At 42.6% G+C, this 72089-nt stretch overlaps 1 long non-coding RNA gene across 1 annotated transcript; it reads left to right on the top strand.

Annotated features, from left to right (window-relative positions):
• Positions 1-30337: 30337 nt before the first annotated feature.
• LOC110475467 (uncharacterized) lies at positions 30338-61321 on the top strand. Its single transcript, XR_002466281.3, has 3 exons — positions 30338-30376; positions 34125-34171; positions 61285-61321. It is a non-coding gene; the product is annotated as an uncharacterized LOC110475467 (long non-coding RNA).
• Positions 61322-72089: the final 10768 nt, after the last annotated feature.

Genomic DNA, 72089 nt, shown 5'->3' with positions numbered 1-72089 from the left:
AAATAGCTCACAGGCTGAGTTAAAGGCTGTGCTCAATACAAAGTGCATGTTGTTTTCAAAGTAAATAATTAGGGCTAGCTTTCTGGGTCTGCATTTTACTCAGTAGTTTCAGGCAGATGAAAGGCATGAAATTTGATTTTCAACCCTTCTTTCAGCCACAGAGAGACTTCAATACAGGTGCATTTATAACCAGGCTTCTTCAGTCTGTCGATAGCTGAAAATCCATCAGGATTACTTTTGCAGGATGTATTTTTTACAGTTGCAGACTTTCTTGCTGAGTGATGCATTACGGATCAATGCTGTAACTTCAAAAATGTCCCCTAACTTAACTGGACAGACCCCATTAACAACAATAGGTGAAATTATTTACCTGATTATTTCCTGAAGAGATGTCAGAACATCTGAATTGGCTCCAGGAAGGCTGATTACTATTTTGATTTTGAAAACTATTTCTTGTGGCCTGCCTGCAACTGCATGAACTGGTGTCTTGAACATTCCCCAGAACTCATATAGTTATTTATTATTTAAATACAAGCTAAGAGCAGGAAACTCTTAAAATTCCCCAACGCTCTCCTCTAAAAATAAAGATCCATTAGTTCATCCTCAATAAATGATTCTTAATTGTTCCCCCAGGTGAAATTGGACTCTTAACTTCTATCTCCTTGAGCTTCCTTCTTGGCTTTCTTTGTAGGTGCAGCATTTTTTTGCTCTGCCACTGACATTCAAGTGTTAAAGCCAAACTTTGTAAAGCCATGTGGAGTGCAACACTGGCTCTGATATCATGCACATAGTAGCCTGGAATGACCCCCATCCACTCATGGTGACTCCTGTTTGTTTTGGACAGTGACTAGAGCTCCATTTTCCCCCCCCTCTATCTGGAAGATATCTCACATATCCTCCCTGTTTATGATCACACTCACCTCTGATGTTTCCTTGTTAGCATTGTTATCCATCTTCTGGCTCAGACGTAAACCCTGAATGCTCCCAGGCACTGAAGGTCTGGTGGCACTTTTGACAAAAGGAGATCACTGAGCTCCCTGGCCTGGCCACGAGCCAACCTGGCTATTTACACCCTGCCTACCAGAAATTCTTCTCATGGCCATGTTGTTTCTCACTTTTTTGGTCCCAAACAGCCCAAAAGATGTTGTTTTTCACTCCATGCTACAGTTCAGCACTTGGAGCTGGCAAGATTGTTTTTCTGCTGGTAAAATGCCCTGGGTCCTGGGGGCATGTGAAGGTGCTACAGTTTGATTTCCAGGAATGGTCTCCAGTTGTTCCAGCCTTGCTGTGGAAGGTTCCTGTGCCAATCCACCATTTCTCCTTACTAGCTATCATTATCTCTAGCTATTCTTATCTTAATAACATTTCATGGAATGATTCCAGTATTTATTCTGTTTCCCATCTTTCTTTTCTTGCTGCTTTTTGAAAGAGGTGCTGGGGAAGGTGCTCAGCTGCTGTGAAACAGCTCATGAACAGAGAGCTCAGAGCTCTGTGCACTTCCAGCAGAGAGCAACCCAGCCCAGGGCTTTTCCCATATACGGAGAATTTTTAATTTAAATGAGTGCTATTAAGTCTGGTTGTCTTCTCGTTGGTTTTTAGTTTAAAATTAACAAAGCATATGACTGAGTTTTTCTCAGAGTGGGTTCCAGAAGGATCCAGGGGGCAGGAGACGGTGGTGAGACTTGGCAGGTAGGAAGGCTGCCCCTGTGAAGCCTGCTTGCTCCAGCTAGAGTGCTCTCTCTCACTTTAGTACTCACCCTGTTGCCATCTTAAAGACATTTCAGTCAATCAAAGGAGATGTGGTGCAAAAGAAAAGGTACTGGGTCTTGCCAAGATGTATTTGGGAAGGGTAGAGAGAATGTGTGAAGCACCAAGATTATATGCCCAGGGACAATCAGATTTGTACCATCTTTTTCTAATTTTTTCTATTCTATTTGATCGTGGTTTGCCAAAACCAACACCACTGATTTTAATACAGGTGCCTTTGTTCCCAGAAATGGTCTGAATGAAACCTGGGATTATGAATTCTTTCCTATGTCATGCTGAACCTTGGGAAAGTTTCCATGCAGAAGGTAATCCTTTGATTATTTATTTTTTCTTTTCCTCTTTGCTATTAATTTCCTCTACCCAGGTTTGACACTGTTGTAGTAGGATTTTACTGTCCCACAGCATGGTGTGACAGAGGGGCTGTAGCCATTACAGATGGAGTTTGTAGACATGATTCTGGGTGCTAATGTGCCTTGGAAGGTCCAATCCAAATAAGATGTGAATATTGCAATTGCAGCATGGACACGCTGCCAGACTTAGAAGAGTCAAAATTTGGGATTAGGGCTGAAACAGAAAAAGGCTTTGGAAATCTGCAAGTTCCCTTCCATGCAAGCCCTTCAGGCACATTCAAATGTAGAATATGAGAACTAACTATGAAAATAAAAGTTGTGAAAAAAATTGCCTCAGTTTCACTGTTTCTTTAAAACTTGGATCTCAGCCCAAGGTCACAAATTGGTCCTCCCTGTTTTATTGATTTATAAAGAGACCCTGGGCAGTGTTTTGAGTAAACCTGGACTTACTGATGTCTTAGTGTTAAAGAAATATGTGAAATCTGTGGTTCTGCAGAGTTCCAGTGTGAAAGCTGATGAAACTTGTTAAAAGGAAAGGGTGGCTGGTGGTTAATCACATACCTGACACACAAGCAATGAGGGTCCCTCTTAGAGAGGTTTTTTGGGACAAGTCATGTCACATCCTTCTGTATCAGCTTTATCATCAGTAATGACAAGATGGGAGGATTTATCTGCCCTACCTGCCTGCCTTATTTGCAAAATAGATTGAAAACCCCTGGAGATGGTGTAATAAGTGTTTAAAATTACTTCACTCAAAACCATTTAAAGTTTCTGTCTTCGGAGGAGTAGGAAATCTCACCTCTTATAACGTGAAGAGGCAGCAGATGACCTATTAGTTTGCATACTACATATAGTGATCCATCAACACCAGGATCAATTTCCTGAAGGTCACCAGCTCTTTTAAATCCTACCATCCTCTTTGAATTCACACAGCAGGGATTTGGCTTCTCTCTCCCTCACCTGCATTTTCCCTTCTTTCTCTTTTGATAAACATAGGCATTGCAGCTTTAAGATTTTAAGACCTTTCCCAGATGGAAAAGGTCATTTGTCTTTCACTACTCAACACTTCCTTCATGAGTTCATTTAAACATTGCCAGGCATCAGAAGAACAGAACTCAGCTGTAGGGTTATCTGTGTCTTATTCCCCTTTTGTGTAGGTGGCAAAACTGATCTAGAACAAAACTGTTTGGTTCCCATAGCAATTTACAATGTGCAGAGACCATAATACTGTACTCTTCCCACTCCTTATCTACACCTGTTTTGTCTTCCTTTGCCACACTGCTAAGAGCTATAGCACTGGCACTACTTTGAATGGCATTAAGCAGGCCATTTCCCCAAATTTCATGCAATATCTCCCTGTTTCTGGTAAGGACAGGTTGTACTTTTAATCTAAGGAGCAAAAGCAAAAAGCAAACATTTTATTAGCCACTTTCAATTGGATTCTCAATGAAGTTAATTAAAGGAGTGTAATGAAAAGATATTACAGTGCATCTACTAATCTTGGTACATTATTTATATTAAGTCAGTCATCAAAATTAGTCATGTGCACTATCTTGCTGTGTGTGGTCTGGTTTGAAATGGTGTGTTTGTTTCCAGTCAGCTCCACTGGATACAGTTAAGATACACATTTGATGTGTTACGCAGTTAGATCATAATTTGAAAGTTTATTATGCTCTCTATCTCTTTGTATCTGCAGGCTCGGAGTCAAGGGACCATTAAAGGCTTTCAGCTCAGCTTTGCAGTGTGCCTGAGATGAGACAAGTGACAAAAGTCCTCCTTTCCTGTACGCTCACGGCACAGCTGGCCCTGGATCATCCTGTCCCAGCCCTGTGCTGTGCTTCCCTGCCAGGTGCTGCTGCTGGGGCCAGGGGAGCAGTGACCCCTGAGCCCTGTGTGGCACCAGTGGCTCTGGGAGAGCAAGAACCCTGCTGTCCCCCTGTGAGGAGCATCCCTGGCACCCAGCCCCTGTCCTGTCTGCAGAGTGCTGCCCGCTCCAGCAAGAATGAAATCCCTCTGGTTCTGCTCTCACACTCTGGGAGACTCTCACCCCCTGCAGGTACCACAGTGCCTGCTTTGTTTGGCTTGTCTCACTTTTCTCCTTAGGATGTGCCCCAAGAAAAAATCAGGGCAAACAAAGTCATTTCTGGGTGGTCAAAGAGCTGCTCCTTCCCTCCCTGCCTCGTCTCATCCTCTCCTGCAGAGAGCAGATAGAGTTACAGATCCCAGGAGAGGAGAATAGTTTAGTGATCCCTCCTTAAGGTCACTGTCAATGCTGTTGCATGAATTGACCTACTAGGGGCTTCTGTGAGAGCAGTGCTGTTAGCTGGGCACAGAGGGGTGTAGCATTACACAGCAGTGCAGGGAAGTCGCCCACTCCAATCACTGAAGCATTTTAATTGACATTCAGTAACCAGCTGCCTTTAATAGAGTGAACACTGCTAATGCCAGTCATGGGGCTGCTCTGTGCTCTCTACCACAGCTCCTGCTTGAGCTGCAGCTCAATGCCTGAGAAATGCACCTGGAAATAGAATTTTTTCACTGCAGAGAGCAAAAGTAAGTGCACAGGCACTCAACACAACACAAGCTGTGAGCAAGTGCAGCCTGGGTGGAAAGAGCTAGGTTAAGAAATAAGTGTCCACATTGGCACTGGGCTGCTCAGCTCAGGGGTGAATTGAGGCTCTCTGTGAGTTTTCCCTGCAAGATGGGGAAAGGAGCAGGTCTGCCTGCTTGTTCTGGGGAGCAGGGAAAGCAGTGCAGGGAGGTGGGCAGGTATTCCAGCTGATCTCCTTTCCTTTGAGTGCTTCCTCACCTTTCCTCATTGATGTCCTTCAAACCTATTGCGTATTTACACTTGTCAAAAGCTTTTCAAATTTCACATCAGCATCTCCTTCTTTGAAGACAATGCACTTTTGGAGACACTTGATAATGTGGCAATAATTTCATGTACCCCAGCCTTACTCTGCAACAGCAAATCACCAAATATTCTTCCCCCATCACACTGCTTTGCTTACTTGTGGGCAGCTTAAGGGATGATATGATAGAAAATCCATCTTGCAGGCTCAGACCAGACATATTGATCCTACAGAATGAGGATTTGTTCTCTCCAGCATTGCTCCATTAACTATAGCAACAAGAAAGGTGTCTATAGTTAAAAAAGGGCAAAATAAAGAGGAGAGCAAACCCCCTGTGACAAGGCATAGCCAAAGTCCAAAACATATTTTAGACCAAGATACATTTCTGCTCTCTGAATATATTTTGGAAATTTTTTGTCTTAAAACCAATGCATGTCTCTAGTTCAGAGGCACTATGCTGATGAGGGATTGCAAAGTTGCTGAAGAAACCAAACAAATCTGGTGTGCTAGAGACAGCCACTATTGCTCCTGCTGGATAAGGCCTTACTCTGGGAACAGTCTAATTTTTTTCCCAGTTTCTCCCAGTGGGAGAAAACTGATTTTTGCTCTGATTCCTTGAATGGGGCAGCTGGGCTAAAACTCTCAGCTACAGTGTAAATGAAGGGGCAGATGTCAGATATAGAAAAAGCTTCTTGAAATTTCAGTGCGACTTCCAGCAAAGCTAGGAAGCAAGCCACACTCTAGATAATTTTTCCATATTTTATTACCTTTTCTCATTATTTTATGGTTACAATGGCTGAACCTGGGCTCAATATCTCCAGTTTCTCACTGAAGTATCATTCACTTTGTGTTCCAGAATGAACTAAAGCAGTAAGCATAAAATGGATATCTCTTGTTCAAGGATGCATCCCCTCTGACTTTTCTCATAAGATATTAATAAGAGAGAGGCATTATCAGATTCCATTTAACAGGTGTGCAGAAGAAGGGGAAATCTCATAATCATTTAATACTTTCTGCAGGAACATCCTTCATCAGCTTTTGCTAATTATGAAGATGAAGCCATTTTCTATTTTTCCCATTTAAAGCCAAAGACAAAATTCAGGAGACAGCAACAGCAATTTATTTTCTAGGTTTTGCTTTCTTCGTGCAAAGGAATGCCAAGGTAACCTCACAGGATTTCATTTAAAAACAAGAATTCAGAGGAAAAATACCATTGCTTTAGCCCACTGTCTCTATTAGTTTATTAAAGTATTAGTCTTGTAGGTGTGTTAGATTGATTTGCCTTCATGGTGTTTAAAAATAGCTGTGAGAATAATGGGCTTCATCAAAAATCATTAACTGGGACATTACTTTCATTTTTTAACCACAGAACAAAGTGTGACAGCCAGATTAAACAAGCCAAAAAGCATTTGGAGCGCACACAAACAGCCAGAAATTTATATATATATATACCTTAATCATGGAAAATCCTGGAAGATATTAGCTGTCTTCCACTGCAGTTGGGTCAGAATCCCTAAGAAAGGTCAGATTGTTTGAAGTGGCTGGTATTTGTACCAGCTGACATGCAAAGGCTCAGTTATTTATAGTGGTTTGCCTGCATCCCCACAATGCTAAGGGACTGAATGAGATTGCGGAGATGAAAGGACACTTCAGTCTAACAACTGCAAATAGCTGTAGCTCAGTGAACTTCTAAATTATGGCATTACCAAACTAGAAAACTGCCAAGCTTAAGCACAGGTTTTAATCCTTATGGGGTAATGGGATCCCATAAGAGCCTTTTTTTTGGAGGGGTGCATTTTATTTTCATAAAGTTTAGCTCCCTGTGTAGTGCAGTCAAACTTTAGGGCTTCCCTTCCAAGTTTCCCTGTTAGCTGTGTCGTCTTTATCTGGTTGTGTCAGCCAGCCCCTCTGATGGAGTTGTTTTTTTTAGCTATAGGACTTGGACAGGGAAAGAAGCAACTGGGGTCATATGAGGACAGTGTTGGGACTGGGAAGAAATGTGGATCCAAGTTCATCAGGGTGAATGCTCACCCCTTCTTGCTGAATATATGGTAGGCGAGTGACCCACCATAGATCAAGATAGAGAGAAAGAAGATATTTCTGATGAAAAATAAAACACTGATAAAACTTATGGGAAAAGATAAGGGCAGTTACCATGGCCAATAAGAGTGAAAACTCCTGTAAACTGGCACAGGAGATCTCTCTTGAAGAAACCACCCACAACTTCCAGTTATACTGGACTAGTCAGGTCTCTGGGAAAAAGGTGCTTTCTACTCATCTGCAGGTCCCAAATCGTCGGGGAATTAAAGACATGGAATGTTGGCCCAAACAGCCAAGTGGAGGAAAAAGGTCCTTGCAGTCAATTCAGCCTCCGGGGAAATCTCCCATTTTGCCCCAGAAGCAGCAGGCAGGGAGCAGCTGAGTTGTTGTTTCTTTAAGTCAGTTTGGTTTGGTGTGGGATGTCCTTTGGAGCTGATGAGGCCAAGAATGAGCAGGGTGTTATCTCTGAACAGCTCATGAGCCTTCCTGAGCAGATAGCCTGGAAAGAGCCCCAGTGACTGGCCCTAATCCTAAAGCCTTCCCTCACACAGATAAACCCCCTACAGCCAGAGGGATGGAGGAAATTACTGATATTCACTCATCTATTTATATTTAGACAAAAGATTAAACGACTTGGAACTGCCACGCTATGTCCATGGCGAGGCTCCTGCAAGCATGTGAGAGCTTGCAAGGCTTCTCTGCACAGGCTTAACTGGAAATGGACTTGGGATTGTGGACATTTTCCAGCAATGTGCTTCCTCAGTGAAGGAAAGCTATGTTTAGAAAGGAAACAGACTATTTTTTTAGGGGTGAACTTACCAAGAACCATCATTTTGATGAAAACAAAAGAGTCCTGTTGAATTAGTGTTTTTATAAAAGTCTAAACAATTCCACAGACATGAAGCATTGTCACTTTGTGAGGACTGCAGGCACGTTGAAACAAATCTTTGCAAAGAGGATGTTCAGATGCTATCAGGGTAAAATCACTCGATTTCAATTTCATAGGAAATTTCAACCTTTCTTCTTTTTCCGCTAAGGTATGAAAAAAAGAAATAATCAGAAGATTGTAATATCCCTGGCTTCAAAGGGAAATGCCAGGTTTCAACCAGCTTTACTAAACCTCCCTCTACTCTTGACTGGTACTAGGCCAGTGCCAAGCTAGGCACCTGAAAAAATTTATGGAATCACCATGTTCTTTTCATCGACCCTTCTCCCACATTTTCTCACAAAAACCACCCATTTTGTCAGGTGATAGAAAGACACATGAGAAGCAAGACCTCTTCTCTGTGTCCTGCCCCATGGCACAGCATGGCATAAGCAACCCTTAACCAGCCACCTGGAAATGCTTTGCTCTTCATCCTCATGTTATTATTGTCAAGTGAGCTGGACAGAGCAACTTCTGGCTTGATTGTGTTTGCATGGCTTTGAAGGATAGTTCCAAGAAACATCTTCTGGCCATTGCTGTCTGCTCTAAAAAGATGTTTTAAAGGGTTTTGGTGTTAGAGAAGACATCAGTAATTGTTTTTCAGGTGGTGTTTCAGCTGTTTTGCTGGAGACTCACAGAGACTGGACAGCCTTGCCTTTATTGATTTGCCTTGGTCAGATTGTTGCTCTGCTCTCAGGGCAGTTCCCAACCTCCTCTTTCCCTCACTTTCTCCCCAAGTCCAAGCCCTAGACCAATAGCCTGTGCTTGGGATACTCAATACATGAAAATCAAGAGTGACAACTCCCACACCATGGGACACCTGCTCTGTCAGAGGTGCCTGAGCAGGGCGAGAGTTTTCTTCAGGATGGCCTGAAAGGGTGGCCTGGACCTCTGCAGCCTCACCACAGCGTGGGTCAGGGTGGAAGGACCACTGGGGGTCACCCAGTGCAGCCCCCTGCTCAGACAGGATTCCCCAGAGCACGCTACTCAGGACTGTGTCCAGACACCTTTTGGATAACCCAGGGAAGGAGGTTCCAGAACCTCTCTGAGCACTGTCCCTGTGCTCAGCCACCTGCACAGTACAGTTACAGATATCTTCAGTTTCTTCTCCAAATGCATGGACATTTAACATGTAAATACACAGCAAGACCACTCCAATCCAGAAATTCAGAAATCCAGATTCATGATTCCCGTTTGCCCCAGGTCTCATCAAACACAAGGCCACAGTGGAGTTTTCTTCCCCAAGAAGAGATGAGGGAAGAGACTGGTGACAGATGTTAATTAGAATGTTAAAATCACCTCTGGAAAGAGCTCAGACATGTCATGGGGCCTCCCAGTATACATTTATTTCCTTGGAACTTGCCTGTTGGTCCTACAATTAGCATGGAGCCTGGCCCTACAGTGCACAGTGTGCTGCAGGTGGCATTAAGGAGGACTTGTTTTCTTAGACTTGCTGTTTTCCTCCTTGCTATCTGCAGTGTATATTTATCTTAATTGGAGCAATACATCTGTCCTCAGAGTTTATCAGATTCAAGGAGATAAGATATTGCCATCAAAGCCTATTCTGAGCTGCGAGCTCCCCAGTAAATCAATGTTACATGAATTAAGATTGCCTTGAGATTTTCTCTAGAACATTTTATCTGCCCATATCTGGAAAGAGTTTCTAATCAGAACTTTGTAAAAAACAGCTTTAGGAGTTTTCTCATGCAGCTTACAAACTCTGTGGTCTTAAACAGGCTTTAATTACCAGGGCTTCAATGGCAGCAATTTTATTATGTTTCAGAAGTGAAATGGTTTATACTATGGTGATAAGAACTTCATAGGAGCCAGTAAAACATAAAGCAGAATTCCACAGGAGGAGATGGATTTTTAATGGATTTTTTTCAGATAATTCTTAGCCTTTTCCACCAACAGTCAAGATACATAATGTGTTAATGGGCACTTACACTTCTTTATTTTCAGTACTTTTACCTGGTGCTCCTACCTCTCACTTTGCCATGTTTAGATACAAAATCAACCCCATTTCTGTCCATGTGAATACAAAAAAAGCCAAGCATACTTCCACCTATCACAAAAAATACACCTTTTAGGACAACTGTCACCACAACACAAGCCCTGCCACAAGCTCCACGTGGATCATAGTGGTTGGCACTCTGCACTCACATCTGGCCACAATGGAAAGTAAATATGGGAGGGTGGTCTTGCATGTCAGAGCTGAAGTAAACATGTGGCAGCATTGGGGTAGGTGAAAACTGCCAGTATACACAGGAGTAACTTCAATTATCCAGTGCTGCTGAGTCTGGACTTCTAGAAGGATAAATATTTACTACTCTAAATGAAATATATATGTAATACAAGTGTTTGTTGCCATCTGTCTAGGATAGATTAAGGAAGAGTAAAAATTGTGTAGTTGTCACGTGGTCCTTGAACTAAAAACTTTCCTTTGAGCAGACAGGTGCTATTTTAAAGTTCTACCACCTGCAGACATCTTCATCTCAGCCTCATCAGAGAAGTTCCAGTTCGTCTGACTGGGGACATGGTTCTTGCTGTAGGCACTGGCTTTAGTATTTTTCCATACCCTAATAACTGATGAACCCTAAGTCCTGTCCTTGCCTTTGCCACCAGTCTGTGAGGTGAAAGCAGGGGAACTGTTGGTAGTGCCAACATTACATCTGAAGTGCCAGCCAAGCCTGTGGTCAAGACCAAGCTTTTCCATCAGAATTGGGTGCAGGTGCAGATGAGTCCAAAGCGCAGAAGACAAAGAAGACAAGTCTGACTCTTCTGGACTGTGACTTCTCCACTTTTGCAGTGAAACGACTCCGGGTGTTACTACAAAGCAAATCGTAACACCACAACTTTTTACAGTTCAGTTTAACTTTGCTGGAAGGATTGGGTCTGACCCAGTCCCAGCCTGGACAAGCCTCTGTCATGTGAAGGTTGCTTTGATTTATGCCTGCACTTAACGGGATCCAGGTGGCCCAGGGAGAGCGTTGGGTTGCTGTCGCTCCCCGCTCCCAGTGAGCACCGGCTGTTTCTCGCCAGGTCACTCAAAGAGCAATAGAACAGGTGATAGAAAAACCTCAAACAGCAATAGAACAGGTGATAGCAACACCTCAAACAGTAATAGAACAGGTGATAGAAACACCTCAAACTGCAATATAACGTTGGCCATTCCACGACATTGTAAGTCAGGCTGCAAACCCCCACATTTGGAACAGTCAGTGTCATTGCCTGGGGCAGCACCTCAGACACGGCTTTATTTGCTTTGAACAGAATTAAAATGAGAAATAAAAACGCTGCTTTTGACAACAGTTTAGTTTTAAATAGATGGCATATTAAATACTGTTCCTTAGGGCAGCGGGTTAATTATGCAACCTCTTTCCACTGCATCTTGTTTGTAGGGATGGACTGAATCACCCCTCCTTGCTGTGCTCCACATCTCTCAGGGCTGGCTTGCATTTTGGCAGAGCAGTCACCCCTTTGAAATATTTTGATACACATCAAAATGTTTTTGTCTGCAAAGCCATGTTATCAGACTGACATTCTCAGACCACTTTTGGGCTGAGTGGGTTTCTGTTTCTTCTTCTTCATCTTTCTATTTACCACCTTCCTAAAAATACAAGTGGTTGTAGTGAGGAGAATTGATTTTACTCGAGAAACACACTGGTTTTACCACAACTTCCTTAACCCCTTTGCTTGTTTGGGCACTTCTGTAACCTACAAACTGTTGTGCTTCTATAAAGTGAATATTTTTTTAAAAGAGATCTGTGGGGAAGCTCCAAGTGATGGGCAAGCTGCATATGTTGATTTTTTTTGCAAATGGGGCCTTGCTAATTAATATAAAAATTTAGTTGGTATATCTGGTCATAGATTGTAAAGATATTTCTCCTAAAATAAGTTGTTTTAAAAAATTAAAGAAGTGGAAGACAATAAAATTACCTGAAAATCATAAGGCTATGAAGTGTTGCACTGAAGATATATTTTTTAAATTATCTAGAAAGCTGTTCTTGAGTGACAAGTGCAGCAGCAGAGTGTCTGTGTACACATATGTACACACCAATGTTTCTGACCCTTTTACAGGCTACCTTCTCTTTTAGGAGCACAAAGTACATTGAAAGGGCCTCATTTTCACTGGCTGGAGCTCAGTGTATATTTGTACAAACCAGCTTGTATCAGAATTTGGCCCTGAAAAGCTTTTTTTTCCCCAATGATACATAATAAATCTTCCATCTGAGGGATTTTCAGACACGCTTCTACTTGACTCAGGAGTAGTGTTTATTGGAAAAAAACTTTGATGGAAAGGGTTTTTTCCCCCATCAGTAAAATGTGGTAGTGCTAAAATAATAATAAAAGAAGTTTGTGAGCTCATGTTGCTTTTGGGGAAATTTAATTTCAAAAAAAGTGATGAAAAAGTTCCAGTAATGTTGAAACAGCCTAAATTAGCTCCATACATGTACAAAGTCAGATATATTATTTTCTTTTAAACTTGTGTTATTTGTTCTTAGACACTGATACTATATTACATATTAAAGTAAAAAACCATGGGGGAAATGCAACTTTCAGTTTCTGCCCAATCAAAAAATTTCCATGTGAAAGAAAAAATTTTGCTCTGAAAGGAAGTAATATAATTTCTGTAATCCCTGAATCTCTGTGAAATGAAATTTACTGTTTCCTTTTGTTCTTGAGCAAAATTATCAGTGTGAAAAAGACCCCCAAAAATAAAACAATGTATTGATACATCAAGCAACACATTTTTTTCCTCTGGAGTCCTGCTGTCTTTTGGGTTCTGACTTTGCTTGCTTTGTTTTGTTTCAAATGCCTCAGTTGGTATTTTATGGAAAGCTTTCCTTTTCCAGGTTCAAGGTCTGGTGTCTGAAATTTCAGAGAATGCTCCAGTCCATTTCCTTCTCTTGACCTCAGCATGTTTTCTCTTGAGGTTTGCTGTATGAAAATTGTATGTGTAGTTAACAAGAAATTGCCCTGGTGATAGATAAATCCACAAGACTTTCTAAATTTTACAAAAGTAAAAATACTCATTGCAGGTGTGACATTTCCTCCTGTGGTCACAACCTGTGGTTCTCAACCCCAATTAAGAAAGTTTTTGTTCACGTTGCTTTGCAGGAATTTGTTCTGTGTTGTGGAGTAAGTAAGGAATGGTGGGTGACAAGCAAAATATCCTCAAGTAAATCCTGTCAAAAGCAATGTGCTTACAAAGACCCACTGCAGGAGAAAATCTGGAGGACAGCAGACCAGGTGTCACCTGGTTGATCCCCATCTTCATTAAACTGCCAGTTCCTGAGGAGACAACAATGCAGGAATTGGATGGGTGTGGGGAATAAAGAACTGATGAGCTCCTGCTCCTGCTCCTTTCTTCCATCTACAGGAAACTGGTGTGACCACACAAGTGTGGATGTCCAATGGTTCCTCCACTGGCAAGAAGAAATAAACATCAGCCAGTTTGTGAGGTAACAGCTTTTGTCCTCTCTGGGGAAGTGATCTCTTGGGGGGAACAAAACTGGGACACGTCCATCCAAGAATGACAAACGACTTTTGGGGGAAAGATGCAGTGCTTTGTTTGAAAGCTGAGTTTGTACAAACTACACAGCAACAGGAAAGGTTTATAAAATGGGAGATAGAGGTCAGTGTCTAATTGATGGGACAAGACTTTCACCCTGTCATAAAGAAAAAAAAACACCACCACCACCAACAACAACAACAAAAGAAAAAACAAAAACCAAACCCCAATAAGAAAGGTGCAAAAAGCCTTGAGATGCTTCTCTTCTGTCTCTTGACAGGTCCCCCAGGTCCTGGGACTGTGGATGTCTCTCTGTTTCAGAGTGCTGTTCTTACAGAATGATATTAGTCTTCCTCAAATGTAAAGAAATTGGCAGCCTCCTTCTGGAGACAAAAAAGGAGCTTGTTTAAAAGTATCTCAGCCTCCAGTTCTGCTCTGTAGGTAGATGTGGAATAGTTCTCTCTAAACCTTTAGTTTTTCCCTCATTTCTTGCAGAGAACAGCACTGCAGGCAAAGAGAGCTCACGAATGAGGGCTCTGTGGTGAAAGACAAGTCTGGATATCACAGCCAGCTTGCATCAAATGCAGCCTCTGCTGGTGCCACCTGAGTGACTTAATGCTAGCTGCATATCAGCAGCTTCCAGCATGTTCCTTCCATGCATGTCTGCTTCTTCTGCCCCCAATACTCAACTAAATAGGTTGAGAGAAGATGGAACTTCACAGCTTGTCACCTGAGAGTGAGACAATTTTCTTTGCCCATGTTTTGAGATAAAGAGAGACAGAAGAAAGAAGATGGAGAAGCCTACATATTTGATCAAGGAAAAATACTACAGCCAGGGAAGCATCAGTACTGTGGGAGAGAGCCAAGAGCAAGGACTCTGCGGATGGGACTGCCAGTCTGCACTGCTGCCCTCTCTGCTCCTCTCAGCTGTGGCAGCTGGGGGAAAGGCAACCTGCACAGGAGGACGCTGCACCTTCTCTAGGCTGTGCCAAGATTCTGCAGGGTGACTTGTTTTCTGTTTTCTGTTTTCTGTTTGTTCTCTGTCCTCCCCGTCTTCCCAAAACTACTTCACAGGCAGAATTTCAAGGGCAGAGCATTTGATTTTTCCAAGAACTGGAGTTTTCTGTGATCCTGCTCCAGTTTGAAGTGGTGTCAGTGGATGCATTAAAACATTCCCTTTTTTGTGTGCTTTCCCATTCTGCTTTGGCAGCAGACCGGCTTAAAAATCGAGGCCCGATCCTTCCAGTTGTTGTTTTTGGGCAGACAATGCAAGCATTGTGCATTGCTTAAATGGAGCAGATTCCCATTGTTTACCCTTCTTCTTGTGGCATTGTTAGGCTTAAGCAATTTGTCTGCTGATAGCCCCATATTAGGAGTTCTCATCTGCAGAATCACTGGAAGATATGATCAGAACCAGATCTGTGGTGGCAGTCCCCATGTCACTGCCAAATCTGTGGAGTGATAGACAGCCTCATAAAAAGGCCACAGGGTGAGCTGAGCCAGAGATGTTTGCTGGTCTGGGTGGCACTGTTGTGTATGAATGATTCACATCTGTTGTGAAAGCAAGCACTAAATGTGAAGAGAAGGTAGATAAGGAGAGAGATGTGACAGAACTTCCAGTTGGATTTTCTTTCTTGGACTTTGGAGTCTCTAAGCTGAAATGCATTTGACTGCTGTATGACACAGCAATAATAATAATAATAATAATAATAATAATAATAATAATAATAATAATAATAATAATAATAATAATAATATTCCCTTAAGCCATTTCAGGTGATTTCAGGTGTGTTGGTATCTGTCACCTGCTTTGAACTCTTAATTTTGCTCCTTTCTCTAGAGAAGGGCATGCTGTGAACAAGGGCAACTTGATATGGCTTTCACTTTGGAAAGGCTTTCTTGGAGATTTCCACTTTCAGGGAGCTTCCTATGAAGCCATGCATATGGTCTAATTAAAAGCTTATGTGGCTGAGGTAGATAAATAAGGAGAGGTTTTATTTGAAAAGAACACTTGCTGCATTTTGTGAGGCTTTTACCTGAAATATATTTTGATTTGCCACATCCCACAGATATTTGCATCTCTGTGCTGGCCTGCATACAGGCTGCACCGATTCCTGCTCCCAGCCATTTCTGACACGGGCTTTGTCTTGCTGCATTCCTGTTTATGTTTTATAAACTTAAATCTGCTTCTCCCCAGCGTGCCTTGCCTGTGATCAGTCCCTGCTTTGCAGCCCACGATGGAGACAGCTCACCTTGAGCTTTCAAGCACTATTTGTTGACCTTGGTCTGCAGGAAGCTGGAGGATTGCTGGAGCATGGCAATCCTTTCTGGGAAATAACCCTCTGTGACTGTCACACAGATTTCCTTGTTTAGCCCCATCTTCACAGCTCATTACAAGTGCAAAACCACTTATTTAAAATACAACTGTGGCCTGTTTCATTGCCATTTACTGAGAAAAAGTTCTGTTTTCTGAGCACTAGCAGAAGTTATGGAGTGTGGCACCGCTCCACAGTATCAGCTCCTGGTGTCATTCCAGTGGAGCTGGCACCAGCAGAGATCACCACAACAGCCTATGTCTTCCTCTTTGTGTTTGGCAAAATTACAGGGAGTTGGGAACTTGGCCTTGTAATGGTCTCTTCTGGAATTTTCCATGCTGGGTGTATTCCTCTGCCTGACTATTTTGAGGAATGTTCTGGCAAAAATAGCTCCTTTATTTTAAAGGCCTAAAATATGATGAAAAACTAATATGAACAACTTTAAATCCGTTTTTTTTTGCAACTATTTCACCCATAAGCTTGCAGTGCTGTTTTTCTTCTGAGCAGGATCTTGAAAAGGAGCAGGCTATGTTACCTGGGGGCCAGGTTATGGCTTTTCAAGAGACCTTTTGAAATCCCTGAGCATTGCTGCCTGCACATTCTCAAGCTGTCAAACTCTTAAAGAAAGTGGCTTCAGCAATTATTTGGAAGTCTTCTTCAGGCTGACCATTCAATACAGGATAAAGAACATGGATGAGAGTCTTTCATCCAACAGTCTTTCTCACTACTGAAAGCAAACTGAAGGTGCTGATGGGAAACCAGGAGAAGAAAAAAGGAAGGGTGGGGTACAGCAGCTGAAGCAGAGGATAAAGATTGGGTGGGTGGCTTTTGAGATGCCATTATACCCGTTTCTGAACTTTTTCCACTGGTGTCTGTCACCTTACAGACTGCCAACTGCTCATTTTCCTCATCCCCCATCAGTACTTGCCAGGAGAGGAAAATGCTGCTTATATTCTTATATCAGCTCCTCTCTTAGCTAAAAATGTACAGTTATACCTAATTTCTCTCCAAGTCCAGTCTTGTTGGTTGGATAGGTGGAAACCAGTAGCTTTCCACCACTGGGAAGTCCTGTTTTAAAAATTTTTCTTCTTAAAAAAAACCAAAACCAAAACCAAAACCAAAACCAAAACCAAAACCAAAACCAAAACCAAAGCCAAAACCAAAAATAAAAAAAAACAAGGGTATTTTGTTAGCAGACATTGTAGTGTCTGGCATTTTGGCCTCTAGCACTATTTGAAAATGATATTGAGGAAATTAATCATGGCTTGTGCTGAAGGAGGCTGGTGTTAGCCAGACCATTGCCTCACACATCCTAGGAGATGAAAGTGAATGAGGCAGGAACCTTAATCCCTGACTGACCAGAATCACTGACTTTGTCCTGGAGTGTAGCAGGGACCTCTAATATGATGCTAGAAAAATTACTTGGAGGAACCTTTCCATATTACTTAACTCATGGTAAATCTCTCCTTTACTAAACAACCCTGATACATGGAAGGATCCAGCCTGTCAATAAAAAAAACCAAAACAAATCAAAACTAAAAGAAAACCAAACCCAAAATACACCCCACAACAAAACCAACCAAAAAAACTCCCACTGTAATTTCTCACCTAGACTTGGAACTACAAATGTTGGTATTTGTACTTTTCTACTTCTGTCCTATCAAAGCAGAGATTATTTAATCAGCACCTATGTGATTCACATTAGAAAATATGACAAGTTTGGGCTTAATCCTTCTAGGTCTTATCTCCCAGGGCTGTTGTAAAAATTAAGTGTTGGCTGTGGAATATTGTCAAGCTACAGCAGCAATATAATAGGAAGCTCATAGAATATTAGAACACACCTTGGTTCAGTACAATGCTTGGATACAGAGAACAGTAGGTAAGAACTGAAAACACTGTTGAAATTACAAGGTTACAAGAAAATACAAACCACACATGGATTCAGTGAGTCCCAACCACTCTGTGATAAATAAAGTGAGAAAAGTAGCATGTGTTAAAGTTCTATAATGGGCACAGGGAAGGGCAAACAACAATTAGACATGAGATGGGCAATGCCAATGGACATTTCTTACTGTGCAAGTGTGAGATCTGCCAGCCTTGGATTTTGGAGGTACAAAACTGTGGGAGGTTGTTATGGCAGAAAATGCAGGGATTTTGCTGCAAGCACTGTGGAGTACCTCAAGGTGACCTGGATCTGTTGGCACACAGAGGACTCCCATGTGATGCTGTTCCACAGCTCCAGGATCTACAGCCCTCAGGCACTACAGGCCTGTGCCTGTGCTTTATTCCAGCCCCAGAAGAGCCCTCAGTGGTCTTGTGAGCCACTGAGGTATGATGCATTTTAAAGAAAGTTTCCTCCCTTTGTGGAAGAAACATCCCTGCAAAGCTGAGGGACTCCACTACCCAGGGCAGTACAGAACAAATTCAGGAAAGGACAAGGAGGTGTTTTTAGAGGATGGGACCAAAGATGAATTGGTATGACCTGAACAGGGTTTAGGAAGACCTTTTCACAAAATAAATTTCCCTTGCTAGACTTCCTTGTCCCACACTTTTCATTCACCATGAGCCAAAAGAGACCAGAATGCTAACCCTCAAATTATTGCCAATTTGTTCAGCTCTCTAGAAAAATGCCTCCAATAAACACAAACCCTGCAAGTCAGAGTAGCATTAAATCAAACCTTAAAAGATGAAAAATGCTCCTTTCACTGTTTTATCTGAAGCCAAAAAGGATATTGCTTTACATTTTTTCGAAATAGAAGTGCATAGCTTTACTGCTGCCTTCCAGCATCGAGGGATGTTCCCCCTGGTAAGAGCTCATTAATTTGAGAGTAGGCTTGATTAGACTAGAACTGAACAAGACCGAAACATTTCATTTCATTCTTTCACACTAATCTCTTGGCAGAAAAAAACCTTTCTTGCCTATCGCCCCCACTCAAAACACAAACAAAAATAAGAGTTCCCCCTCCTTCAAAATCTGTATGGACCACAAAATAGCCTGAAGGGCTCTTTTGTTATTACCATAAATGCATTACACAAGTGAATAAAATAGCTGTTGGTAGCTCAGGTCTATGGGATACTAGTAATCCTATATAATTGCCAACTTGTGGGGTGATTGGTGAAAGAAACCTTAAAGCCTTTTTATTTTATCTTAGTAATGATGAGGGAGTTACCCAAAACATATGAATGCATCTCTCCTCCTTTAGACCATCAAAGGTTCAACAATGAATTCCTTTCTTTGAGAAAGCTGGGCTTTAGTCTGCCATGAAACTCAATCCATGGCCCTCTCATTAATTTTGCTAAATAGATTAGCCAATTGGAGTTGCTGCTTCAGAGGGAAACAACCTCCAAAACAAGTTTTTCCCCATTCTCAAGGTGAGATGTTTTGCTCACAGGACATCCTTTCAAGTGCACTGGAGTACTTTTAGACTGGATTAGCTGAGGCAAATGGATTAGTCTTTGTAGGTATTAGAACCAAGGGCCTTTAAGAAAGGAAAACAAGGTGCCTAGTTTCACCAGTATGCCACTAAAAGCTACTTAGTGCAAACATCCGTAAAACTGTCAAGAATGAGGACTTGTAAAAGCAACTGTAAGCACATCCTCAAGCTAATTGTAAGACACACATTTACACAGAAATATGCAAACTGCAAACACAGCCTGAATAGGGACTGTCACACTTGTATCTGTTCTTAGGGAGCATAGGGAATTTTTTACTGGTGTTTCAAAGGTGAAACGCTGCAGCATCTGCTAATTTTTCTTCCAAGCAAGTAATTTGATTAAGGCATTAATCTTCTCACAAAGGTAAGCCCAAATGACACTCCTCTTTGCTGGTCCAGCCCAGGGAAGTGCTCCCCTTTGTAGAAGGGAGGAATCCACACATCAGTGGCAATGTGCATCCATTCAGGGCTGGGACTGAGACTTATTCCTTCAGTCACTTCTTGCCTAAGTGTGAAACAGTAAACCAGCAGGAGCAGAATGCTTGTCTGAAGCTCAGAAAGTGACTGAAGAAGGCAGGAATTTAAAATACTTCTTTTTCCTAAAAGGCTTCCTCCCTTACCCCAGCAAGCATTGACTTGATTGGGCATTAATGAAGGACATGTTCCTGTTCCTATAGAAAAGTTTTAAAAATACTCCAAACCCTATAATTTAGATGGATAGGCAATACAAACCACAAATAAAAAACCCAAACAGAAACAAAAACAAGAAACCGCAACAAAACCACACGAAAAAATAATTAAAATACAGTAGTTACTTGACCTGCTGCTCAAACATCCAAAGGTTATTTATCTCTGTAGAGGGTTCAGACACGGAAGGAGAAACCTTAGCATGCCAGTAGGTCATTAAAACTACTGCTTGTGTTGTGCACCTCTCCAAATTACCTCTCCTCACATGTCTCATGTCCTTGGCTGTAAAGGGGGCAGTTTGTTCCAGGAAACACTTCCACGAGGAACATCTTACTACATCATGTTCTAAAGGGTGTTTTGCAATTGTTCCACTCCTCGCTAGAAATGTCAGGAATCACTGTTCTGGGGGAACCCAAAGTACAGTGCTTTTCCCTTTTCTTTCAGCTGCACAGACCACGGAGGGCCTTGATTTAATTAATGCCTGCTCTCATGCAGAGGACAGGACTAACTGAGTATTTTTAAGTTTTTCAGGAACTTTCCACTTTTCTGCTTTGTCAGTTGAAATATTCTTTTTTCAATGATGCTGGTAATCCTACTGATGTTATAAAGCAGAGAATGTGGTGAAAGCCTGTCTCATTACCCATCACTGTGGGTAGTAGCCTTTTTTCTGGACAGGTATAGTAATATAGTTAAATGACAGTATCAAAGTTGATAATGGAAGAAAAAGAACCCTTGTGAAGGATGGTTAATCCTTGGTTTTATTGACTAAAAGCATTACAAGGATGACAATAAATGGTAAATACTAGACAATAACTTCTTAAATATAAAAAATCTTGAGAATTATTGTGTTTCAATAAATATTTTACTTAAAAATTCTATGAACAAATGTGTATATTATGATGGCATTGTTACACCTCACTGAGTATCCTTTAAAAACCTATTTCTTTTGCCAGCTGGGTGAAAGCACATAGAAATGACACACACATTTGAGAATGTGCTCAAAATATAATTTTCCTTATCTTTTTCATGAGCACTATAGAAATGTCTATAAAATCCACCCAGACACAATGATCTACTGTTCAGTAGCACCTTCCATTCAAGGTCTCACAATTCATTACAATAATTTGCAGAACCTTAAGTGCTCCCTGAAGAAGAAAGAACATTTTTCTGATCTAGATATGTCCTTTTGGCAGCTACACTGGGAACAGTTCACTTGTCCTGAGGTTACCATTGGACTTTTGTCTGTTTTCAGAGCTGAGCCTGCCACACTCAGTGGGCACAAGGGAAATTTTAAGTGCCTGGACCCCTTCCAGAAACACTGAGATAATCTTCAGGGATTTTATTCATGCAGATATAAAATGTTGATATAAATTGTAAATGCTGTTTTCCGAAACAGAGAGCACCTACACATCCCACTGTGAGCAGCTGGAGCCTTGAATGCTCAGTACACCTGAAAATCCAGGCCTTGGGAATGCAGCATTCCCTGACGTGGCCTGCAGACAGCACAACCTTCCAGAACACAGCAGCTGAAACAGGGAAATTGCAAAAGACTTTTGTTATCATAGAATCGTAGATAGTTTGACTTGAAATTAGCCTTGGAAGCAATTTTATTCTAAAACTCTTGCTATGGGCAGGGATGTCTTTCACTAGGCCAGGCTGCTTAGAGCCCCATCCAGCCTGGCCTTGGACACTTCCAGGGATCCAGGGGCAGCCACAGCTTCTCTGGGCACCCTGTGCCAGGGCTTGCCACCCTCACAGGGAAGAATTTCATCCTAAAATCCAACCTAACCCTGCACTCCGGCAGTTTTAAGCCTTTGCCCCTTGTCCTGTGGCTCCAGGCCCTTGTCTGAAGTCCGTGTCCAGCTCTCTCATTGCCCCTTTAGGTGCTGGAAGGTGCCAGAAGCTCTTCCTGAAGCCTTCTTTTCTCCAGGCTATCCCATCACTTTGTGTGTGACCACGGCACAGAAAGTTGCCCTCCACAGCATGCTCACAGCAGTGCTTGCTCTAGGTCTCAGGTCAGTCAGTTGCAGAGGGAGAATCTTGGGAAAAACAAACTGTATTTATGCAGCCAAGCCATCAGGGCTGCTGGAAGTACAACACAACACCTTATTTCCATGCCTTGTCCAACACCCACACCACAGCCTCCCACTGGGACACGTCAGTGCTGACCCTGACTGCTGGCCTCAGTGAAAGGAAGAGACTCTTGCTGGTGCCCTGAAAAGCTGCCATGGAGCTGCTGTCAGTGTCAGAAACCTGCACCTCCAGCTTGCCAGCCACGCTGCAGGTCAAGGAAAGCAAGAAGTGCCAGATGCAGGCTGATGAGGAGCACAAACACACTGCACCAGATCTGCTAATAGATCTGATCACAGATCAGGCCAGCAAGCAGGGACAAGTGATAGCAAAGTAACGTGAGTGAAGGTAATGAAAACAGACTGGAAGCAGATTTAGGATGAACATAATTAGAGTTAATGTTAGCACTGAAAGCAGAGATTTGGGGGTTGGCGGTGCCTGGGGCTAGTTGACGTTTATCAGCATAGCTTGACTGTCTCTCTAAGTGGGGTTTTGTACCTGGGAAGGGATTCTGACATTTTGTTCACAATTGGACCACCTGCTCATGTCTCATCAGCTAAAAAGAGCTTAAAGGCTTCTTAGCACACGGGAGGTATGGATCAGGCATGCAAAAATATTTTAGACTTGGATGCAACATCTCTTAGCCATAGCCACAGAAATAGGTGCCTCTTCTCGATGTCTTTATTCAGCATAATTAATGCATAAATATCTAAATGAAGCCCATTTCTAGCTGGAAATACATGAAGAGTTCCTTTACGTGTCTGCAGCTGAAAACATGCTGGGGTGCACTGAGCTCTCCCAGGCTCTCATGTCTCTGTGCTTCTCCCCCACCCTAATCCTGCTGATGTTGTGGTGATCAGGACAGACCAAGGGCCCCACCATGTGTCTGCTCTGATGTGTCCAGTGCCAGCCTGGGGAGTCTGTCACAGCCTCATTTGGAGTGTAGCCTTGACCTTTAACAGGCCAATATATTGAATATGCCGTGTCCCATGCAGGTTTGCTTTGCTGTTTGTTCTAAATGTCCAACTCTCTCCCTGAGCACTCCTGATCTGATGTAGTGGGAAAATCCTTGTGGGATGATGGTGGCCTGTGTCCCATTGCAAACACAGATTCTCCTCTGTGACACCCACAGGACAATTTGGGACAAGATGGTGACTATCTGCTTTTGGGACCACACTGGTTCACATCACTTTTTTCTCCCTTTATGGTACTTCTTGAAATTGCTGTGATACTCTAATTTAACAAGAAACTAATTATCATTTTTCAATGCAATCATAGGAAAAATGGTATGAGATGACAATTCTAGCCTTGGCACATTTAACAAATGCATTGGAGCCAAACCAGACAGATTTGGTTATTTATTTCTTTCAAGGACTGAACAAAAACTTCCACTTGAACTGCTTGAGTCCCTCCCCTCCTCCTTTCCTCTCCTTTCTCCCCCCTACACCCTTCACCAAAGTTCAGCTCAAGTTGATGAAGAATGTGTATTTTTTGAATGGTAAATGCCTGGCAGGCCTAGGAACTATCTACAAGACAGGTGTGTGGCTCAGGCAGCTTCCAACTCCCTGCTTGGGACTGATAGTGCCTTTGTAAGAAAGCAGCTTCAATCCTGTCCTGGAAGAAACATTCCTGCCCCTGGGGGACAAGTGATTCATTCACTCGGTGAGGTCAGTCCTGCTGCAGATCTGCTGAAGAGAAGCTGCCAGCAATGTTGAACTTAACTCACAGTCACAAGCCATTATGGAATTTGTGCTTTCTACCATTTTGCAAAATGGTAGAAATTGTGACCTTGGGCTAAGCTCAGGTCTGAAATTCAGTGTCACCAAGGTGAGCCATTATCACAGCTGCAGTGGGAGAGTAGGGTGTGACAGCAAACCAGTCTGCAAGGGAATGAAACCCCCAGGAGTGGAAGATAAAGGGAGAGAGGAGGAGAACACCTTGAATCAGCCAGCAAAGTTTGTGATTGTTGTTTCCCAGTTGGGTCTCCATACTGGGAGGGGATTCTGAGCTGAAGGGGATTCTCAGGAGCAAAGGGGAGTGAGTGAAGAGGAAGGAGACCCTAAATCAAGAGCAACAAGCAGAATGCTGTGCAGGGTGTGTGATGAATGCACAGCTGTGGTGGGATGGAGAGGTGTCTCCAAGCACAGGGGATGTGTCACCATGGCTGTGCAACAGAAAGGAAGAAAGTGTAAAAAGGAAGGAAATAAAACTCTGGGTCACAGACCCCAAGGCGCTGCTGGGGAATGTCTGGGCTGTCAGGACTTTACTCACATCCCTCCTCCAAAGACTTCCCAGGAAGTATTTTTGCCTCATCTCTCACCACCTGCCAGCTCCTTTGCAGGAGGACTGTCCCCACAGCAGGTGCCCTCCCTGGCTTCCTTTCCTCTTGCCGTGGAAAATCTGAACTAGCTGTGGGCTGCCGATTTTTTTTATGGACTAAAACTGTTGTATAAGGCTCCAACCAGACTAAAAATATTAGCAGTTTTAAAGGGAGCAGTAGCATCCTTTAACAGAGGTCAATGGGTTTAAAACTTCCAACTCTTTCCTGATTTTATCAATTTTCCCATCCCTCTGAATTATCTTTAACTCAATGGAATTGCAGGAGTGATGACCATTTCTGTTGATTTTAGTTGAAGAATATATATTTATTTATGACAGCTTAGAATATTTTGAGGATATCTTGCTAAACAAATTATTTATTGCTGGGCTGCCCAAAAGCTGTGTGGGACTGACAATATCCTGGGAGGAAACTGTATGCAGATCTGACCTTAAGAGTCTTGGTGCTGAGAGGGCTACACTAATGTCAGAGTCACGTAGACATGGTTCTGCTCTCTATCTAGGGTCAAAAAATTCAAATTAACAAAAACACTGAAGCAAGATCAAACTATAAAATGTCTTAAGTAACTGAAAATACACAGAAAAAAGATAGACTTTGACAAGGAGAAATTTAAGGAGCTGTTTGACCTTCCAACTCTATTCAGTCAAGGAAACTTTCCTCATCACTGTCTGATTTGTCTTTCTGGATTGACCATAATTACCTGTCAATTTTCTCACAGCAGAGACTTTATTGACGACTTTGGCTGTAATGTCTCATGAATTTAGACTCTTGCTTAGAAAGCCAACAGTGAGCAAACCAGAACTCCTTGTGACCAGCTGTAAAGAGACAATGTGTGATGTGATTTATGTATGAGGTACTTTTTCTTTTCAATGTTTTTAGGAAGATCTTACAAATGCTTCACAGCTCTGTGCCCACCCACCACCCATTACTGTCTGCCCTCCTCCCTTTGAGGTTTATCACCCATGACCAAATGTGTCAATGGGAAGCAACTGGGCAAAAAGGAGTACAGAATTGCCAGATTTACGTCAAAACTGGGGGATGCAACAACATATGGGGACTTCCTGGCTGAGGAAACTGGGCAGGCTGGTTTGGGTCAGAGGAACCTTTCCCTTCTGCTTCTTTGGAAAGCCCATGGCTCTTGTGTCAAAACCATAAAGCTTCCTTGTCCTCTTGACCCCACTCTTAGGGTGGTGAGCTTTGTTTCTTTCTCTTTTTGAGTAACGAGGAGTGTCAGTGCTTCTGTGTGACATGTTCCTTGGCCACGTGTAAGGTGGTGGTTGCACAGAGGCTGTTGGGTCATCCTGTGTCCCTGCTGTCCCCTAGGGTCAGGGATTGATAACTATTGATATTTTGGAGCGTAATTCATAATGTCACACACAAGCCAAGTGAGTGAAATAGACAGTACTCTGGGAAATGGGTGTTTGAATTTGCTGTTTCATCATGATATGAGTCAATGAAAGTCATATGTTTTGCAGAATTCTAAGAAGAATGGAAATGGAGAAGAAAAACAGGAACTGGTTTTAGGGAAGTTTCTTTTACCCACTTTTCCGGAGCAGACAACCACAAGACACTGTATGACATCAGTTTTGGGTGCAGGACCTCTACAGGTGTCTAAAAACAAATTGTTGCCCAATAGAATGGAGCCTTTCAGACAAGCTTCTTGTGCATACCTTCAGAGTTCTTTAAATATCTTTGAACCACAATTCCTTAATCCTTCTACACCCTTTGGGTCACATACACAGCATCAAAATAATGGTTTATGATGATCATTGGGAACAAAGTTTTGTGTTTCTAACACATCTGTAAGGGTCAGAATTCACAGGTCATGAATTGACCTAAATCAAAAATCACGTAAATGGGTTTTACTCTGTTCTTCCTGCTGGCTGGTCCTTCCTTGACATGCAAGACAATTTCCAGATCATTGTCACACTTCCTTCTAATCTCTGTGTGGCCTCCTCCAGAGTCTTGCATGTCCCCAAGGCTTCAGAGTGGGACCATAGTTGGTTTAGTCACACTGGGATGATTTTTGAGCACATCTGAGTATTGATGATGTCAATGTGGCTACCCAAGAATGGGTAGAGCAGTGGCCAGTGTCCCTTTCAAGCCTTAGAAGACATTTTAGACCTCGTGGTTGCAGCTTCTGTAGTCATTTTGAGCAGCTGACAGCATTAAGAAAGCTTCAAGGCAAAAGTTCCTACATGTTTACTCTCTTTATCTTCCATGACTCACATCAGTTGTACCAGGCCTGGCACAGCTGAACCATGATCAGTCCTGGCAGTGTTTCCTGAGCTGTTTTATCAGCATAGGGCAGCAGGGTTTAGTGAGGGCAGAGAGCAGCACATAGCCACACTTCACAGATCCCTCTGGTCCGTGTCAGCGTCAGCATATCTGCAAGGGAGCTTGGCATCGAGCCACAGCACTACTCAGCAGCTCCAGCCACTGCAGTTCTGGCTAAAAACCTGCTGCTGCTGCCCCACAGGTGTGCTGGGGTCAGGCAGTGGCAAAGCCAGGCTCCAAATACAACCTGCTGTCCAGGAGCATCCGCTGCCAGCTGAGCAACAAAGCCTGGAGGGAGCCAGAGAAGATGCAGCACTGAGAATTCCCACTCTCCTATCTTGTATTCCTCGTGTGCTTTGTGACAAAAATGTCACATCTCAAACTATCACACTCCTATCTGTTCTCCCACCCCCTCCCTTGTCCTCAAAATTCCTGAGTTTTCCCTCCAGTAATTCTGACAGCCCAATTCCTGAGGATAATGTGCAGGGCCTATAAACTTTGGAAATACTGGTGGGCATCTGAGCTGAAAAGAAACATTTCATTGATGTGTCTCTCAATGTTTGTATTATATTAAAGCTGAAAATGCAAGAAATGAAACACACAGAGAAATAAAATTACTTCGGAAAGAAAGGACATTTCTGACTCAGGTCAATCAACACACTAATGGCCTTCAGTGTCTCAAGAGTCCAGCCAAAGATTTTTTGTGTATAGATGTTTGTCTGGAGGGTCTGGCAGGCTCTTTCACTCAGGTATAAACTAAAGTTCAACAGATTCCAGAGTGATTCTAGTTAAGCATGTCCATATGACTGATGCAGACATTTCAATGAAGAGCTGGAGTTACCTGAGCATTCATCAGCAAAGCAAAGATACACAGAGATGGGATAAAGAGTCTGCACTGGCACAGACACAGAGCAGTGAGGCAGAGAAAGAGTTGTCTGCCTTTTTGCCACTTTTATGTCTCAACAGCTTAATTTTTGAGGAAGAAATACTTGAACATGAACCTGATTTTCTGCTTCTTCAGAATCTATTCCAGGACTCTCTGATAGATTCCTCCACCTTATAACATTGTCCAGAGATGGAGCTCAGCTACTAAATCTGAAAAATAAATAAACACATGACCAAATGGCTCTGAGCAGGGAAGGAGGCAAAGAGATAAATGGTGCACACATCTCGGGCAGCAAATGGATGTCTGAGAGACCAGTAAGTGGTTTACTTTGATTTGTTCATCCACTTAAGAGAGAATGGATGTCTTGAGCCTTCACTAGAGAAAGGAAGGCAGCCTGCAAGGAAAAAAGGCTGGAGGGAGGCAAGACGGTGGTGCTTCCTTTGCACTCCAGATAAAACAGAAATAGGTGTCTGCATTGCTGAGGAGGCAACAGAGAAGCTGCTCTTCTCTGGTATCAACAGTTTGATTTTCCGAAGCTGCTGGAGCAGGGGAGGATCTTGGCACCAGTTCAGCTCTGTAGTCAGAAGAAGGAGAATTGCATGTGATGACTGTCCCCATTTGTCATCTGCTCCCAAAGGTCAACCACGGAGCAAAGTGCAGCAAAGTTCACAAGAAGAGCTTTCACCCTGTGCAGCCTTGGCCTCAACCTTCAAAGACACCAGGAAGCAGCAGTTTGGGCTGGTCATGAGGGATGATGGGGTCATTGCCCTGTCCCAAATTAAAACCTATGTCAGGGATCACAGAACAAGCCCCAGCCTTGACTGATGCAGTCACCTGAAGTGATGTCACTGGTTCTTACTGGGGCATGGTGAGGCCAGAGGAAATTCTGCATCATCAGTCCAGGAAACCAGGGTGAGAAAACCCCAAACTCCTTTGATGTACAGGGATTGTACTCTGTGCTCAGCAAGGGTGAGGACCGAGGGACCTTGTTAGATGTGAAAGGCAATAAAATGCATTTGGTTCCTGGACAAGTGGATGTCTAATGCAAAGTCATCTTCAGAACCAGCCTACAGCTGAAGGAGCTGTAGGAGCTCTTTGGATGATGGTAGCTGTCCCACACATGTCTCAGCCACAGTGCAGAGAGGAATCAGTACCCAATAATTTCTCTAAAATAAGGCCCCATTGTGATTTTAAAAAAGACCCACTCCCACTGGTGTTTGCTATGTTCTGCTGGCCTGCAGGAAAGCAGGATCTGACCTCCAGCTTTTCAGCCTTCCAGGCTCCCCATTTCACACCAGAGCCTGTGAGGACAGCCCTGTGGTCCTGTGAAAAGTCTATCAATGAACCACACTGCAAATCACAAAGTGAATTTTTCCTTTTTGCCCAGGAAGGTTATCAACCCCAGAACTCCTCTCCCTTCTACCCCTGCTGCTCCCTCCTGCCACACACACTCCTGCCCTCTCCAGCCCCTGTGCCTTGTGCAGGGAAACTGGTGACTTGGGGGGAAAAAAGGGATACTGAGTCATGAGGTCACACCATTATCACATTTCTATTCCAGTGCTTTCTCTCACTGCCTACAATTATCACTCCTTTATTCTTGTACTTGGCTTCTTAGACTTTGATCTAGTCCTTTGCTTCATATCCTTTGATGCATTTTAGCTTACATTGTCTGTAATCTGACCCCTTGCCATCTAATTCCAGCAACTTCTCACAACCCCTATCAACCACTCTCTCCCCCCTTTCATCTTTCTTTTGTATAAATGTATACAGAGCTGTAACAAAGAGACTACAGTGTAGTTGTAGCACTTCCAAGGTCCTTAGAAGTGCTGGATAAAATCTCTATGCGTTTATTTTGCCCCTCACAGGTCATTTTAAAACATCTTTGTTTATTCATTTTTCTCCTCAGACAAAATAAAAATGCTAAGGAAAGAAAAACTAAATACAGTGCTTTTTCTCCCCCCCCTGAATTTGTTATGAAAACCTTTAAAAATTATTTTTGTTGTAAACCTATCTTCAAGTTCTTTTCAATGACATTAAGACTGTAAAGACACGGTACATTTTCATCATTAAATACTGGCAGTCCCTGATCATGTTTATTTTCACTGAGGAAAAGGAAGGAAAGGCCAATGCTTACTTTGCAAATACCAATTAATGCAGAACTACAGTGTGTGCATATGTATTTATAAATATATATTTAGAGGAAAGAAAATAACTTGGCTTTTGCAAAGTGGGATCTGTGGGCAAAAATATATGGTTGCATTTTCCAATGTCTAAGTAATGCAGAAATAGACTTGCAATTCTTCATGGTGATTGAGGAGCCTGAAGTCTTTTTAAATCAGTGAATTATAAGACTTGACAATGTCTGAATATTTGTGAATTGTCTTAACTGCAACTTCAGGTATTTGTATTTTATTATCAATCTGGTCCCAAAATACTTTGGAAATAGGATATAGAATTCAATCAGTGAGGCAATTTTATGTACTTTTGTCCTCTACTTCTGGTGTATATTTAGCAGTGTGTTGGAACTGAAGGAACAGAGAGTGAGAAGAGATTTTTTTAGATGCCTCTGCATAACCAAAAAGATATTTACAATAATATTTCTCTTTCTGCTTGATAATAACAGACTTGTAAGGGCAGAAAGAGGTGCAGATTTTCATGGTGGCTCTGACATCTAACTCAGGAGAGATACTTCTTTATTTTTAGCTGGTGGGAAGCAATGATGAGGGCAGACAGTGTGTTTGCTTTGAACAGTCCTGGTACCTCCCAGGCAGGTCAGACAGGTCCCAAACGTTTAGGTGAGAAATTCTGCTTTGTGCTTGCAGGCTCTCTGGCCACCCAGCTGCAGATGTGATCTTGATGTGTGCTTTGTGGGCTTCAGTCTCTGCTGGAGAAGAATTCTGCTCTCCTGTCAGAATCTGAGGTATTGATGATTCTGAGATTGTAGAAAGTCTCTGTCTTTCTGCCCCACTGCCAAAGCAGAAGCCATAATTAATCTGTGCTGGTTCCAAGGTTGTTTATTCTGTTTATCTCTCACATGTTCTGCTGCCCTGCCCAGCTCTGTCCTGCAGGGCAGCGTGTGGGGCTCTGCCCTCAGTGGGATGTAACAAACATTAAATACCAGAAACTCCCTGGGCTGGATTTACAATAACGTGCCAATATCTGTCACCTACGTTGGACAGTGTGTCCCCAGCCTGAACCAACAGAAAAATGCCAACACCACAGTGAAACATGGAGGGCATGAAGAAGGAGAAAAAGGACAAGGCACACCCAATTTCCTCCAACTTGTCCCCTTTGGACCCCTAATCTAGAATCCTAAAATTTTACTTTTGCACCCGTGCCACACTTAATTATTACTTATATCAAACACTCAGAGCTGGTAATTGATTCTGTAAGATTGAAAACTCTTTTCCATGGACAGAGATCACAGCCAGTGTCTCTTGGGGCTCTGTCCAGGGGGTTCCTGACCCCTGTCAGGGTCCCAGACCTGCCAGGGCAGCCAGAGGGAAGCCCTGGATTCCCACACTCTCCCTCTATGCCCAGTCCAGCATGGAAAAATGGTGGAAAATATACTCTGAGCAGATGCTGCTGTTCCAGCAATCCAACCCATGGTTTTCAAGAGGGAGATGGGAAAGGAACAAGACCTTGTGCCTGTTTTCTCCTGCCCACCTTCCCCAGCAACACTGGCCTGGGGCTGCCCTGGCAAAGCTGCAGATAAAATGTTTTGTGTTGTGTTATATTCATGTATATATGAATGTTATAGACAAGTCTCCATACAGAATGGACACTCAGAATCTGATTTTTAGTCCCTTTATCTCCTGCAAGTTCTTCTGTGTCTGAAATATTGCCACTCTGAATAATTCCTAGAGATACTTTGGGAATTTTCTAGCTAATGAATTCCTCCACTGCCAGCAGTTCCCAAGGATGTCAGGGAAGCAGTATTGCAGGTGCTGGGGAGAAAAACATAACAAAAACTATTAAAAGAAACTCAAAGAAAACCTTGAGGTTTTGCTTTGTCCTGCAGTAGCTAGTTGGTTAAGCACCATTGCTGGCTGATTTCAATCTCTAAAATCATATTTTCCATAACAGTGGGCCAAAAGGTTCCTGGGTAGTTTGAACACCTGTGGACCTGGCATTCTGAGCCACTAAATAATGCAGACACAGCAGTTCCCTTTGCACCTCTAGTTCATATCCTTCCTTAGCTGGCAAAACCCTCTGATAAAGACAGTGTTTTGCAGCTGGAAAATAGGTCACCTTCAAAGCCATGTATTTGTGCACACATGTGTGTGGTTATGCCCTGAAGTTGGACAAAGGAGTGGAATAGTTACATTTAAGAGAGAACTCCAGTTTTGCCCTTCATGAAAAGCCCTGAAGGGATTAAGTGGAACATCCAGGGTTGTAAATATGGCAGGAGACTGAATCCAGGGAAGGGAGGGACCCCAGGGGAAGTGCTTTCCTGGACTAGAGCCACTCAAGAAAGAGGAGTCTATCAGTAGATTAAAGTCTGGTTTCAGTTTGGTTGAGGTTTGGGAGTTTCACCAAGTGTGTTCATGGTCACATGCAAGCTCTATGTACTCAAACAGAAAATATGTCCTTGACACAAGCTGCAAGAGTTGACTGTCCAATCAATTATTTTATTCAGAGGTTTCTGTGTACAGTGGTGAACCAGCAAGCTTATTTATACTGAGGAAGTTTCCCATCCATAATTGATGACTAAATCAGCTCTGGTCTTCCCATGGTCTGCAGCTCCTCTGATGTGGCCGTGTGTGCGAAGCAGCTTTGAGTTTGGCATGGCTGGTTTGCTTACAATCAATTAGACATGTGGCAGGCACAAACAGATTGTTTAGAGCACAGGGCAAACTTGTTCCATTTCTAAGTTTCCACATTTTATCAGAGGACTTAGAGCTCCCATCTCCTCTCTTGCAGTGCCTCATTCTCTGCTGCTCACGACCTGCTGCTCATTCAGCGTCCACTTTCCTTCATGAAAGTGTAGTTTAGTTTTATTTTCTCTGTTCAGTGCACCACTGCCATTTTAAAAGAAAGGTCATCAACCAAATCCACTCCCAAATGTATCTAAAGTTATTTAAAACCTCAGCTTTTCTTTTGGAGCATATACGAGACTATAAAAATATGGTACATCTATGCATAAAGGGGGTAATAAACTATTTTTTTTTACCTGGAAGTCAACATGAGTTTTACATTTGACTTCAAAATTGCAAGAGGACTTTAGCTGCACATAGCATGGATGCTACAAGCACTTGTTCAGATAAGCATTTTGGCATGACTGCTAAAACAACTCACATTTAGTTATGGGAGTAGTAACCCAAGCGATGGGACCTCCTGCTTCAGCAAATCCATCCACAGCTGTTCTGCCCAGCTCCTGGGACCTGTGCTTACACCTCAGAGTCCCTAGAGGTCCTAGTCAAAATCTTTCCTCTGAATAATTGATGACCATATGAAAAAAATGCTACATTTGGCTCTATTTTCCATCCAAGTCTATTTTCTTTGTTTGTACATCCATCTGTACATACATCCCTCCTTTTACCTCTACAGGGAATAGCCTTGCAAAGGGAAAAGACTCCAACCAGACATAAGGCATTCCCTGTTTTCTAAATCCCAGGGGGGTTTCCTAAGCTCCTTTCCTGCTCTCTCTTGGAAGGGAGCTCTTCTCTGCATCTCAGTCCTTGTGGACCAGGAGGTCGAGCAGCATGCTGAGCTCCACAAGACCCCTGGCACCAAGCTGCCTTTGGCCACTTTCTTTTCCTGGTCTCAGAAAGGACTGAACTGAGCTGTGGCTGCTTCACATCACTGTAGCTGAAAGGACTTGTACATGGCAATAAAAACTTAATGACCCAGCCATCAAATCAAGGGGTATCAGATCCTTTGATGGAAATATGAGTGTGTCTACAGTGGAGGTAATCGAGGACTGAATTTGACACACATGGCGCTGACTTGTAAAATGTCATGAATGCTTGACCTGGCATTGTTGAGACACAGCTGGCTCTCCAGGGTGGGATTTATGTGGTGGTGGGAGGTGGGGAGGTGATGGCTAATGTATCTTAAGAATTTGGTGAACCATTTGTAATGTTCGGGGGGGAAAATATAAAATAAGCAGTTACTCAGATGAGTTGGAGTGGCACATTACAGCGTTTTGTGCCATCTGAGTCAAGTCCTGTGAAATCTACCTTGAAGCTTCATGGGGCAGTCAGTTGGTGCAAATACCCATTTAAAACAAAGGTGAGGTTTTTTTTTTTGTCTGGAATAATCCATTACCATTTAACAGATCTAGGAATGCTGCAGATTTCAAATGACATATAGTCCTCAATGCTGAGATTTTTTTTTCCCTTTTAACAGATATAGATGCCAAATTCTAATTCCAGTTATTGGTAACTTTTTATACAAATTACTTTAACAGTTTTGACTATCTCAAAGGCAGATTAACATGACCATGATTTAACATAGCAAAAAAAATTGACCAGTCTCTATAGGATTCTCAGTGGGTCACCCAAAAAGACAAGGCTTAGTTGGGACTTTCTAAATCAGTGTGAGATTTGATTGCCTTTGAAAGCCTCTCTGGTTGCCTTTCTCCTCACTATTACCTGTGGTGGGTGGACACTGAGGGATTCTGTAGGGGAAAAATAGAGATTTTTTTTTTTTTTTTCTTTCAGCAGAACTGGAAGGAATCCACCTTTCCACAGTGCTTGGAGCAAGGGCCAAGGTAGGTTCCACCAACAGGAGAATTAGACAAGCTCAGTGGTAACATGGGAGGATTTAACTTCTTCCATCCCACTGCACCTCCCCAGCTTTGAAGTGCTGGATGTGTTTATGCTTCACAACACCAAAAGTCTCATTTTTTCCCTGGAAAAGTGTGTGTATTTCAGCATGGTATCATTCAATTTTCAGACCATGCAGGCTTACTCTATAATTATTCATGCTTCACCACCAGCAGCTCATGGAACTATAAAAGTGACGTTTCTCAGCTAGATGGCTGATACCTAATATTTCCATTCAGAGCACCTCTGTCTTGCAAAAATCAGGCTATACATGACCCTTTCTACACACTTCTATTTTTAACACATTAAAAAAGTGATCTCTTCTATTTTTAGGTACAGCTCAGTTCTCTAGACTGGCTGGTTCTAACAAAAAATTCCTCACTCTCTAAAGAAAACTCTGCATTGAAATCACAAATCCAGGGGAATGTCCTGTACTATTAGCAAACCTACTGAGATGTAAACCTGAGCTTCTTAGCAAGGCTTCCAAACAAAAAACATTAATCCAGGCTTGAGAGGAAAAACAGGCAAGGAAGAAGCATTAACCCCAGGAAGTTTTCTACCATACTCCCACCCTGCCATGATAAATACATAGAAAAACATCTTCATCAGCTTAGAAAGAAGATCAGGACCTTGGACCTCCTTCAGGTCTCATGTTGTCTGGTCCACTTGGTTTGATTGCTCTCTGTATTTCTGATAGCTGCTTATCTTCTGGAGATCACAGAAATCTTAAGATTGGAAAAGAGCTCTAAAGTCATCCAAAACCACTGGAAAAGCCAGATATTATTTAGGGAACATTCTGTGGAAGAACAAAAATACACCACACGTGTTAATCATGGGAGGGACTCTCTGACACCCCTTTGGAAAGGGTTTACCTGGCCCTTGCTGCTCTGTTTTTTGCAGTCTGGAGAGTTGGGGGTTCCTCAGCCTATTTAGTTGGATATCTCATGTACGTATTATGGAAAGACTGACTGTTCACTCCTCCAAATTTTTCAGAATGTGCTAATTGGGTCTTGGTTCTTCCTCTGACTTGTAGCGTGACCTCCGGCAGGTCATTGAGACTTGGATCTGCAGTGTTTTCAAAAGTAAACCAAAAAATGCAGTGTAGAAATCTGGAGACTCTTGAAACGCCATTCATTTTTTGAGCCTTAGTTGCAAATCTGTAAATCTAAGATGCTGTTGATAACTATTAACTGTAATAATGTACTGCAGGGAGAACAGTTAATAACTGTTAATAATGTACTGCAGGGAGAAGCATCTTCAAGAACTTGTGAACAACTCTCAAACTGTAAGTGGAGGCACTCTGTGCAGAGATAGAGAGATAGCTGATGCACAAGCTGTTCCCCAGGGTGTGGAGCAAAGTACATTGTGTTTCCCTGCATCAAAACTGCACCTCAGGGACATGAACAAGAGCGGAGTGTGATTGACAAGAGATTCCCTGCAAAAAAAGGCAAAAGATCTGCTCTTCCTTTTGGTGAACGTGGCCATATGTATTCATCTTTCATCTGTAAATCAAGTGCCAAGGAAGTGCACCAGGAGCTGTCAGAGGGAGAGCTGCTTTAGCAGCCCTGCACACCTGGTCATGCAGGGTGAGAGGGAGGGAGAAAAAGAAGATCAAGCTGAGTTAAGACAAGTTATGGTGTCTGCATGCCACAGTGATTGACAATACAGGAACTCCTGAGAGGTACCAGACCTGTCAGGGTATCACCTGGATGTACTCTCACTCATTTTCAGACAAAATTTTCAGAAGATGAGAATTCCTGTGAGTAGCACCTTGCAGTGAACACAAAGTGTCTGGCATAATTATACCCAGTTCCTCACTATGTCTTTGCACTCTCATCCTAATCAGTGCCTCACTCCTGCTGCCCACTGGTTTCTTCCCCCTCAGGGATCACCAATTAGAACAATTTTATTCCTTTTTCAAAGGAAAGAAACCAGTGATTTTTTTTTTTCCTTTTTAATTTCCTTTTTAGCTCTCACAGCATGAAGCATTGTAGCAAGGAGCAGGAAAAATGTTCTTTTTTGTATTGTGTGGGTGAGAATCAAGGGAAGGTATCAGAGCATCTCCCCTGTTCTGGTGTCACTCTGCTGGTCCTGCTGACATGTGTGGATGGTGATTCAGTGGAGCCCTTTGTTCCCCATACACACAGATGATTCCAGTTGTGTGTGGGGCTTGGATTTGTGTGCTGCTGTCCACTGGGGGCTAAGAAAACACTAAAGGCTTTATCCCATACCACAGCTAACAGAATGAAGCATGCTAAACCTGTGAGCACAAGTGGCTGTTTTCACTCTGACTCCTTGACTCCTCAGGTTTTTTATCTAAAGAAAGAAACTGCATCTGTTACCTACCAACTTGCTAATTTTCAAGGTCTTCCAAGGTTCACAAGCATTTGATTACAGGGTAGTCTACTCTGTAATTTATAACTTTAACAAATCAGAGACAAATAGTACAAAACAATCTTTCTTAATAGTTGCTTCATCAAGGATTTGAAATGTGAAAAATTGTGCTGATATGAAGCTCTCCACCACTGTAACCTTTAATTTCACTTTGAAGTGGTCAGGATGTGTCCTGAAATTGGTGGGTTTGTATATTTAGTCTCTGGAATTATACACATAATTTCATATTCTTGCTCTGTCCATTACTCAGACTCACCTGTGTGGCTTTTGAGGGGCATCATGAGAGCAAAAGCACATGTGGGAAGGGACCTGCTCAAGGAATTAACCTGTTAACTTCTCCCAGGGCTGCAGGGTGATGTTGAAAATGTGCTTGAGGACTTGGCTGGAACTTGAGGACTGGTTGAAGTGGAAGGGGACAGAGGAGACTTTCACCCCTCCATTTCCTTATCCAAAGACAGAATCAGTGGTCAAGACTAATTTGATGATAATTTCTTTTGAAAATGAACAAGCATAGAGGAAAGCACTAAGAGCTATAATGACTGATATGTATGCTGGAAGAACTGTTAAAGAAAAAATAATCATTCCTCCCATGTGTCTTCACCTGGCACCCACACAGATACCCTCCACGGGGGAAGAAGCACCTCAAAATTTTAGTCAGAGCTCCATTGGGCAGTGTATTTATGGGCTCTGTGTTTATCTCTTTATGGGCTCTGTTTCCAACCTTCCCTGCCCTGGCTGTCCCCAGCAAGGCTCATGGACCTGCTGCTCCACAGGCATGGGGTGCAAATCCTTTGTGGTTGTCACCATTTAATGCTATGGCAGCAACAGGCGTGGGGCAAAATTTTGGCCATAGAACACTGGGAGCAGTGAGGCTGGATGTGGTGGAATATTTGGGCTCTGGAAGGAGGCACGTGCTGTTTCTGCTCTCCCAACTCCCCACCAAACAACGCTGGGATCTGCTCTGGCTGGCTGCCAGAGCTTTGACAGGCTGGAGTGATAGAGGATGCTTGATAAGCCTTTGGAAATGAGTCTACCTGAAGGTGAGGGTTAGTGGAGGTGTTAACACCGATGCCATATCTGACATCTGCAGCACAGAGAGTCCTAGCTCTTGGCACCTGTGTTTTCCCATCAAGTAACACTCATTTGTTATCATATATACACACTACAGATTTACATAGCTTGTAGGGGTGAATCATGCATAATTGTGGCTTCTTACATGACAGTTCATATATTAACAAGTAACTTATTTGTGCTCCGTGGTGAAGAAATAGAGCAGGAGCATGTGGATCTCTGGTGTCAGAACCACATTCATCATTATCTGGAGATAAAACAGGAGTTCAGTGGTTTCAAATGAAACGGGAAAATAATTGTTGGTTTGATTTGCCCGTACCATGGGAAACATTGCTTTGATTTATGTGTTTATCTCTAGGTACCTAATGAAAACATGATAGCAACCAGGAATCCACCACTCTTATACAGAGCATAATGAAAACATCAAGGGCCAGGCTCATAACCATTTCCCTGTGTCCTGTAGTGCCTATCTGGATGAGCAGGGCAGTTGGTGTGCACAAGGAGAAGGTATTCTCCAGGAGCTGGACACCTCTACATGGCACAGGCTTGAGGAAGTCCAGCTGGCAGCGCTGTCACCTCGAGCTGGACGTGTCACACTGTCCTTGAATAGCGAAGGACGCCTGGGTGCAAGGGTGTCTGGCACCTCGTGTGTCAGCATCAGCCCATTAAAGGTTATCCTACCCCAAAATATCCCAGAGCTGTGGAAAATTACTTTCACAGCGAGTCCTACACCCGTCCCACTCACGGGTCTCATTTCCCAGGTACTTGTAACGCTCCTGTCTCCTGGGGGGCTGCAGCCTGTAGGACTCCTGTCAAAGGGCTCCAAGCCCATGGAGCTTGTCTCTCCTGCGAGCCAAGCAGAGCAGAGCAGGCTGCCAGCCCTGCTCCCCGCCAGCTCTGACACCTCAGCTCGCGGGTCTGCATGCGAGCGCCGCGGGAGCGGTGGCACAGCCACGGCCACCTCCCCTCTGATGAAGTGTGTGGAGAAGATGCAGCCTGCAGGACATTTGGCCAGAGTACAGGGAGGGAAAAGAGGAAAATTAGTGGTGAAGAGGCTCAGTTCCCACAGAGGGAGGAAGAGGAGACACATCTGCATATTCTCTGGGTAGGGCAGCTCTGGCCACAGTGCATAGCATCCTGGGGAGTGGGACCCTTGGGGTGTTGAGTGTAGCTTTTTTATTGGGTCTCCCAGGGGTTGATGGATTTAATGGGTGAAGTAAGCCTGCTTTTATTTATTTTATTTTTTGGCAGCTGTTACAAGTGGAATTTTATGCATTTTTCTGGCTGTTACTGCTTGTCTGGGCTATTTAGATGTCGAGCTACACTTGTTTCTCTCATGGTGGACATTTTTTCAGAGTAACTGAGACACCTGCAATGGCATGATGTGGTGCACTTGCATTTATAAAATGATCTGGTCTAGAAATGAGCTCTGGGACGGTTATTAAGAACTGTGTGAGCAGTGTTGGAGCAGAAGCTCAGCAGTGGGTCACAGAGATCAGCCTTTATACTCAGTCCAGTGACCTGTTAGCCCACAGCACCTTGCCTGCTCAAGGTTGGAGGAGGCAGCTATGAGTATCTGTACCTGTCAGTGCTGCAGACCTCATTTTCCCTCTCTCTTTGATATTCCTTTCTATTCTGTTGTGGCTTTTCTTGCTTTTATCATTATCAAGGTGTTTAGCTATGTCTCTGCTGCAGGGTTGACACTTATATTACTCATTAGGTATAATTGGGATACATTGCTCAGTCTATGGCATGACCAGGTCTCCTTCAGGCCAGCAAACCTTTGGGTAGATAAACAACTTTCTGATTTTAGGCCTTAATTAAATCCTGGTGTTTGAGACCATAACTGACACTTTGTTTTTTTTTTTTGTTTTTTTTTTTTTTTTCCTCCTAATTTCTCTGAAATCTTTGCTACTGGATATAGCTTTTTGTACTATGAGAAACAAATTGACTTCCTCCTGCTGATAATCCATGAAGAACCTGTTCTGATAAGAGGCAAAACCTTCTCTTTTATTTCCTTATAATCATCCTGGGATGAAAATGTTCTGTGCAAAGTGAATGAGGACATTAGAAGTTAAACATTTGCTAATATAAATCAGTTCAACTCTGTATGTGTAAAGGTTTGTTCTAGGCACAGACCTGGTCTGGAGCAGTATTTCATTTTTGTTATAATCTCCCCCTATAATTCAATTCCTTTCACCTTGCAACACTTGCTGCTCTCTGCTGAACCCACTGCAGCTTGTCATTGTCCTTCTCACCATCAGTTTCCCAGGACACAGACTGGGCTGGACACTGAGGGACTGCCAGCCTCTCCCAGTGGGGCTTGGCCTCCTCAGCTGAGGCCAGATCACACCAGCAGCCTGGCTTTTCTCTGCTGTGTGCCTGCAAGGCCTCTCTGAAGGAAAGCATCCCTCCAGAATCATCTTTTCTGCTACCTCATCATCTTGCACATTCTTAGCCAGGGTGAAACATTCATAAATCTCTTCTTCCTATCAAGATTTCTCCCTGGCTTCCTTTATAAGATTGTGATATGGTTTATAAATACATGAATCCCTAGAAAATTTTTCCACTCTTCTTGGTAAATATCAGAATAGAGTGCATATTTATCTCCAGACTAGGCAGTAATGTCAGCTGTGGTCTATATCTGCAGCTTCAATAAAGGCTGAGAAGGCAGAGTCACAACTGTAGAGTTGTATGAAAACTTAATTGCCTTGTCTGACATTATGAGTGCAGTAACACCCAAAATAAAAGCTCTACTGAAAATTTATATTTTCTCAGTCAGAACACTTAGGAAATTGCTGTGACACTTTGACCTTGCAGTGGAATAATGGTCTGGAAGACTGTCTTCTCTCTGCTGTTATGCACCACTGAATGCTACTGATTTTCATAGTTAATCATAAATGCTTGCCCTAAGTTAATTGATGTCCTCATTATGTCATACTTAACTGCAGCTTAGGAGAGTTTTTTGCCATTAACTTCCACACCAGTTAGCCTTACAGCATCAAGCAGCAGTAAAAATGAAGAAAGGATCCCCAAGACAAATTGACCATCACTGTGACCACCACATCACCATTTCAATTTGTAAAGGTCACAAGAAAATGTTCCCTTCAGCCTGCATATTTCTCCCTCTGCACATTTCATGAATACCACAAGCTAGAGTGATCTTCACAGGCACCTGGGGGCTGTCATTAGCAGCAAACCAGTGACTGCCTACCAGTGCCAGTCCAAACTCTAACCTTTGGGGCTGAGTGTCTGCAAATGCCAAAGAGCTGAGGTTTCCACATAAAGCTCAGGAGTTTGGAAGCTGTCTGACAGACAGTGATGCTCTTGTGATAAAGCTTCAGCTCCTCACTTTACAGCTCATTGCACGGCCCTGTGTCTTGGAATTCAAGGGTGAGACCAAAATTGACAGCTTGGGCTGTGAAGATTAAAGGACAGGTGGCATTTCTGTACCTGGGATGACATATTTTGGGGTGGAAGGTGGAAAAAGTGAAGTGGTAGAATGGACCAGACATCTGGTTCTAGTTTTTTAACCTGTCCTATTTCTTCCAACACCCTTTTTATGGCAGTAATTGAACCGTTGCTGTGAATTTCAGTCAGGTGCACTCATATCTCAGGATGTGAGAGGAGGACCCTCTGTTCCCAGTGCTCTCTGTCCTGCCTGCCTGGGACAGCCACCAAGGAACTTCCTGCTCCAGAGCCACGTTGGCCTGCCCTCTTACTCACTGCTTACTTTTCTCTTTCCTGCTATATTCACCTCCTAATCCTAGTTAAAAGCTATTCAAAGGTTTGATCTTTGTAAGCATTCTACCTGAGGCATGATTCCATCTCAAACCTTAATCCCAATAATCTTGGAAACCAACCTGTCTGGCTGACCTTCTGAAAACATCCCCTGTGTAACAAGATGACACAGACACTGCAGATCAACATCCTCACGAACACCCAATGCTCACAGGGGGCTCAGCAGAGATCCTGGCCCAAGGCTTCCCAGCAGAAATTCCACGTGGTTACCCTGGAGATAGCCAAAATTGCATTTTGAGCTGTTGCATCAGGGTGTCGTCTATCACTAACGTTATCTTTCAAAATTCCCAGCCTTACACATCATGGTGTGTCATGTCTGCTGAAAAGCAACACTTGACTTGACTGATGTGCTGTAACTGGGGTGAACTTATTACTCATGATGAGCCTATTAGTCATTTTGCATCTGCCTCAGTGTGGGGAGGTTCCTGTGTGAGTACAAGCTGGAACTCCTGTGTGTAAAGTGCAGCTGAGATAGCCCTGCCTGTGCAACAGGCATCTTCAGTTTTGAACTAGCTGCTGGCTGATAGAGAACATTTCAATGAATGCCCTATTTGTTAAAGTATCCCAAATAAACTCACCAGAACAAAAACCACAAAGTCAAGCTACAAATCTTTCATCAGAGGCTGTTACGAAATGTATATGAATCTGTGACACTGGCTTTGTCATCCCTGTGGTTTGAAACACCCCATACAACATGAAATGTCAGCCACAAGGGTATGGCTTGTGATTTCAGGGTGTCTTTGCCCAAAAGTAAATCAGCGTGGGTTCAGTGGATTCAGCATTTTGCCACAAGGACTGTGGGAAACAGCTGAAGGAAAAATCCAGCCCCGTCTGGAGGACTAGTTTAATTTCTGAAAACACATTTCTGTGAATCTGGGACTACCATCAATGACTCTTTTTTTGTGTAGTTTTGTTTGTTTGTTTGTTTGTTTGTTTGTTTTTTAACTTCATCCTAGACCCTTCCCAACTTGGCTATTAGCAGGTTTTCAGAGGAATATGTATAAAAGTTCCACAGATATATACTGAGCCCAAACTAAGATGTTCTAATAGTTAATAACCAGCATTGGTTAAAAGAAGATTTTATTTTTCCATAGTCTGGATTTGTCTGGATTTGATACTAACTTGTAATTTTTGACTGTGTGGAAGTTGAAATCCTATCACATACCAGTGGATCACGCTTTTCAGTAGGGAAGGGAAGCAAGGAAGTGCTGTCTGGATGTTATTTATTTTATTTTATTTTGGTAATAACTCCTACAGTCTTGTCTCTAAACAGCACAGATTTATATAACTGTGTGGCACAAAGAGCTTTTCAGCATAGGCCTCACAAGAGGTACCTGATTTGATAGAATGGCATCTGGTTGGAAAGCAGCACCCACATTGTGCATTACCCATCCTTTTCAGCTGCCCCCAGCTGAATGTGCCACTTTCCCATGGCCAGCACTGGCAGGAGCTCAGCTCTGTCTCTCTGGGGCAGGGCAGGCCATTAACACTTCCATCAGAAAACTTGTGTGGTCCAGTTCTGCTGCTGGCAGTTTTGAGCTGGCTTTGTCATCTATAAACCTTTGAAAAGAGGCATCTGTGCAAGAGAAAATTTCACTCTAGTGTTGATTGTTTTCAAAATTTTTGCAGAAGAAATCAGTGCTTGCACACCTCAGAAATCATAAAATTAAACCAATGTCAAATCATCTACCAGCAGCTCTGTGTTCTTATCCCTTTTATGATTTATTCTCTCCAGTCATATATCCACATCTTAGTCATCTAGGGACTGATGTAAAGCCCATCCACATGATTAGAAAGTTTCCTATTATCTTGTCTGGCTTTAGATGATGTAAAATTTTGATCTTGCTGCTGTTCAGGCTGTTGGAAAAACCCTTGTTGATTTGAGGGAGGCAGGATTAAGGCTGTCTATTGTGCTGGGGAGGGCAGCACTCCTGTGATGCAACGTGACCTTTTCTTTTTAGAACTTGATCTTTAGCTCTGCCTGCTTGGCAGTTCCTAGGCAGTGAGACAAGTTCATCCTCTCCCTATTTTATGAGGTCATCTGGGAGGATTGTTGCTCTCCTAAGCACTACCCCTGTAACAGCTCCATCACTCTGAGCTGAAAATTCTCGTGCCAGATATAAATGTGGGGAAATTTTCCCCTGCAGCTTGTGATAAGTGGCTGAACCTGGCACAGCTGATGGAGGGAGAATCTGCCAGAAAAGCTTTAGAGTGTCTAAAGACCTTGGATCCTTCTGGTCTTGGAACCTGGGGAGATGGGATGTGCTTTTCTCCACAACTGGCTTGCTTATCCTGATCAGTGCCTGGGGCCAGCTGCTCCTCCTGCACAGGAGGGTTTTCATTCCCTGCACCCAGGACTTCTCCTTAACTCTACACCCAACGAGCCACTCTAAATCCTTGCTTTATTTAATGAAGAAACATCTAGTTCTAATTAGGACAGGTGATGGATGTCCTGTTTCCCTAAACCTGTCCTTACAGATTTTCCCAGCTGGCAGAGCAGTTACACTGGTGGAGATTGGTGCAGTTTAACAGCTTTATTTGAGGGGTGTTGATGACGCACTAGGTGAACTATTAACAGGTATTTTTGCATTTTGTTTTGATTCTTATAGTAAAGTTTCCCACCTGGACTCCTGAGGCAGGATGTGTTAAGTCTGGCAGGTTACTCAGGCACTGTGCAGAATTTCAGATAACAGCTCCTCCATCTGACTTCACAGAACAGAAAATATGTACTTTCCTGTGTCAGTTTTAAATCTGAAAACTTGGGCTCATTTCTGAGCCCTGCCAGTGACACCACTAACCTTCAGACAAAGATGTTTTTTGGGTGGCAGTCACAGTGCCATCTTTTATGCTCTGTAGAAATCCAGTTCTTGGTTTGGGTCCCATTCTGTCACCATAATTGCAATAACTTATGCTCTTAACTATTTGCATTTTGCCTGTAGGGTTATAAGATGGCTGGCATCTAGACCAATCTGGTGCATGTTTTCCAGTGTTTCTTGTAGTAACATAAGAAATTGAGGTGAATTTAGTTTTCCCTGAATGAAATAAAGGACAAGCCTTTTTAGAGCATATTGGTAATTTGAGCAGTTCTTTATCTTTATATAATACCACATCTCAAGACTCTAATGGACTTTTTGGAATGAAGTTTTTTGTACAAGACCAAGCACTAAAACAGGTTGGAGATTGATGGCTAAAAATGCAGCCTGTTTCATAAAAAGATAGGATTATTATTTGATTTGTATTCCAGCCAGATTTTCAGTTCATGAAGAATTGAAACTGGCATTGGAGACTATTGTGAATATGTAACAAATACTGAATTTATCTGTTGTCCCTATTAGTGAAACAAATAGGGATGTTCAGATGCTGCACATCAATGTGACACTCACAGAGGATCCTGAAATTGCCATGTGACATTCTGAAGGTGAAAAATTATCAGAAATAATAGGGTGGATTCTCCAGTTTGAAAAAAAAAAAAAAACCAAAAAAAATGTAGTACAAAAAAGCCTCTTCCTTTCTCATTTCTAAAAACAAAGCCAAAATTCACCTATTCAGGAAGTTTCCTGTTTGACAGGTTTATTGCATAAATGACAAACTGACAAATTTTGTCCCTCTTTGCTTGTTCCAGCCTCACATTTACTTGCTAATTCATGCAGTTTTTCCAAGTGCTTCATACTGGAGGATGTTGGCTCTTCTCTGAGCAGCAGTTTCTCAACCAGCCTATTTCCTCCAGACTCAGTGATCTGGCACAAGAGTGAAACACTGCTTGCTGCAGCCCAGGCCAGAGGCTCTGGAGGAGTAAAATCACATCCTCCCCAGCTGGTGTGATTGCTGCCTTCTCTGTGGCATTCCTGCATCCCTCCCTTCCTCTGTCACCTCCTTTTATTTTGTGTGAATGCCCAAGCTTTATTCCTGACACAAAGTACAAGGGGGTTGAGGAATTAAGTGCTTAATTTAGGAGCTAGTAGCAAATTATTTTCAGGGGTAACACTGCTCTGCAATGCTTCCCATTGCAGAAGTTCCTCCCTTCAGCTCTCCAGGGGGATGCAGGGGCATTCCATTCCCTGCAGTGCCCTGAAGGTCCTGCATCCTCTCAGCCAGGTTGGCCCTACCTGTACAGCCCATCAGCACATTCCTGGCTGGACTTGAGGAGAAGCACTTGAAAATGGCTGGAGATAGTCAGTGCCCTTCAGGAATGTGCCAAACAGGCACACTCCCCTGTGCTCTGCAGCTGCCTGTCTGCATGTCCTGCTTTCCAGCCAGGCCAGGGGCAGCTGGAGTTCCCTTGACCTGATTTAGATCCCACTTGACTGCCCAAATTTACAGACATGAACCAAGAAAAACACTGACCACAAAGGCAGGGACTGACAGGCTAAATCAGGCCATCACAGAGCTGTGGACTGATGTCTAATGGCTCATTCCTGCTGGCAATCAGAAACATTGGTATCTCTTTTTTTAGGGATACTTTATCTTTGCCTTATCTCTTTTTCCTCCCCTCTCTTCTAAAAAACCCCACAGGTCTGAGATGCACTCGATACCTGCCTTCCTGAGAAGGGTGGATTAGCAATGATATACTGTGCTCTTCAACTCCTTTCTTCACACATTTACTTCTCAGACTTGTAGAATTGTCTTCTAGCACTCATAGTGACCCTCCTCCAGCTTGAGTTGTTGGTTTTTCTCACAAGCCCCCCTGGGCTCTGTCCATCCTGGCCAAGGAACCCTTCCCACTGTGCTGGAGGCTCCTCTGCTCCAGCACTGGGGCTGCTCCTGCCCCTTTGCACATGGCAAAGAGGGACAGCAACCTTGTGCAAATAGAGTTACCATGCCTTCAGTGAGAGGGTGCTGACTGGATGGACTTACACCAAACCAGTGTTTTGTTCATGGAACTTTAGGATTTTTGTTTATTTTCTGGATTTGTCCAAGAATCCTTTCTGTAAGGGTCACTCATAACCCAACCATTTTCTGTTGGATTTCACTGTTTCCTTAAAGCTCATTGTCCATCTCCCAAGCTGTTAAAGGAGCTGTTCTCTCTTTTATTATTACACTCCATTCAATTTCAGGTTTTTTGACACTCTGGCACTTCAGTTTGGGGACAAATCGTCCATGCAGAATTCCTGTTCTGCAGTTAATGAGTAATACTTGCTTAAGAATGAAACCCTGACTACAGTACTCTTGACAAAAACCTGGATTAAAGGAAGAGTTTTTGAGTGGCTTTTAAGCAAAAATCTTTAGCATGGAGATTTTCAACACAGTTTGTTCACAATCTCTGCATCCTCCAGACCAGTTTTCCATCATTTGGATGCCTCACTTGGCTTTTGCAAGACCCTGATGTGGTTTATTCACTCCCCGGGTCTTGTATTTTCTTCTTGTTTAGAGGAAAGAAGGGATGGCACAGAAACAATTTGGTAGGAGTCTGCTATATTAAAAACCAGTCCTGCATTTCCACCTTTCACTTAATATTTCTATGTCCAGCTGTGGTCAACAGAGACTGCAGATTCAAGTGTGTTAATGGTAATATTTATTTAGCTATCAATAAAACCCTTTGTTTTCATAACCTTGGCTTGATAATTAAGATCCCATAGCTAATGAAGTTCAAAATATTTTGTGGTATCAGACAAAGCTAGGAACATAACAGCCTGATCAATACATTTCAGGGATAATTCTACTCCAAACCTGTGTTTTAAACATGGACCTCGAAAAAATTTTATTTGCCAAGACAAACCGTTTCTGTGCACAGTTATGTTTTTACAGTATTTTAACTCCAGTGAATCAGTACAGTAAATATTGATGCACTGTTTTGCCTTCAGTGTTTTTGGACTTCTGTCAAATTAATTAAATAGTAAATAGCAGAGTGGATATCCCAGCACACTGTCCTATTAAATGCTAAGCAAGATTAGAATGCCTGATAAAAAGGTCTTTATGTTTCTGTAAATAAATGAAAGCCATAGTGTTATACCAGCCTTTGTTGGCATTTCCCAGGTGGTTTTCTGAAGTGAACATTTACTTTGTGTTCTTTAACAGATGAGAAAGCTTCACTGCTGTGAATGCATCCAACATATTTTATATTCATCTTTCCATTTTTTTTCATTGTGATTCCTCCATTTGACAGGGTTTAGGTTTTTTTTATTATTATTATTCTCCTGCAGAAGTGAAAGAGACACCCTTGGGTTGCTAACCTCCATCTGTGGTGATGTCTGCAGGGTTTGCAGCTGCCATTTATCTGCCTGCACATGGATCCATCACCTCACATTTCTCTGGGATACTCTTCAACCACACCCGGAGCTGTCCCCTTACCCTCATTGTTGTCCTTATCCTGCTAAAATCTTTTGTGTCTAGAGGTGGAGAGCACCAGGCAGAGATGATTTCTGCAATCCCACTGATGTCCCCATCCTGCGGGGCCAGGTTAGGAGGTGTGTGCCTCCCCCAGGGCTGGGAGGGAGCACACAGAGCCCAGCAGGCAGGAGGGTGCTGCAGCCACAGCCCTCCCTCCCTTCTGGGCAGCAAAACATGTTGTCTGCAGCATTTTGCCTACTCAGCACTGGCCAGCAAACCCTGCAGGCTGTTACAGCAGAAAGTTCATGCTTTCCAACCCATTTATTGACTGCATTCCTGGCCCTGCAAGCGTCTGCTTTAGCAGAGCACCAAGGAAGAGATTGAAATCCATTCTATGGTACAGGCTGGTATTCAAAATGGAACACCTGGGCACCTCCATTTCACCTCTCATTTATCTGTGCACATCTTCTGTGCCTATCTTTTGTATTGATTTGCTTCTGAGATTATAGAACTCCAGCTTTGGCTTTGCCTCTCTGACTCCACAAACTCGGAAGATTTAAGTGCTTTAGTGCCAGGTTTCTGCAAACTTGCTTTTTTTCCCCTGTGTATAATTTGGAGAGTCAGTATGTTTCAGCTTTTAGTACAACTTGCAAGCAAAACTGAATCCATATTGATATTGAAGGATGAATTGGCTTTTACTGACAGATACTTAAGCTCACATTCATCACATCTCAGCGTTCCCGAGTAAATTTTTTTCATAAAAACAGATTGAAAGCTTGACCCAGATAGACTTCACAAGAAAGTTTGTTGTCACCGGGAACTGAAAACAAATCTCATGGAACATGAAGCAGAGTTTTAAATAGACGGCAGTCTGTATCAGTCGAGGTTTGGAAAACTGGGTTTCAGTATCCAGGATTATCCAATTTGCATGGAGGTTGGAATACCTGGAAAGCAATGCTGTTTGCAGAAAGGTTATGATAACTTCCATACAGAAGTATAACAGGGCATATGCTCTAGTGCATCCAGGTCTTACACAGTTCTCCTCAGAAGACAGAGTTTGAGGTAAGCGTTAGGTAAGGTCTCTTACAATTCCTGTAGGTCTTAACCCCTCAGAATCCCTCCTGGTTTAAAAGAGAAATCTGTGATCCAAATCTGAGTGAAGCTTTCCCTCACACACAAGAGCTCCCTCCCCATTGTTCAGAGTGAGCAAGGCAAATACCTCTGCAGAGCCTGTTTGAACATGCATGTTCTTACAGAAGGGAACACAAAGCAGTCTGACATGGTTTGTTATTTTCTTTTGCAACATTGGCTATGTCTGTGCTCCCTTTCCCATTTTGTTTTCACTGCCTTTCTTTTTCCATGTGAACTCACTCAGGAGAGAGCAGGAGAAGCCCTTCAAAAGAAGGAGGCACAGTGTGTGATGGAGTGACCTTGGGGATTTTGCCTCTGTCATTGCCCTCACCACCTCTTGATAAACAGCAAGTGAAATGGATTTACAAGATTGTAGAAATAATTTCATTTTCTCTCGTTTTATCAGCACAGATGGAAAGCAGGGCTGTATCTAATCTCAGTCTAGAATCAGCTGGAGTTGGACTGATAGTGTATGAAGACAGCAAAGGCAGCCGACCTATAAATTTACCGAGCTATAGCTTGTGCTGTGTGAGCTAAAAAGACAGAGATTTTCAGTAATTTATGCTTAAGGAAGATGGAGATACAAAGACATTTATTTTGACATGCCATTTCTTCAAAATACTCCCTAGTCCTGCACCATATATTTCCTGACATTTCTGGTTTAATGCTTGCTTTAGAATATTTATTGTAAATATGATCTAACAGGGCCTAAATCCCTGGGTTCTTCCTCAGACAAGGTACATGGGTGAGAGCTTGCCAACATCTCACTGCCAACCCCATTCAATAGCATTCACCCAGATGGTCCTGAAGTTTGTAATACAGGCATATTTTAGCTTTATCTTTTTGTTTTCTTCGTCTCTCTTCTCCTTCTCCTTCTCCTTCTCCTTCTCCTTCTCCTTCTCCTTCTCCTTCTCCTTCTCCTTCTCCTTCTCCTTCATCTTCTTCATCTTCTTCCTTCCTTCTCCCGTCTTCCTTCTTCCTTCTTTCTTCCTCTTTCTCTTCCTCCTTCTTCCTCCTTCATCCTCCTTTATTGTTCCTTTCTTCTCCCTATTTTTTCTTTTTCTTATTTTATCTGTCCCCTGAGTTCTTCCTGCAGCATCTGAAAAATTCCAGAGGTTCAGTGATGCCAATGTAGTGCTCTGCAGGCAGCCAACTGCACTTCTAAGCCGCCGCCCAGGAATGTCTCTGACCACATTTGGCAGGGCTGCTGCAAAAAGGAACTATTAAGACTTGTTGAGGACCAGGACTGAATTGCCCTCTTACCTTAGACTGTGGTTACTGTGATTTGGGGTTAAGTGCAGGGGGAAGTCAAGCATGGCCTTTAGGAGTAAATTGTTGAGTTAGACATTTTGTCGTTGAGCAGGGTGAAGGAGCTGCTGCAGAGCATTCCAGTGAAAATATTAAGGGGACACTTAATGTAGTGTGTAGCTCCTACATGTGTTCATTCATGCACAAAAACTCGATTAGCACAGTACATCCACCATGTAGCCAATGTTTCCCATCAGCAAGGGCTTGTCTGACACATTTCTGTAAGGATGAAGAATTGAGAATCATGTACAGTAAAGAGAAATGTGTAAAAGTAGCAAGAAACATCATTACTTCTGGGGACAAAAAAGCCTCTCTGTATTAACTAGCAAACTGTTGAAGCATGAAGAAATCAGTGCTACATTTGCACCAGTCTACTTTGCATTCATTACTAAAGGGCTGGGTTGAAAATTAATATATAATCACCCCATGAGTTTTATAATGGGATTGTTAATGTGGAAACTGGAAAAGAATTCCAGCTTGCACCTTATAGACACATGAATTTAAATTCAGAGTTAACATGCATTGGAAATACACACTGTTGCTTTGCCCTCTTGCTGCCTGAAAACACCAATTTAAAAAAAAATCACAAACCACTTGTACATATGATGATCTTTTCATGGCTTGGATGCTATTAATCCCAAATTCTAGTAAAATGTAAGAATAAAAAATGAGCAGCTGTTTACCTAGTGAGGAAATTTGCTGCATAGGGAGGGGGGTATCTTCAGTTTTCTCTGGCTGCTGGAGAGTCATGGATAATTTAAATCCAGCAAGTGTTACACTAGCAAGAATGACATTTCATCTGGTAGCAAGACAAAGGTGAAGAGGGAGATTTGGGGTCCTTTGTGGCTCTCTAGCAGTCTTGGGTGACTTCAAAACAAAACAGCTGAGATGGAGAGCAGAGGCCCTCAGGAGTCTGGCATCCTCAGGCTCTTTTAAGCCATTAGACTGCAGGAGTTGTAGTGCTCTTGCAATTCAAATAAACGCCAGTACATTAACGTGCAAACAAAGCTTTTTGATGCTGAGGTTAAACTAACTTCCTTTCAGAAGCTTTAAAGTTTCACCTTGTCTTAAAAGAAAAACACACCACATACAGACTTGAGAGTTTTGGATAAAAGCTGCAATGTTTTCCTTCTTTTTTTTTTTTTTTTTTTTTTTTGAAACTCAGTTTTATTTGGAAGAAGAGATACTCATAAAGAAAGAAAGGCTAACAGGTGTCAGAAACATTCAAGTTAGAAAAATATGTATTGAAAAAGTGCATATGGGCCCTGTCATGAATAAGTTTGTCCTTCCTATAACATCCAACATGCCCATTGCTTGATGTGAAAATTAATTTTTGTATATGAATCTGTACAATACACTTTTCCCCTCCAAAGGTCTCCAATTATTATAATATCTTTTTAAGGGTGTAAAGTGTTACTGTTCCTGTAAGAAGCGTTCCCCTTACAGGACTCTGAGTCAGATTTCTCTTGCCTGCTCCAGTTCCTTTCTGGCTTTTGACCAGCAGGTAGGAGCCAAATATCCAGCAGATCTCTCCATCTGATACCCATGGGATGTTACAGAGGAAGGAAACATTGAAAATGGGATATGGTGCAGCCAGGGCCAGGGGTACCACATGAAACGAATGTCAGTTGTTTTTCTGGAGTCTTGGAGAAGTGTCAGGGCTGATTTTGCCTGAATTCACCATGATGTAGAAGAGCTTTATTTTATTGCAACAGAGCTGGAGGCCTTTGAGGCTCCCAAACATTGATGGCCTGGGGCTGTTGGCTGGGCAGGGGCACATTCTGGCTTTCAAGGGACAAGCCCATCATTCTTACAAGCCACTGCTGTGTTGGTTTCCAAGTTGTTCCATCCCCGAGGAGCTGCTGTGCTGCTGCAGAGTCAGAAAAAGAGAGATCTAGCACAAAACCAGCCCAGGAGCCACGGAATCAGAGCTGGCATGTGGGGCATTCTTCCTCTTTTTCTTCCTACCTGCTGCCAGCAATGGATTGAGAGGGGAAACAAACTTGGCTCTGAGCTTTGTTGCATAGGTAAAGAAAAAAGGATTGGCAAAGGATGGTAAAAGAAAAAAAGAATGGTAAAATCTAGAGCTTCATTGTATAGGTAAAGAAAAGAGGATTGGTAAAAGACATTAGTCTAGTGCTACAATTTTCTTCTACTCTGTGCCTTTATTTCTTCTTTCTCCAGGATTTTGCACCAAACTGCCCCCATCAGACAGATATTAAATGCAAATCTGGAGCAATCTTGATCCCCAGGGAAGTCAGTGGGAATTTTGCTTCCTTCCCAGCAGCTTCTCACCCCTAATGTGAAATTTGGAGAATATTCTTTTTCCTGCTTCACCTTTCAATAGCCACAATTCTTTTCACTATCTGTCAGCAAAATCACACAGCACTCATTTCTGATCTAAGTTTCAGACAGGTCCCCTTAAGACCCTAGGATTTCATCAGCAATTACAGCTTTAGAGACCTGTTGTCTTAAGTGATTATTACTGCAGAGTTTATTCTAAAACTTTATCTGGCCTTACCCAGCCCATATACATCTGGACTGCATTCCAGGAATGCCATTCCTTCTCCATTGTTTCTCTTGTGTTTTTATGTAACTATTCCAATCCAGAGATGCACTCACTTTTACATTGTAGACATGGTTGTAACTGGCACAGCAAATAGTTCCCTACACTTATCTTAAAAAAAAAAATATATGTAAAAGATAATCTAATCTTAAATTTAAAGTTTAACACAAATACAGGGAGAGATGACAACTTGTGAAACTATTTCTCTCTAAGACATGCTAACATGGGTGATAGGACAGAGTACACATTATTTCTCAAATGGGGAAAAATGAATATTTAAGACCTACTTAGAAAGTTCTGCACTGCTGTTGACAGCACTATTGTGTCTGAAGAGGATCAAATAGAGCTCATTGAATAATTCATTAAATGCATTTTGCAAAACTGTTCAAAATGTTTGTTTAAATTATTTATCCCCGTTCAATGTGCTAAAACGAAGAGGGATGAGTCCTCCCTAAAACCCTGCAAATGTTTTACTGTATTTTCAAAACAGAACAAGCATCCTAAAACAATTATAATAGCTTGATGCTATTTAACTTGCCTCATTCTGAAAGCAAAGTTGATCTATCAGCGCCATTTATCAGGCCTGGAATGGACACTTGGCCCTGCACAGGGATGTAAATGGGTTGTGGAAAGTCTGGGCTAGCACATCCAGCCCTCTCAGGCTCTGAGTGGGAGAATGAGCTCCAGGCAGGGGTTACATTACTCCAGCAGTGCTTTCCATGGGCACGGGTTGATGGGGACAGTGGCACAGGGTTGGCTTTTTCCTCCAGCTTTGCCCATGATCATGGCATGGCCCCTCACACAGATTTTTGTGCTCAAAATCACTGAGTTACTGAGTGCCCAAGAGCTTCCCAGAGCCCTGAGATCCAGAAGATGTAAAAAAACCTCACTGTGCACTCATCAGGTGCACAAAAATATCTGAGCTTCAGATTTCAGAGGTGCTGCCACCCAGTCCAGGCTGCATTTCTCTGATTTTCTCATGATGCCTGTGGATATTCTCAGTTCAGTCAGAGAGAAAGAAGAGAAATCTTTCTGCCAGGCTAAGGCTGGGAAAAATCTTTCTCTTTTTCTCTCTGACTGAACTGGGAATATCCACAGATGCCTGGTGCATGTTCAGGGAACACCCTGAGTGGAAAACTGGCATGTTAATGTCTCAATGTACCCTCAGCAGCAGGATGAGGAAGAAGAGCATCAAAACATGACTGCAAGTCCACAGTTAAGAAATGCAAAATATACCTAAAACAATTCCCCCTTCTCTCCTTGTGTATTGATATGACCTGAAATAAAATATTTTGAAAACACAGATAAATGCATTTGGCTTGTCAACATGATGCTCTGTTTATGCCATCTGACAGGTCCATCTCACCCTGGTAGAAGTTTTCATTTGTTATCTCTGAGAAAAAAATAACTCTCAAAAAAATGAGGCAAAACTGGTTGCAAAGTGGATATTAACAGGGACACACTGCTCACTGAAACTTTTTTAAAATACCACTGGATGTTCTTGCAAGTGAAAGAGAGGGCTATAAATATTCGCTGCAGAAAGAAACCAAAATAAAAATTAAATGCCTGAAATGCAGCAAGCTCTTCACTTACATAAGGAGCACCAGTTTTGCAGTGGGTAATTCTGAAGGGTGATTTTCCCCCCTTTCTTATTCCCCCTTTTTTTTTGTTTCAGAGTGTCCCTGCATTTGTACAACATTTTTTTTTTTCCTTCTGTCTTGTGCTACACTTTCCTATGTGGCTACCAGAATGTACATGTCATTAAACCAAAAAAGCTCTGTAAACTGCATGAGTTTGCATGACCAAGAGCTTTTCAGAGTCCCATAGGAGTGGTGAGAACATTACAAACATTGAGTGGCAGAGCTGCCATCTCTAAACAGCCTAGATGATCTTTTTTCCTTGAGTTGTTACTTTATTATTTATCTTCATGGCAAATTGGGCAGCAGGAGCTCTGCTCAGAATGGGTTCCAAGCTTAACCTTTCCAATGGGAAAGGGGCCATCAGAAATATTCATGTTTTATTCAATTTTTATGTGACTAAAGGGAAATGCAGAAAAAGGTTGCATCCTTGGTAGCAAGCTACTCTTGGTCAGATATAGCAGCTTGTAAACCCCTCAATTTGCTGCTTGCCTGATCAGTTTTACTGCTGCTTCTGCTCATAAATGTCTGCCAGGTCAAGCACTTTTGAATAATTGTCTAATAATTGTCAGATGCTCAACAGTGGCTCAAGCACCGGGGTTGCATATATCAACAAGCAGGAGGAGGTGCTCCCCAAATAAAGATTGCAATTTAAAGTCTGCAGCTCAGACTTTCTGCAGCTCCTTCCCCAGGGCTGAAGCCAGCACAGAGCAGTGGCTTTCCTGTCCTGCAGCCTCAGCTGAGTAGGGCTCAGGGTCCCTCAAGAAAGGGAAATAAGTACCCTGCAGATGATTTTAACCTCTGCCAGCATCTGCTGTGTTTGGGGCTCAGGCAGGGCCATCTGAAGTGCCTTGTACCCAGGTGTCCCCTCTGTAAATGCATGGACAAGTTTTGCTCTGTGAAATTAAGCAGGGAAGAATATTGCTCTTCTGTGCTAAAATTCCCAGGCTGTAGCCACACCACAGAGTAGCTCCATATTCCCACTGTCCTCCCACACGCTTCAACAGTATAGTGGAATAATTTAGAAGTACTACATGGCTATGAAAATGCTATGTAACACCTTTAGGAGAGCAGGAGCACAACTTTTGCTCAAAATCCCTTAAAGATCAATTAATTTCTGACTTGTCCCTTAAAGCTGGATGAACTGGATCAATACAGGATATTTTCCCATGCTCATGTGGTTCTTTTTTTACTTACATAGAGGCACAGAAAGGCTGGGAGGGACCTCAGGGGCTCATCTACTTCATCCCTCTGCCTCAGGGGAGGATTACTTGAACCCTGTATTCTGCTAAGCAGTTTAAAAACCTCTAATAAATGGAACTTCACAGCTTCCCTAGACAATCCTTTCCAGTGCCAGTTACCCTTGCCATTGGAAAGTTTCCCTAATGCCTGAGCAGGATGTCCCTTGCTGCCACTCATAAACATTCCTTCTTGTCCCATCTGTGATGGAAAAGAGCAAGAATTTGTGACTTCCACCCCTCTGGCTCTCACATACTTGAAGAGTCTCTGTCTCCTCCAGACTAAACAGGCCTCAAACTCCAGTGGTCCTTGTTTTCAAGACCTTTGGTCATCCCTGCTGTCCTCTGGACTCTGGCCAATGGCCCACATCTTTGTTGAATTGTGGTACTAAAATAGGAGAAGTTTTCTAGCTGAGACCTTCCCAGCATGATGTGGATGGAACTGATTTTGTGTGGTTGCATGTGCTAGAGACAGAACTCCTGGGAATCACATCTCGAGTACATTTGTTGTAAAATAGGGACATTTCTGGCTCTTACTTAACTTGTGATGCCCTATAAACCTCAGGCTCTTGCAGGCAGGACGGATGTGTTGACGGTCAGGCACATCCTGCATTTTTACAATCAATTATTTCTATTAATTGCAGAAAATCCTATTTGTTTTTATTGAGTTTCATCCTTTCTTGGCCATTTCCCCAATCTCTAAGAACTTTATGAATTTCCAGCACATTGCAGACTTTCCAGCTTGATACCATCTCCAAATTTATTAAGCATATTATCTAGCCAATTGTACCAGTTATTATGTAATATGTTTAAAGATCAGTAGCAGGCTTTTAGAATTTCCTAACCCTTGCACTTCTCTTCTTAGAGTAAGCTGTAGATAGGTCTTCCTGAGAACAGTTTTTCACACTTTGTGTTCCCATCTTGCATAAGTTTATTTCAATCTGTTTCTCAAACTTGCTGATAAGAATACCACAAGGCACTTGTCAAAATTTCACTGAAGTCAATGTATATAGTCTGGAAGATTTAAATCTCTGATTTCTAATGTTTCTGTAGGACACATAACCATTTTTGGTCCCAGAATTGGTCTTCTGAGATCAGACCTAAAGCCTTGTCCCCAAAATCACGACTCTGCCAAGATGCCTAAAAATGCACTTAAGTATAATTCTGCTGCAATATTGACATTTTAAATCCATACATGGAATACAACTATCATTAATCTGTCCTTCCTGAAATAAATCCTTTTCCTCATTAAGGTTGTCACTGAAATACTGAAATAAGCCCTTTCTTCCCTCCTTTCTCTGCACAGTAAAATGTGAGGGGTCAACTCATGGTTGCCCAAGAGCCCTGAAAACTCTTCCTGGCTTCAGGTCCAACACATCACAGGGACAAGAGGGACACGGGAAAGTGAATTTAGGGGGAGGCTGGGCTGAACCCTAGCAACTGGAAAATAAAAAGGTGAACACCATCCCACAGCCAGCCTGCAAGCTGCAGAGATTAATTGCACTCAGTGAGATTTATGTGATTGCTTGGTCCCCTGAGTAATAATGGGTTTCCTGAAGACTAAAGAGAGTAACACAGAAAAGTCAGAAAGAAATATGGGGACGTATTAAAAAGCAACTATGAAAGGGAGAAAAATATATATGAAACCACAAGGCATGTAATTAACTTAGCATGGGACTAGATTTGTTTGCTTAATTATTCCATGCAGCTTCATAAAGCTCTGAAGCAAGCTCATAAGTGGCTTTAAAAAAACCCAGAATTGATTTTAACAGAATATCATTAAATATGTGAATGAAAATCCTGGTTTTCCTAAGGTCAATGGCTCCTCTTGGTTCATTCATGCTGGGATCTCTCCTTACACTGAGTGTGGAGCTCTTGGCACTTTGGGAAGCATTCACATAGTTTAATTTAGGATTTCTGGCTCAGGTATCCTAAATTGCTCTCTGGAGGCTGCACTGACACTATAGGGAGCTTGGTCCTGAGTTATACCTAAAGTTAGAATATGTCAATGATTTCTTCTGTGCATACAAACCTTTAAAGGGAAATATTCTGCCACTGACCAGTGCCTGTGTGAGATTGTGTCCCACAGAGATGTGGCACAGTAAACAGGAAATCAGGGAGGCAGCTCATGTTTCCATAGTATGGGAAATGTCAAATGCCACTTAAAAGGTGCTATACATAACTTTGTTACTTCTGGGGAAAATGAAATTCATGGTAAAGAAGCATAGCTTGACAAGCCTAAGAATCTAAACAGAGATTGAGTATGGTGCAAACTTGTTTTTTCCATGAGGGAGTCTTGGATTTTCTCTGCAGTCTTTATCTCCTCATAGTGGCAGAAGGCCTTACAGTGGGTGATAATGTGAGCTCTTGGAAATGCTGCTTCTTGGGGAGCTCCCCAGTGAAACCAGCCTGATGGTGTGGCAGTGTGGCACTGAAGAGTAGGTCACATCCTTGGAAACTGGGAAAAATCCTAAGGATGGGAGCAGAAATGAACATTACCTTCAGAGTTACCTTGCAGGGGAGAGAAGAACCTTAAGCAAAAAGAAATGAGGCTGAGGGAGGGGTGAGCTGATGGGAAAGCCCTGTGCAGCTGGAGGGGCTGCAAGCCCCCTTGAGGACTCTGACCAAGGAGTGATCAAGAAACCTGCAGGTGCTCTGAAGAGTTTGGATGTTTTGTTAGATCTGCATATTTCTTTTCGTGTCTGGCTTGCAGCAGAATTGTGCTGCAAAGTCCAGGTGTTACGTGCTCCAGCTGTTGCCTGCATCTGGAGAGGTGAGCTGGGAACCAGGGAGGCTGCAGGACCTGTGGAGGGGGGATAACCACAGGGAGGGGGGATTGCAAAAGAGGGGGCTGCCACTGGGCTTGGTGTGGCACCCCTGCTGTAAGACAGCTTCTGCAAAGGGGAGCAGAGCCTGTAGAGCCACAGAGAGCAGATGGGGATGTCTGCAGAGCCACTCTCCTGCTGTTCTCAATGTGAAACTCTCATTAGAAGGTGGGACTGGCCCTGAAGTAATGCACAGGTTTAAAGCAGTGAGCAGTGGAGCCCATCCTTGCTCATCTCTGTGCAAACACAGGGTGCTAAACCCTTCACAGAATCTGTATTATTCATTATAAAAAAAAAAAAATTAAAAGTGGTTTTCCCTCTTTCTCAGAGGAGACTGAATACACTTGCATTCAGGAGATGTGAAGGCCCAAGGGATGCCCAAGTGAGCATGGGCACAGCAAGGGATCCGTGGTGCTGTGGGCTGTGCTGCTGCTGTCAGGGGCTGTTCATCCAGAAGAATGACTTGGCAGGCGGTCACTGCTTTGTCAACCCTTGGCTGTGCAAGGCTGAAGTTACTCAAATCTGGCCTTGCCCCATTTTTCACACCAACACCAACCTCGCTCTGCCCTCCCCTGCCCACCTGCCCCTTCCTGGGTGAACGTGTTCAGGATCTCTTGCTGGAAATCCTGGTCTGGGTCACTGGTAGCTGACCAGAGCACCACCCTAATGATGCCCAGGAATATGTGATGGCAAGGAAGAAAGCTTAGCTTTTCTCTAAATGAAAATTCAGGGTCTCAAAGTTGAAGTCATGGTGAATTTTGCTCCCTGATTAGGAGTGCAGGATCAAGTCCTCTAAGAGACAGTGAATTTGTGTGATGCAGTTCAAGGATAAGGGGAGAAAAAAAAGAATGACAGGCCTAATTCATGATCTTCCAAAATTATTATTATTTTTCAGCTAGAGAAGGAGGAGACAGGATGTGGTAGAAAAACATTTACAGGAGTTTGGCATGTAAAAACCTGAATGATGGATTAACAGCTTATGCCAGATTTTACCTGCCTTTAAGCAGGTAACATTTCTTCAAGCTCAACAAGCTCCTGCTTGCCTAGAGCTACACTTTTCTTCTCCAGATGAGTGAAGCCAAAGAACCTTGTGCAGTTTTCATTAGTCCCAACTTTCTCTCAAATGTTTTCTTCTGCAAGTTTAATTTCACACAGGGAAGCAGTGGCCCTTGGGAAGGATAGATCTAAATGGGGGTCCTTTTTTTCCTGTGGGTTTGGGTCTGGGTTTTTTTCTGAGCTCTCTGGGATGTGCAGCCTGCAGTCTCATGTACACAATCACAAGGCTAAGGGCAGGAGCTGGAATGCAGAGGATAAAGCAGAATGTAAATCCATTCAGTGCAGCAATTTAAGGTGTGGGAGGTCTCCTCTTATGCATAGAAAGGTCCTGTCAGTAAATGAAGCAAGAATCTTTAGCCTGAAAAACAGAGCTGTCTTTTGAGTCTCTGGTTTCCTCTCTGCATTGTGTAAAACACACATCAAGCAGCTCTTTTCCCCTTCCCTGCTTTTGCAAAATGTCTACAAAAGAGATCAGGATGGCACATGGCTGCTGTAAGTGCTGCTAACTGCACATCCTTCCCTCTGCACTGGAAGTAAATGGTTCCTTCTCTGCCTTTTTTTGGCATGTCCCGTGGTATCTCACAGGAATGGGAGTTTATCCTCCATGTCTTGCCTGATTTTCCCCTCCATGATTTTAGTTTTCCCACGGTAAGATTAAGCTATTCTATAGACCATCAGTCCCATAATAGTCAGTGAACTTTAAGTGAACTCTAACATCTAGACTCAAGTCATTGCATTAAAACCTCATAAATTGATTGGATAGCTGAGTATTTTAATATTAATCTCCCCACGAAATGCCTTTATGCACTGCACAGACTTTCATACAAATGTCTCTCCTTGGAGCACTGGGTGTCTGAAAAGGCCAACTCACTCTGAAAGTGGCACAAAGTGATTTAGTAACATCCCCTGCAAAAAAGGTGGAATTTGTCATCCACAACTGAAAAATCAAAATGTGAGAAACTCCAACCTTTGCAAGCCTGGAAAGCTGGACCTGCATGAGCAAGGAGAGGGGCTGGGCTCTGACGGGGTGAGGGAGTGTAAACACCAGGGCTTACACCCTGGTTTTCAGGACATTTCTCTTCCTTCCCATTCTGCAAACCCTTTCTTTGGCATCCTTTTCTTTTTATTCTATCAGCAGATTGTTGGTGTCCTCTGATTCCTGATAATGATATTTATAACCTCTCCAGTTTAGTGTACAACCCAAATTCAAGAGGCTCTTCTTGCTTTTCACTGCCTAGGCCCTCTCCTCTGGGGGTAGCCCTGTGCTGCTGAGGCTCTGCACTAACACAGGGTCCCTTTATGACGTGGCTTATGAGAGAATTGAAGAGTTTTTCTCACCATGAGTAGTTTTTCTGCAGTAAATAGGAGAGTTTCTCACCCCATCACCATCACTTGTGCCTTCTCTTCCCTCTCTCCAGTTCAGATAGAGCAAGAAAATGGGGAGTCAAGCACTGGCTCTCCTGTGCCAAACCCCAGATCCTCCTCCAAGGGGGACAGGGACATGCCAGACCCTACCTGTTAATGAACAGGTTTAAAATTAAGGCCTTCCATTCAGCTTTTAAAAACCTCAGCATGGTCTCCAGTACTTCTTATCCAGCTGCTTAAAGAACCATCTCCTCAAATGTGAAAGGTTACATTTCAGCCAGCCAAGGAGTGATGTTACCTTACAAATATTTTGGAAATTCCCAAAACTTAGATAAAGGTCCAGAAAGCAATTTGGGCCTGATACAAGCTAATGGGATTTTTTTGTATTGCTTTCAACAGGATTTGGATCTGGTTGTCTGCAACAACTACTACAAACCAGCTCGTGAATGAAAGCTGGATGAATTTCCTGCCAGCCCTGTTCTGGTGAAGCAGCAAAGAAGGAGGGAGAACACTGCTTTTAAAGAGATAACTCTATTAAAACCCATTTGGCTTCAGATCAAAGATGGCTCAAGCCTATCATTTAAAGTATGTGCTGGACTTAGCAATTGCTCTGAAACATTGGCAAGACATGAACTCACACAAAACAACAAAAAGGTCTTTGCCAATAAAAAGCAATTTTAAAAGATACAGTGCAAGGAGGTAAAAAAGGTTAGGCGGTACAATTCTGAAAAACATGAGAGTTCTTCCTGGAATTAAGGAATATATCTGTGGGCAATTTAGCAAAGGAAGACCATTTATGCTCTGCTTTGGATGGAGTTATACTGCAGCACAGACCAGACCTTATTGTGCACCAAGTTTAGGCCATTTTACTCTAGTGGAAACTTTTTTTTTTTTTCTGCAATTAAATCCAATCCCTCTGCTTTTCTCACTGGCTCGAGCTGCTGGGAATGGCAGAGATCTGCTTTGTGCCCACAGGGAGGGAGGGAGATGTCCCTGGAGAAGAGCCTTTCTCTGCAAAGCTGTAAATAAACACGGGCAGAAGCAGGGCAGGTGACACCTTGAAAACATGCCAGCTTCTTGCAGCTCCCAGCTGTGGGCACTGCAGCAGTCCCACCACAGCCTTTGTTTCACTGGATCAAGAAGATGTGAGGATGCCTGGGAAGTCAAATCAATCTTAGGAAGTCTGAAGAGCATCATCTTGTACATCCCCTCAGATTAGGGTGTCCCACCACTGCTCCTGTTTCCTCCTGGGCTCAGGTGGGTGTCCCAGTGCCACATGCCACCACTGCCCTGTGTGGCCTGCCAGGTGAGGACTGAAGTGCCCAGGGGTGCATTGTTCCTCCTTTCCTGTAACTGGCTCCAGGAGGAAGGGCAGGAAGTGAGTAACATGGCTGGTGCAGTCCAGCTAAAATCTTAAGACATAACAAGCAAAGAATTGCCATTTTTGGGTAGTTCCAGCTCTCTCAGGCCATACAGAGCCATATCCTGCTCCTGGCAGTGGGCAGAGGTGGACACCCAAAGAGAGTATCACACAGAATCACAGAATCACAGAATCACAGAATCACAGAATCACAGAATCACAGAATCACAGAATCACAGAATCACAGAATAATGAGGTTGGAAGAGACCTTTAAGATCAAGTCCAACCTATGCCCTAACACCACAACTAGACTATAGCACCAAGTGCCACGTCCAGTCTTTTTTAAAACATATCTAGAGATGGTGATTCCACCACCTCCCTAGGAAGAAAATTCCAGTATTTTATTATTCTTTCAGTGAAAAATTTTTTCCTAATATCCAACCTAAACCTTCCCTGACGTAGCTTGAGTAGAGTCAACATGGCTTTATGGAGACGTGTCCCTGTGGATATTCCCTGGTGTGCAGCAGGAACTGGGATTTATTTCCTGAGCTGGAGGGTGCTGTGGCTCCTGCTCAGGTCTCTGTGAGCCCAGGCCTCACAAACACTTTGAGGAAATCTGGATGGGTGCATTGTTCTACAATGCAACAGGAAAGCCAGCAACTTTCCTGGAATTAAAATATAAATGAACACATTGCTTATAAAAAGTACTTCCGAGATAAGTCATTTATAAAACTGTGGAGAAGTTTATGACATATAAGGCAATCTGTACTGAAGCAGCTGTGAGAAATGCAATTAGCTAATTGGCAATGTTTCTCCTAATTGCTACTTTTAGTAGGAGAGCTACAGCAGTTAGAAAAGACTTGGTGCTTGGCTCAGAACAAACTGGATCAGTCCCAGGGGAGTTATTTAGGGTAGGAAGTGGGAGTTCCCCTGTCTCCAGTGTCATTACAAACGTAGAGGAGCCTGTAACCAGCTCTGGCTTTGCCCCCTGGGAAGACCCCAGCCATGTCCCCCTGGCCATGGGGACAAGGCACACTGCCACCCTCTGAAGGGAGAAGCCAAGGAGCCAGCACCCAGAAAGCAAGAGTTGTTTTTAATGCATTTTTAAGCTGGGTTTCCTCCTGTCTGGGAACATTCTTCCCTTTAGTCACGGTGCCATTGCCACCCCCAGGCTCTGCAGCTCAGACCAAACACCCCAACTGAGAAGTGGCACCAAAGTGCTCCTTGCAAGAACTCACCAGGGAGGTTTCTGTCGGGAGGCATCAAAAGGAAACCTCCAACAGCACCAACAGGAAAATAGCTGATCTCCAGGCCTTTTTATTGCTTGTAAAACTTTATTGGAGGTAGAGAGAGCAGGGAGAGATAATGCTTTCTCAGTGAAATCATAGAGCATTATCTTAGTGTCAAAACAAAATTGAGTTCATTTCTCCAAAGATTAACACTTGGTATCAGCTACAGCAGTATCTAGCACCTCAAGGAGTTATTATTAGTTTCATTTTTTACTTGAAGAATTCCCTTTTAAATAGAGTCCTCTGGAATTTACAGACCACCTCTTTCTGGAATGCTTGCACAGGAGTTATAAATAAAATTGTTTGCTAAAAATGTTTCCTAGTACAAACAGACTGGGTTTACCAATGCAAACATAATATATGTATTCATGCATATTTTGAATTGGTTACTGTGGTTCTTTTACCATTTGCTTGAAAGACAACATGATGTGAGTGCATTATGTATTTCTAACATTTTATTAGTGTGGAGAGGCAGTTAAAGACTGAGACATTAATGAAATGAAGAGTTTTTATTCTCTTTTCACTTATCTGTCCACAGACTCATCTAAGTACCTTACATTCATTAAAATATTTCAGCCAGCCAGTAGTACCTGGAGATGGAGAAGTTGTTTCATAGCTGGGGAAAACCCAAACTGGGCAGAAAAACCATTCTGGGTGCAATGTGCCCAGCTGGGAGCTGAAATGAATCCTCACAGCCCCAGGCCCGTGTGCCCTACAGAACACCTTGTGTCTGCTGCAGATCTGGGAGAATTGATCACATCAGTTACAGACTGCTGCTATCTAAAACCAGGCAAAAATGCTTTGTCAGAAGAGTGCACTTTTAATTAGATATGACCCACATGGTTTTTCAACGTATAGAGCTGAAAATGGAGAGCCTAGGAAAAGGGATCTTTTTTTTTTTCCACAGAAGAATGCCACACATGATTTCCTTAATTTACTGAAACCAGTTACATTAATTCCCATGGTTTTGTGAGGAACTCTTCCTTTTTTTTTTTTTTTTTTTAATAAGAAAAATGTACAATGATTAGCTGAATTTCCTTTCTAACCTTCTTAAGCTGAAGTTATTGGAGAGATAAGAGTACATGTACACTGTTCTGTTTTTTCCTTTTCCATTGATTTTCCTCATGGCTTGCCTGGTTTAAGCCTGTACCTTCAAACTTCCAGGGGCTTTAAGAAGCATTTTTAGTTTTATTTAGGGGAAACTCTGCTGACTAAAGATATTTACAAATATATATACAAAATACACTCTGGTACAGCCATGAGCAAATAGAAAATAAAAGCCTTAAAATAATAATCAGTACACTGAATAAATAATAGGCAGGACACTTTGCACAAGGTGTGGGATCATCTCCTGCTCATTGCCCAGTTTCCATCCCAGACCTCTCATTTTTATTTCAACCTCTGCCCCAAACCACAGGGAGGTGCCTGCCTGGGGGGTGTTACTTCCCTACATGGGAAAACTTTCAGCCAGTAGTTTTTGTCTTTTTCTCTTAAAAAAACCCAAAAAATCCCTAAATTTACTTGCCTTGCACATGCAATGAAAGCTCCAAAGATTTATTTCTGGTTGAAACAGTGGGTACTGGAGGCAATAGAGCTTTGCTAGTTTTCATTAGCTGAGGAGTTGGCTTGATGCAATCACAGTGTTCATGCCAATAAAACTGAAAGGTAACCAGCTGTTTTATTCCAACTATGTGGTGTTTTTTATTTTTCCTGGAGGAATTTTGCAATATATGATTTGTATAAATTACTTTTACATACAATTAGTATAGCAATAAATATTTTCTGAACTGCAACTCTTCTTCTAATTTTGGTTTTCTAGGCAAGTCTAGCCAAGTCATAGCAAAGACCACAGCATCAGAAGAAAGTTATTGCAACAAAGCTGGAATCAATGTCAATAAAATAATGCCAATATTATTTGTAGGAGCAGAAATACATAAAAATTTCCTCCTACATCTCGAAAAATGTACTTATAAGAAAATTTAGGTTTCAAATTTTTTTAAAACATTGTGTAGAGGACTTTTAAGGTAATACTGAAAACACTATCAGCTTAAGAAATCTGAGTCTGTTCCTTATATGAATAAAATTCATTCAGCACACACAGCATGCCTTATTGCATGAGCTGTAAATTGTCCCTTCATGATTTAAACAGGACAAAAATGGCCCTAAAACAAACCAGAGCACTGCAAAGACTTCCCTGGACAGCATTTTCAAGACACCTTCATCTGTGAACATCCTTTGACTTATGTTTGAAGAGATTAAAATGTGTTTGCCCATAAAAGATAATCTCTGGGGTTGCTTTGGGGGAGCTCTTGGGCAGGGTGGTCCCATTGCTGAGTTTTGGGCTCAAAAGCCATGAGGAACAGCTGAAGCTCCATGAATCCAATGCAGGAGTCCATGCAGCAGGTAGGACCCGTGTGAAGTTTGAAAAATCACAACCCTCATGGGATCTATGCCAGTTTCTGATGTCCAAGCCCCTTTTCATCTCAGACTTCACTGATAAAAATCTGGCAAACATGATGGCTCTTTTTCTGTGAGCTAAATTTGAAAAAAAAAAAGGTAAAAAATACCAATTTTACAAAGATAAATACAGAGAAAATATCAAAGGGTAAAGAAACAGTTTGTTTTCCAGAATCTTATGAAGACTTTGTGTGTGCAGATATCTCCCTTTTTTCTTTTGAGGCATTAAAATCCATTAAGCCAACATCTCAGGATCTAAAAGCTGTAAGCAATTAGGCATTGACCAAAACAAACCATGTTACTGCTGTATCTTTTGTGTCAGCAGCATTCACATTAATGCAGAAGGAGCCACCAGAAGAGCTGATATGGTCCAAAAGTCATAAACGAAAATACTTTCTTCTTCCATAATTTCTCCTTTATGTTATGAATTTGCATTTTAATAACTCTCTAATTATTTGTTTATTTAGTATTGTCCATGGTATGCAATTTAAGGTGTTTTAACTGCATGTTTAATTGACTATGCATAATAACTATTGGTGAAATACATGTAATCAGGAAGACTGTAAAATATGTATTATACCTAAGTAATAGTCACTGTTGTATTTTAGGGCTCCTTTCAAGAGAGATTGCAAAAGTAATTAAAAACTTGATCTAGTCTAATCACAAGAATTTCTATACTATGAAGTGCCTTCATTCATTTGCAAAACAAAGGGAAAGTAAGACTTCCAAGAGCTAAATCATTTTGATCTCTGTTTGTGCCATTTTTCCTGTTTTCCACGAGACATTCCCATGGGCAGAGCTTGACTTGCCAGCCTGGACTTCCACCCGTAGCTGACTGTCCATGCTATTGTAGTCTTCATTCAACCTTTTAATCCTACCTGAAATGCACTTACTTGTGGTTGAATGAATAATAATTGCCAGCTCCCTGGCATCAGATACAGTCTACCTTAGTGCTACTTTACTGTCTGGAAATTCCAGTTCCTGGCGTCAAGGGGCTCCAATCACTTCCACAATTTCTAGAAATAGCTGTGACCTGCTTTTTTGCACCGTTTCCATCCTTTCAGGCTAAACCTGAGCTCCTAGAAACAGAACACTATTGAAGTGTGAGCTTTTTTAGTGCTTACTGCTTGGTAACTTCGTTTTTCCTATTTAATTACAGGTTTCATGTTTAGAGTGCGAAGAAGGACATCTTGTACAGGCACCTTTTCATGTGTGGACAGACCATAAAAATGTAGGTAGGGGCTTCTTTTCCACAGTGGGTGCCCCTGTGGTGTTCAGAAATGCCTCACTGCTCTGTTATCAAGCAGACCTGTTTAGAAAAGAAAGAAAAAAAAAGGAGCTGAAGTGCAACCAACTCCTACTTGGTTACCTCCAGGCAGACACTATTTGGTGGCGTGGGACCAAATGTCAGGCTAGACAAAGAAGGCAAGGACACAGTGAGTTGGGCTATTGTGGAGAAAGAGCAGGAAGAAAAACAATGTGGACAATAGTGACATTTCTGTCAGTGCAGTGGGTGCAACACACCCACTTGCTCAATCTGAAAATCTTGTGGGGTGCAAGCTCTCATGGTTAACACAGCTGTCATTAAAACCCACTGCAGCATAGAGCAGCCATTAGTGTTCTTATCGCTAATAACTGCAATTTTTGGAGTCAGTCTAGGTGAAAATAATGTAATTAAAATTGCCTTAATTAATGTGATTATTGCACCAAATAAAGAGGACAACACATTAATGCTTCTCTGAAGAATACTTTTTAACCTCTTCTCTTCTATTGAAAGATTTAGCTTTTACTGACTCAGTAAATTACTGAGTCATTAATTTATGCTTGGGGAATGAGAAATTTATTTTCAGTAGAATTAAATCTACAGCCTGATGATGTAAGGGACTCCTCATGAGATTACTTGTACTGTAAATCAATCAATTTCTCCCAGTTCAGGGCTTTGGAGCACTAGCTAAACTTGCTTTTTTACAATGAGGGGAGAAGGACTGTTTATTTTTCTTCCAGATAGGGTGGATGGTGCCTGCCATAAGTCAGCTGAGGTGAGGAGCTGGGGAGGAGGTAAAATGAATATACAGGATGGGAAAGCTAACAAAACCCCTTCTTTTGCACAGGACCACGGACCACTTGGCAATAAGATCACAAGTGCAGGTAGACGGGGAGTTTATTTCAATCACACTGACTCTTTAAGAAATAATGCATTTATTTGTTTCTGGTATCCAAATAATCTTATTTAGCTTTGCCCTATAAAGGTATTTACCATACTAATCCCATTAGGTAGAGAATATCCCTGCCAGAGTTCCTGAAGAAAGCTTATCACCACTCCTATTGTTCCACTCCTCCTGACTGCTCAGGAGACAAGAGCCCATAGAATCAGATACTGAAATTTAAGACCAAATTAGATCCTCACACCTTTGCTCCAAAGCATCTTGGAAGTGTTAAACTACTTAATCTGATGACTCAGGGGAGTCTTGCTCTTCCTCAGCAATGAGGCTTCACCTACAACACAAATGCAGTACAAGCAAAGGATTTGCTTAAAACAGAGTTGTGACTTGGCTGGTAGGAAGAGGATAAAGCATGTAGAGTGGGTGGGATCTGTCTACTTCAGATTTCCTCCCGTCTGTAAAAAAATATTGCTTCCATTTGTTCTTCCTGACAGCCTCTCAGAAGAGGGCTCAGGAATTCAGAGAGAAAAATGAATGCACTTGGAAAAAGCTCGACAAATTTGGGAATCTTTCTGTTCCCACAGAACCTCTGTTTACTGAGCAGATGCAGCCAAGATGAGTTTGGAGCAGCAGTGAAAGTGCTGGCTCATTACCCAGGTGCCTCTTAGCACTTCTGTCAGTTCAGAGCAATAACCCAGCTCTCCCTGCTTTCATGTGTGTGACCACAGGCTGCTGTGCCCAAGGGTCAGCTGTTTAGCAGTGCACACATGTTTGCTGCAGTTCATTTCTTTAGCAAATCTCTATTTCATATAAAAGCCAACTGTGGTTTTTAGGCCCCATTTGAAGTGTTGTGTTGACATGGGATTAGATGAGTCTTCAATTTTGATTTAACACCATTTTCATTCCATTGGTGGCTTTCATAATCTGCTGGCAAAATCATGCAATAGGACTGGTCCTACATCTAGATCATATTTAAACCAAAAAGCCAAAGTGGCCTCTGGGTTGCAAAAGAAAAACTTGATATATATGAAACCCTCTGCAGGTCAAACAATAACTGAATGGGAATTTATTTCATGAGAGTCCTGAGGAAGGACCTGAGTGAAGGTAAAAATCTTTCTAGCTGAGACCAGGGGACAGAACTAATGGTGCTGGATTTGGTAGAGAAGCAGTAGTTGGTTCCTCTGGATAAATCCCAGTTGTGAGTCAATGAAATTAATCAAGAAAACATCTAATCAGCTTAATGCCCTGTTGCTCATGAAGAAATATTTTTTTTTTTAATCACTAAAGAAGATTTGAAAATTGCAAATACATTCCATGTTTTCCAGAATTTCAGTTTCCCAGTAAAATCATAGCAGATATTCAGTCCTGCATTCATATTTGTAAAAACTCTTAAAAGTTCCGGGCTAAGGAAAAAAAAAAAAAAAAAAAAAGCTAGGTGATGGTAGAGAATTTGGGGCATCTGCTTCACAAACCATTTTGGTACAGAGTATTTTAGAGGGAGGATTGCAGGAAGTGGAGTGGGTGGCTTCATCCAGGCTGTCCCTGAAATGGTCTGACAGAGCTTAATGACAGGGGCAGCTTGGTTGTGTTCATGATGGGAGATAAAATTAAAATTTTAACTACTGCCTCAGCAAAGCCCTAATACCTCCTTCTCCTCAGAATCTCCTGTCTGATACACCTTGAAGCAGGAATCTCTTTGAAGGTCCATCAGTGAAGAAAGCTGTGGCAATTCTTATTGTGGCTGGACTCCATTTTCAAGGCAAGGGAAATTCCAGTGAAACTTTAAGATCCATCAAGGTGGTTTAGCTCTTATTCATCACCCTCCTGGCATCCAGGCTTGAAATTCTTACTGTGATTAGTGCCGTGGAAACGATTTTCATCGTGCTCAGCTTTACTCACAGCCCCTGGTAAAGTGGTGGTCTAGAGGAGAGGGTTCACTAAAAGCTGCCCCTTTTACAGCAGTGGTGAAACGGCAGGGCTCTGTCCCCAGGTTTTTTTTGTGCCACATGAATGTCTCTTTCCCATGGCAAACAGAGCCACAACAATGCCATCCATCCACAGCACAAACCCTGAGAGGAGAGGGCACAAAACTCGAGCTGTCGTGGCAGAAGCGTGGACAGCCAGGAGGGACGCCTGCAAACATCCTGACATTGGAGTTCCAAGTGATTCCATTTTCTTAAGCTCCCTGGCATCTGGTGTGTTATGAAGTAACTCAGCAGAGATCTGTCAAATGCATAACCTCCCTGCACAAGGGATACATTCTTTTACAGGGTTTCTCCCTTTAACCCCTACTTCCCTTTGATACTTGTGCGCTCCGCGGTTGCCAACCGTGATTTTGCCAAATCGGTTGAAACATTTCAGTGGGACAAACCAGCCTGTTTACCCCCTGCCATCCTCATGAGTTTGCAGTCAGAACCTCCATTGCTTTCAGCCTGACATTTCCCTCTGCTTTACTGCAGATCCTTGGACTCATTTCGTAAGGTGCACTCAGATATTTCACCAAGATATTTCACCAAGAGAGCAAACATCTGATAAAAGGTAAGGAATGGAGTTGGTCAACTATGGTGACTGCAATAGTAGAAAAAGATTAAGCAGATGGCAGGACTGAGCTGTGTTTTGTTCTCCTTGGAGTGTGATGGAGGACATAGAATTCAGACAAAATGTGAGATAACTGTTATGAGGAAAATTTCAGGGGAAAACTGGTATAAACACACTTTATTGAGTTTTACTCATCAAATACCATGGCAGATGCCAGAGGTGTCATTTTGACTTGGATTTCAGGTCACAAGGGTTTGTGAAGAGCTGGTTTCAGGAATGTTGCTATAGCCTCTCTGAGCACTATTGCAGCATAAAGCAGAGCACAGCCTTACCCAAATCTGAGCTTTCACTTTGGGCTGGGTTGAAAGTAAATGCTGAATGGATGATATTGATTTAGGATTAGCTTTGCCACAAAGATAAAAGCTCTCGCAGCCAGGATGGGTCAATTACCATCCACCCAAGTAACCTCCAGCTAAAACCTTCCCTTACATGGAAAAAGAAGGAAGTACAGGGCCCTGGCTGACAGGGATAACTGAACCAGCAGTCAGCAGTGCAGCACTTCTGGCCTCCTTAGCTTATATTTATTTTAATTTGTGACAAAGGAGGACTTTGGATTTTATAATATTTGTAATTCCCAAAGCCTTTAGGACATGGCATCTACCATCAGGGCGACAGAGGAAGAAAAGCTGTAGATCTCAGTATTAACTGACCGTGTGAGAGCAGCAGAGGAGCAGAAGTTGCTTGAGTGGCAGCTCAAAACTTGGTTTTTCCTGAGACAGAGAGGGCAGGATGTGAACACTCAGCCCTTGTCTCATCCTCTTCCTCACAGGAGGTGAAGCTGATCTAATTGTCACGTGTTGATTGTGAGGAGGGAGGATGTTATAGCTCTACAGTCAGTCAGCTGGAACAGTGACCCCAGGAGTGGAGCTGGCCTTGAATAATGCAATTATTTAGTACCTATCTTAATACAAATTCTGCTGATTTGGCTGTAAAGTAAAAGGAAGAAACTGCCTTTTGCAGACCCATACTCCTACTCCTTTCAGTTCCTACAATAGCCAGTACTCAGTGATTATTACAGTTATCTGCTCAAGTATTAAATTAATCAGAAAAAAACCCTCACAATGTTAAATACATACCAGTTAACTGTAAAGGTCTGAATGCATCCAGTGGGGTAGGAAGGGAACTGTGCAATTTGTGTGGAGTGACTGGAAGCAGCTTTCTCAGTGCCCTTGGAGCTTTTCCATCAGCATGGCACATTTCCTTCATGAGGAATTTTGATTTACCCCGTGTCTACAGCATCTTCTTCATTTTACCACAGTCCAGGGTTTTAATACTTTTATTTGCAAAGCTCCAAAGATCCTGGTATAAGTCTGTGGAAGTGAAAGCGGTCCTTTTTAC

The sequence above is a fragment of the Lonchura striata genome, chromosome 16, assembly GCF_046129695.1.
Source record: "Lonchura striata isolate bLonStr1 chromosome 16, bLonStr1.mat, whole genome shotgun sequence".
In the NCBI taxonomy this organism is placed as follows: Eukaryota; Metazoa; Chordata; class Aves; order Passeriformes; family Estrildidae; genus Lonchura; species Lonchura striata.
This window is presented reverse-complemented; position numbering and strand designations above follow the sequence as displayed.